The sequence below is a fragment of the Pseudorasbora parva genome, chromosome 1 (assembly GCF_024679245.1).
Source record: "Pseudorasbora parva isolate DD20220531a chromosome 1, ASM2467924v1, whole genome shotgun sequence".
In the NCBI taxonomy this organism is placed as follows: domain Eukaryota; kingdom Metazoa; phylum Chordata; class Actinopteri; order Cypriniformes; family Gobionidae; genus Pseudorasbora; species Pseudorasbora parva.
Window position 1 is genome coordinate 58,835,835 of NC_090172.1, and position 64,594 is coordinate 58,900,428.

The window sequence follows — 64,594 nt, forward strand, 5'->3', positions numbered from 1 at the left end:
CAGCAAAAAACGCTGAGTTCGCTGCAGGTCAAGTTGAGTGTATGGTGTTTTTGACGAACAACATGTAGATGTTTAGTGAGTGGAAATGGATTGTTTCTGAATGTCAGTTTGCTATTTTGTATTCACATTACGTGGTATGTTAAAGCTTGTTTTCTCAGGTTACTGATGCACTAGCAGCTTTATGCACTTCTGCTAACACATCACTTGAATATATTAAACATTTATTTTTGTATTGCCCTTTTTCTATTTCAAATTGGGACTGACTTTAAAATAGATATTCCTAAAATAGAAATTTTAAAATAGGATTTTTTTTAATATAATTAAATTATTTTGCTGAAGTTTTATAAGCATGACACAAATGAAAGAACCCTTCCTATATTACCTTTTAGAAGACTGATCTCACACTTTGAAACGCTTTCAAACATGAGATCACAAGACAATAATTTTTCTACCTTGATTCATAAACTTATATTTGTGTATTTATTTGTATTGTTCATTTTATACTTGTTATTGTAATTCTCTGATTTACACATTTTGAGCTGTATTTACAATGCTTTGTATTCATCGTTTTTATTGCATTAAACTTGAAATGTCTGCACTTGAACTAAATAATAAATTAAAAAAGTATTAAAAAACTAATTATTATTTTAAAGATAAAAATGTCTCCTGACACTATTAAAGTCATACTAATTTTGTACTTTCATTTAACGTAGGCTACATACAAACTAAAAGTAATATTTTTATAATAATGGTAAAGCAAATGTTTTTGCTGTATAAAGGTATATATATATATATATATATATATATATATATATATACATGTTTGATCAAACACTCATCATATAATATAAAATGAAGTAAAACCGGTTTAATAAACTACTTTTAAGTGACATTAATCAAGTAAGCAAAACAAACAACATTTTATCCAAAAAACATTTATTAAGTAGTCATTTTTACAATTAAGTTTTTTAAAATGTCAGTTGAATTCGTCATCAAAGGCTTCTGTTCAAGTCAAAACCTATTTTTTTACGGTCTATGGTCAAAACTCATTCCTCCACCTCCACTGATTCTTAAGGGGGTCGCACACCGGACGCGGAGCTCGGCGGCGCTCGGCGGCGCGCCACGTCTTTAAAATTCGAACACATTGTTTTCAATGAGTGTACGCACACCGGTGGCGGCATTCGGCGCCTGTCCGCGGCGACTCAGGAAGTTGTTCTAAATCCTGCCGCGCCACAGAGCGCCATTTCAAGGCTTTATATTAAAAGTATATTATCGTTAAGGTATACTGATTTCAACCTTTGCTACAAGACACATTTGTTTTACATTCTGAGTTCAACAGCTTGAATAAAGTCTAAACATATTTTGGGGAAATGTATAATAAACGTAGCCTTTTAAAATGTGCGCGTCTGGTGTGCGATACCTGAGACGCTGCGTGGCGCGCCGCCGAGCTCCGCGTCCGGTGTGCGACCCCCTATACGATAGTAAAACTAAGGTTACTGCTGATTGGCCAACGCAGTCGCCAGGAGAAAACTCTCACCACGCCCCTACCTCTTGCCACGCCCATTACTCCAAGCTGCAGCTACCCCTATACCGTATAACTCATTCGTTTACATTAGCTAATGTCTGAAGGTTTAAAATAATTTAGTCAATAATTTATCTATTTAACTTCCTAACATAACAATAGAGTATTACAGCAGAATACAAGTTACATTACACATCACATTCTTTATGAGTTCTACAAACCTCCTCATATACTACATTTCATTTCTTCCTTTGACCAATTCAGGGGGTGCACCGTTCCCGGAAGTACTGCAATACCGGGTCGATGCGTGGAGTGGACGGAGCAAGCCCCTATTCCATCTCCCTGTTCCAAAAATCAATTTAATATATGGTGCCCGGGTAGGGCACGTATCAGATATTAAACTGATAAGAACAGATACTACACTTGATCTTAGCCAAAAGGCCGAGAAGCGATACCTACAAACGGGCGCCTGTAGCAACCACATTCTTAGAGACAGCAAATAACATGATGGTAAGCTCACTTTTTTTCTTTTTCTTTTTTAACACAAAACGTTCTTTGTATAGACTGTAGTGTTAGCATTACCCATATAGGGCTCGTAGATTCAATCGAGATTCCCATATTTTGAGTCAATTCTACGTTCGTGAAATGTCTACACTACAGCGACCGTAGACAATAAGGCCATTTTATTGGCCGAGAGTCTACAGTCCCTGAACGTAGACTCCCAATCATAGAACAGAGACGCTGCACGTGCTATTGCTTAGCTTTCTGATTGGCTCTGGGAGTCTACAGTCACGTAGACTTGAGACGTTACAAACTGCCCGCCCCTTTTCGCTGTTTTTTCCGGTTTGTATCTCACACAGCATCTTACGGATTTATTTCTGAACCGCTCGTTTTAAAATCTTCCCGGTCTACGACATCCGCTCCAAACATTATAATGCTCACGATAACTTAACTGTAACAACTGAATCCACTTCACCGGCGGCTTCTATAACCTTACTTCGACAGCGATGTGCCGCACAACGGTCACTGTCGCTCGTGTCGCCGGATGTCGCCAGCGCTCCATTGAAATGAATGGGATCGTGTCGCTTTGTCGCTGCGTGTCGCTGGCGGTGTGAACGAGGCTTAACAAGGTCTACTTGTCTGACAACGTTGATCAAACACTGGTGTTAATTCAAGAATAATCAATCTTTGGCCCTCTCACCCATTTCCTCAGCGAGAGACACTAAACGCAGCCTTGCTTACAGTATCCTCTCCTTTTTATTAGGTGTAGCCTGATAGATAGATAGATAGATAGATAGATAGATAGATAGATAGATAGATAGATAGATAGATAGATTAAAATATTAAAACATGACATAAAAACACTTTACAAAAATAGAAACTATTTAACAAACATATTGTAACATATAACTGCATTTCATATTTTAATTTTCACAAGTTTATAGGCTACCAAGTTATATAAATTACTTTTTTCTCACTTAAAATCTGTTGTTAGGTTTGCGCTCGAAAATAACTTACTATCCTTAATTGGTCTTGTTATTTTGCATTTTAGGCTTATTTTGAGCAGAAAGTATGTGTATCCTGCTCATGTATTTGTTGCAAGTGTAATTGTTTATGTTTTTTATATTCATAGTTCAGATGTGTGGTAGGCTAATCACTTCTGACTGCGGAACTTTTGGGGGCAAAACAATCCCGTACCCTTGTCGAGGCTCTGTTATAAAGCACACACAAACAGTTTTATTTTAATTAGTTACTTTAGTTAGTATGTTACTACCTTGAAAGCAATAGCGGTGTTTCTTTTTATGTTTGGCGATAATGGGTCTCTGCTCTCGGCCATGATCTTCATGTAATGGCGACGCGTGTCCATTTTTTGGGATTTCCACCTGGATTTGGCCGACCCAAATTGAAAAGCTTCCCATACACACATACAGTGGTCTAAATTCAAAAATTTGGTGACATTTTACAGGAAACTCTTTAAAGTTACAGAAAACACTACTAAAAGTGATAAACATGTAAGTATATGTTTTCTAAGGTGTAACAACCCCCCCCCCCCAAAAAAAGTAGGCGCTTTTTGATTTTTTTAAATTATAAATTTATTTTTGAAAGTGTGTAACTCAGGCCCTGTGTGCTCTTGACCCTGCAGACATCATCAAACATGACTTTAAAACATGTCACATTGCACTCTTACAAAACGGAACCATTTTTGCATGACACATTATTCTAATGTGGTTATTTTAACTTATATTTTATTTCACTTGATGGTATTGCATTTAAAATATGTATAGATATGTAAAATTTTGATGTAATGGTGCCGGGCTGACAGTGTTCACCTGTACTGCTTGCGTTTTTAGGGCATGGATCCAGGACCTTCTGTTTGCAGATCCACATTCTTGGTAAACCGGTCACCTAAAGGGAGAGAGAGAAAGACATAAAACAGTCTCTAATCTACCAATAGAGGGCAGCAGATTCATATACATTCAGGTGACAGACGCTTTTGTCCACAGAGCAATTTACAGTACATTTAAACTAAACATTTTATCAGTATGTGTGTTCAAAGGGAATAAAACCCATGACAATGGCATTGCTAGTGTCTAACCCATTTGGGGTACATTACCTCGGTTCTATTTGTGTGTTTGCTTAGTCAATTTAAGCCAGTAAATTTTGCCCTTCTTTTTCCAATCTTTCAATCTTGAGAGCTTTATGAGAGGTTACAGTAATGTGCAATGTCCGACCGTCACTATGAGTTTGGGGTTTTGCATTGTGATGGCTTTCATCGCTGTTATGATCTTTCTTGTGCACAGTAAAAAGTTATTTTGTAATAAAGTTACCTGGTTGCCTTAAAATTTTGAGTTCATTGAAATTAAAATTGAGTTAATACAATGAACATTTTGAGATCAACAAACTTTATTAAAATATTATTAAAAGATTTTGTAAGCATATTGGGTAATTGTGTGTGTTTTATTTCTGATGACGCAGTGAAACATGCCAAATTGTGCTATTTTCATGATTTATCAATTTTTTTTATGTAGTTCAGATATAATAATATTTCAAGTTTCTATTTATTAAACAAATTTCCTTCACTGTATCAACTCAAATTTTTAGGCAACCAGGTTACTTACTTTTTTAAGTTAAACCAACAAAAAACAACAAAGTGGATGTTTCCCTGCTCCACCAGTTTGTGCATGTAGTCCTTACCATGCACCAACATCATCTCCTCCTTACCTATATACCGCCAGCAGGGGGAGCATTTAATGCATGATGACTTTAAATAGAAGAATATAGACACAACATCATATTATCTCATGTGTACTCACTGTGTGCAGCAGGGAGTCACAATTGAGCAGAACATCCACGGAGGAGGAAAGGAACTTCACTGGCTGGTGGAATAATGTTCAAATGGTTCCACGTCATCAGCAGCCATTCTTATAAGACACAAATAACAGAAGAAAAAAAAATCTGAATCCTCCAAATTCTGGAGAATATTGATAAGATGGGGGCGAGAAATTGATGTAAGGTCTTCTCGGCACAATTGCAGGAGATTCAATAGTTGGGAAGACAAAAAAATTAAACCTTCAACTGAAGGAGTTTAGCAAGAAGCTTCAACGGCAGGAGGAAAAACTGAAGAAGATGAAGGAACGAGAGGTCATAGAATTCGCTGGTTCTTCGAAAGATGCAAAAAGGACAATCTCCTGGGAAAGCCGAAAGGGTAGAGGGGTGAAAATGACGGGAGAAGTGTTATACACTGTAAAAAAAAATGGGGGAAAAAATGTCTCCAATTAAAACATTTCTAGTGACTGATCACATCTAAAAATTGTTGGCCGAATTGAAATTCTGTGAATTAATTTAATTCACAGAAATTCAATTTGGCCAACTGAAAAATTTAGATGTGATCAGTCACTAGAAATTTTTCAACTGGAGACCTGATTTTTTTTTTTTTTTACAGTGTAAGGGGAGCTGGAGGAGAGGATGGTGTTGTTAATGGAAGACAAGGAGCGGTAGTACCGAAATAAGCAAAGTCATGGTGACTCACCATCAGGGACAGAACGAGAGTGTGAGGGGGAAGAACTTAAAGAGAAAGTGGACGAGCTTCAAATGAAACTGCTGAAACTGGAGGGCCTTGGTGCTGTGAAAGAGAAAGAGCGAAAGGAGAGAGATCGAAATTCACACATGAACGAGATGAATGAACTTACATGTTGGAACGGATGAAGAAGCAAAGGCAAGAGATGGAGAGCAAACTGAAAGAGAAGGACAATGAAATTGAAAACATCTTAAGAGAAATCGAGGAGATGAATCTGAAGGCTGAAGAAAAAGCAAGAGATTCAGGGTAAAGGTTAAGAAGAGAGCAAAGGAGATGGACAAGATGAGAGATATGATTACAAAAGAGATCAGCTATGAATGTCCTGTCAAGAACAAGTGAAAACATCAGAAGACGTGAGGGAAATGCATGGAGACGTTGTGGAGAAATGCAACACGCTCATAAACTCGTAAGGAAAGATAAGGAAACAGCGCAAACGAGGAGAAAGAAGGAAAAAGAGCTGAATCGAAATGCTGAAAAGCAGGCTTTAGACGAAATAATCAATTTGAGACAAAGAGATCAGGAAAAGGACAGAGGATTGGAGATATTGAAGCAAAACAGAAAAGAGGGATACAGAAAAGATAAAAGATACAGACAAATACTAAAAAAAATACACAGCTGAACTTAAAGTTTTTAATAGATAAATTAAAACTGACAAACTAAAGGGAAGCATTAGTGAAAAGCAGAGGGATATTGAAAAGTTGTTCATGCACAAAACTAAAACATTTGGAGGAATTCAAAAAAGAAAACTAAAGATTAAGACAGAGAGGCAGAGAAAGAACGAGAAATTGACACACATTAGTGAAAAACAGAAAGACATTGAAAAGTTAAGAGACTCTATCGAGGCACAAATTGAAGAAAGTGCAGCTCAACTGAAGTGTTTGGAAGAGCTGAAAACAAAAGAAGAGGAAATAACCAAATTAAAGAGACCTGGAGAAAGACAGCGAAATTCACTTGAGAAGAAAATGACTGGCCAACAGAAGGATGCTGAACATTTGAAAGACATCATTCAATCAAATATTGAAGAAAGTGCTGCTCAATTGAAGCGTTTAGAGGACAAAGTCAAAATAAAAGACGAGGAAATAATCCAATTAAGAACAAGAGACCAGAAGAAAGACAGAGAAATGAACCGGGAAAACATTGGCGAAAAACTAAAATATGTTGAAAAGTTAGAGATAGTTTTCAAGCACTTGTTTTGAGGAAAGTGCATCTCAACTAAAACATTTAGAGGAGGACCTAACAAAAGAATAGAAAGAATTAACATATTTAAATGAGAGAGATATAGAAAAAGACAACTGCTAACAATCAATGAAATGCACCCGAGACATAGAAATGTTTAAAATGGTGCATGGAAAAGTTGAAAATCAGCTTTCAAGCAAATGCATGAAGATGCTGCTCAACTAAAACTTAGAAGTTTGACATAAAGATGGAGGTCAGAAAGAATACGGCAATGGAAAAGGAGATACTATTTTACAATAAATGGGTAAAATGGCCATGTGTATCAATACTTGGGGCAATTCTTGGGGCAAGGTAATGAAAAAAAGAATTGAGGGAGTAATGAGTAGCCTAATGCATAATAATATCTAATATTTTGTTATAATATTGATATAGCCTACATCTTTCCATATTCACTTGTGCCTCCCAAATAAAACTGATATATATATATATATATATATATATATATGAATTATTTATCATGAATCAACAACTTGAGCTATTTCAAAATGAGTTATTTAGAGTTATTTCAACAATGCTAAATTTGATCTCTAATTTATTGCCAGTCATTTTTAAAGACGAAGGAGTTGTTGTTGTTGTCATACAGTGAAACCTATATTGGTAGCCTATCTCTGAAACTGTGACATGTTTGTGTCAGAAAAATCGCTAAAATATGTCCACTATAGAGGACCAAAGTCTGTTCCTGCGTGTCGGAGTAGTATGAAGCTGCAGACTCGGAGCCTGCATCCACAGTCCCGCACTCAGAGTCCCGCATTCTCAGACCCCTCGTTTTTAAGAAACAGCGCCTCCTGCTGTTCTGAAGACCGTACAACTCCCTTATCCAAATAAGTGTGTCGTTTCATTTAAAGTTTTCCAAATAAATCTAAACAAATTAACGATTTTGCAAACATCTTTGCATTCCCTAAAAATGTCAGTTTTCTCTGACTAACAAAGTACCCAGTAGTTTTTTGTTTTTGTTTTTTGTTTATTTAAATAAAAGAAAATTACTGATGGAAGAGATACAATTACAGATTGAACTATCCTTTGAAAAATGTTATGTGATATTATATTGCTACAATGTTTTTTTAATTCCAATTCCAGTGTTTCTTTTAGCTCAACCTATGCTAATGGTCTGATTAACATATTATACATTGCTAGCATTAAAAACCTGTTGATATCTGGAATCCAAAGCAAAACTCAAACAAGAATAGACAAAACACCAATAATAAACAAATCTGTACAATTCAAAAATTGTATTACAGTAGTATTTACAGTATTTATAATTTTTCCTTATGCAATTGAAGATACAAAGTACAGTCACTGACACAATTCTTTCTTCCTTTTTTCTTTGCTTTGTCCTGTTTACCGCAATATGATGTTTAGGTGATAGTTAAAGTAGCCTACAGACTCGTTTATTATTGGTGTTTTGTCTATTCTTGTGTGAGTTTTGCTTTGCATTCCAGATATAAAAAAAATATGGTTTTGTAATGTTAGCATTGCGTATGATATGTTAATTAGACCATTAGCATGTGAACCTGAAAGAAACATTGAACAAAAAAAAAGAATTGTAGCGATATATCACATAATATTTTTCAGAGGATAGTTCAATCTGTAATTGTATTTTGTCCATCAGTAATTTTCTTTCAATTGCCCACACTCTTTATTAAATAAATAAATAAATCTACTGCGTAGCCTACTTAGTCAGTGAAAACAATGACATTTTTTGGGAATGCAAAGATGTTTGCAAAAGCGTTGTTTTGTGTAAATGTATTTTTAAATGAAAACTTTAAATGAAACGACACCGTAATAATATATCTTATTTGGATAAGTGTGATGTACGGTCTTCAGAACAGCAGGAGGCGTTGTTTCTTAAAAACGAGGGGTCTGAGAATGCGGGACTCTGAGTGCGGGACTGTGGATGCAGGCTCCGAGTCTGCAGCTTCATAATGTTGGCGTGTCGGAGTACAGCAAATTATGCAAGTTTAATGTAATTCACACTCTTACCAGTCGGTGGCGCACTTGCATTAAAAGTTTTCCTGGATCGTTTCACAAACAATACTGTTTTTCCCTAACAGTATTTTATAATCTTTAGTCAATTTATTAACAAATGTGAGGAAGAAGATATGTGCTCACTTTTTAATGCCATACAATGAGGGCTAGCTAGCTAGCTACATGAATCATTCCAAACCGCCTCACTAGGCCTATACACAGCCATTTGTAACGATCATTCTATGAATAAAGAAATTTAGCCGAGCTCCTTATAATGTGATGCGAGATTGGAACCATATAAAGACGATAAATTAGTTACATTTAACACCGATTGATTCAGGGATTCTCCGGAACATAAACAAAATGTATTTTCCATTAGTGCCTCAGTGGAGTGGCGTCTTGCTGTGCATCCGCTGCGATCCTGACAGGTAAATTATTACCTTTAAAATAGGGGGTCTGTTTCGTCTGAAAGAGAAACCCTTTCCATCGAGTGAAAAACACGCATTTAAAATGAAATTCTCCGTTCTGGCCCACACACAGAAAACCCAAACGCTTACAATCTGAGGTAATTGCGCTATATGGCGTCGAATAGGTTATTGCTCCGCCTCGCTATTACGCTAGTCAAACATGAAATGTTGAAGAGTAGCCTAATTCCTCACAACGTTTCGTTTCTGTGTCTAAATGGGTCTATTTCCAAGTCTTTTGAAAGAATCTATTATTTATCACTTATGACATCAAGTAGAATTTTATTTTATAAGCCCACACATTGTTAGATGTTAGGAAAACACTTTAATTAGACTAAAATAATATGCAATCTAACTGAAAGTGTGTCTGAGTGCATTAGTCGACTCCTTTCATTTGCCCATTAATTGTTATTTTGGGGGTTTTCTAGTCATTATCTGCACTATAGCTTTTTAAGATAATGAACACGGCCATGCATCATTTCATCAGCATAAACTTTATATGTCAGTCTCCTCTTAAACTAGACAGATATGCATTCATTGGCATGCTTATTGTATGTGTAGTAGCCTAAATCCCTCTATCTCTAATGGATGATAAAACCTCTTGACAATTCTAATTAGCCTAAATTTGCAGCAATTACCATATGTGCCCATTTCTCTTTTGGTCAGATCAGATCAAGCAATGTTGAGGTTTTATATGGGAATGTAAAAAACACTCACCCCATTCAATTATAAGTTTCCCCTTATAATTACTTATTAGTTTTAGTTTGACTGCATGAAACTTTTCACAGTTAATGTTAATTCTTCCAGTTTCCCAACATGCAAAGTCAGTCAAAGTGGGTTCATTGTCATTTGTCTGTCTAAGCCTATGCAGTGGCTCCAGGAGACTCAAGCTCATGCAACCACGCAAATGCAGATCAAATGCTGCACTTTTCAACTTTCTGGGTCTAAGCAAGGTACATTTCGATATATATAATTTTTGCTTTACTCTAACAAAGAGTCCACAATTGCCTTTTCAAAAAACAAACAAAAATAAAAGCATTGCTTCTATTAGAAGCTGCATTTAATAAAATTCTTTCAGTTGTCCAAAGTGCTCAGCAAACAGCATAGATGTATTTAAAGCACGTAGTCGAGCAACAATCATATAGTTATGTTACAAGTTCTGAGGATCTAAAATGAAACTTACTTTTGATAAAATAAAACCATAAAATGTTTCTCATTTATGCTTTTATTGATTGTCAGATTTAACATTTGAAATATATGATGAAAATATTTCATGATGAATAATAATCTGTTACTAGAGATTAGGATGATTATAGAGTAAAGTTATATTAATATATTGAAACAGAATCAGAAAATTTTGCTGGGAAAAGACAACACTGAGCACAAATTTCACCTGTTTCGAATCACTGAGCAAAGATCCAAAGAAAAAGAAGTCCAAACAAAACTTATGATGCTGTTCACTTTATTTAAGCAATTCATCTTCTGGTTCAAATGTAATTGATTTATGTTAAACTGACTTAAAACCGTTACTCTTTGACATAACTTGATGTTTTTATTTTGAAATAACATGTTTCAATCAAGTAACCCAATCAAACAGGGCTTTCACTTCCCATGCTTTGCAAATGGGCTGAATTTGGAGAGTGATGTTTAAATAAAGTGCTATTTTATGCATTTCTAACTAGATGAGAAAATGGTGAGACTTTTTAATGTTTAATGTTTTGTTATGTTGGTATTTAAAAGTTTGTGTTATGTTAGTGTTTTTGGAGGTGGTGTAGTAAATGCACTGTACAGTGATTTGGATTAAAGCATTCATCAAATTCATCAAAAAGCTTTGTGGCTGGGGAATACTATAAATAGTTGTGTGTAAAGGCTTTACTTTAGTCTGATTACTTCTCCGTTTGATGAACTTTGAGTCTGGCTTAATTCAAATAACGTCAGACTCAAAGATTGCCTTGGAGGTTGTGTTGTGTAACATTGGGGAGTGAAAAGGTGCAGACTGCACTTTCTGGTCATGCATCAACACTCTTGCATTTACTAAAGTATTTCTGGGATGAGTAGTATAACAGTTATGATCTGAAAAGACAAGTTGCATGGAGATCTAAAATGCCAATGTTCGCACGAGTGTGTCAGGTCAAACTAGGGAAAACTCGACTAAGGACTCATTTAAGAGATGATTTACAGAATAAAACATAATACAAACAAAAAACACAAGGCGGGGAAATCAAACATGAAATAACAAAACTACTGGAAACAAAACCACTGGGAAAACAGGAGACGGAGGACATTAGACAACAAACCAACAAGGACTGCAAAACACAAGGAGACTATAAAGGGGAACAAATCAAGCAGGTGATGAGGGAGAGACGGTGGGGCAAATGATACAATAATCAGATAACAAGACAAGAGGAAAGGAACGCACATGACAGAATTAAACCAAAACACCACATGTGCTAAACAAGATAAGACAGACATGTGACAGTGTCCACAAAAGCTGGTCAATGTATATTCATATAGAGATATGGACATGGAGCTGTTGACAAATGCTGTTACAAATCTACCAGAAGAAGAAATTTATGAAATGAGATAAAGATTTCAAGATTAATTTGACAGGAAAGCAGGTTTTGAGGCACACCCAGATTCATAATGCTGCCCTGAGAAAATTGGGATTTCTCTGATCTATATATGTGCATTTCAAGATTTGAAAGCCAAAATAAGTTCAGATAACAATAGCTTTAAAACCATGGGCAGTAGATTATTTATCTACTTGTTCTCTCCTCATCCCATCAGTCTTTCTTTATCTCTCAGTCTCCTTGTCTCCTTGTCTAAAGAGGAAGCGCTATGATCTGTATGCATGTAGGTCCGACACAGAAGTAATAAATCATGCTTTTATATTCCTGTGTGGATGGGTTGCTTAAAATGCCCTTTTTATTGATTAACAGAGGGTATGGGCTTGGCAGAGAGGAGGATGCGTCGTATTGCATTACAAATCATCTTCTTGTATGCTGCTCTGTAGAGCAGTTTAAGCTAGACGTGCTGACATGTGCTTCACACACCCCTTCTGTGAAGCCCCTTCCTAAGGAAGCGTTTTTTAAAGTGAAAGTAAGGTATAGAGCTGGACAAATGGGAGTATGTCCTTACGGAATGAAAATATATTTCCATATACAAACCCGATTCCAAAAAAAGTTGGGACACAAATTATGAATAAAAAAAGAAATGCAATAATTTACAGATGTCATAAACTTATATTTTCTTCACAATAGAATACAGATAACAAATGTTAAAAGTGAGACATTTTGAAATGTCATGCCAAATATTAGCTCATTTTGGATTTTATGAGAACTACACACTGCAAAAAAGTTGGGACAGGTAGCAATAAGAGGCCGGAAAAGTTAAATGTACATAAGGAATAGCTGGAGGACCAATTTGCAACTTATTAGGTCAATCGGCAACATGACTGAGTATAAAAAGAGCCTATCAGAGTGGCAGTGTCTCTCTGAAGTCAAGATGGGCAGAGGATCACTAATTCCCCCAGTGCTGTGGCGAAAAATAGTGGAGCAAAATCAGAAAAGAGTTTCTCAGAGAAAAAATGCAAAGAGTTTGAAGTTATCATCATCTACAGTCGGTGCATAATATCATCCAAAGATTCAGAGAATCTGGAACAAGCTCTGTGCGTAAGGGTCAAGGCCGGAAAACCCTACCGGATGCTGGTAATCTTCGGGCCCTTACGGCACTGCATCACATACAGGAATGCCACTGTAATGGGTAATCACAAGATGGGCCCAGGAATACTTCCAGAAAACATTGTCAGTTAACACAATCCACCATTGCCATTGAATTAGAATTAGAAATTCAAATTTATGTTTTATTTAGAATATCAACAAAAAGTTGATTTGGTTAAGGTCAGGCGAGTTTGCTGGCCAGTAAGAACAGGGATACCATGGTCCTTAAACCAGGTACTGGATGCTTTGGCACTGTGTGCAGCTGCCAAGTCCTGAAATCTGCATCTCCATTAAGTTGGTCAACAGCAGGAAGCATGAAGTGCTCTAAAACTTCCTGGTATACGGCTGTGTTGACCTTGGACCTCAGAAAACACAGTGGACCAACACCAGGAGATGACACAGCACCCCAAACCATCACTGACTGAGGAAACTTTACACTGGACCTCAACCAATGTGTATTGTGTGCCTCTCCTCTCGTCCTCCAGACTCTGGGACCCTGATTTTCAAAGGAAATGCATCAGCAGCAGTCCATTCCTTTTTGTCTTTAGCCCAGGCGAGATGCTTTTGACACTTTCTGTTGTTCAAGAGTGCCTTGACACAAGAAATGCAACAGCTGAAACCCATGTCTTGCATACGTCTGTGCGTAGTGGTTCTTGAAGCACTGACTCCAGCTGCAGTCCACTGTTTGTGAATCTCCCAGACATTTTTGAATGGGTTTTGTTTCTCAATTCTCTCCAGTGTGCGGTTATCCCTACTGCTTGTACACTTTTTTTCTACCACATCTTTTCATTCCCTTTGCCTTTCTATTAATCTGCTTGGACACAGAGCTCTGTGAACAGCCAGCCTCTTTTGCAATGACCTTTTGTGTCTTGCCCTCCTTGTTCAAGGGGTCAATGGTCGTCTTTTGGACAACTGTCAAGTCAGCAGTTTTCCCCATGATTGTGTAGCATTCAGAACTAGATTGAGAGACCATTTAAAGGCTTTTGCAGGTGGTTTGAGTTAATTTGCTGATTAGTGTGTGGCACCAGGTGTCTTCAGTATTCAACCTTTTCACAATATTCTACTTTTCTGAGATACTGAATTTGGGATTTTCCTTAGTGGTCAGTTATAATCATCAAAATTAAAAGAAATAAACATTTGAAATATATCAGTCTGTGTGTAATGAATTAATTAATATACAAGTTTCACCTTTTGAATGGAATTAGAGAAATGCACTTATAAGAACTATATTCAAGGTTATAATTAATGAGAATAATGCATAATGTTTAATTAATTCTAAAGTGAAGGTTACGGTAACCTACTAGTAATAATGACCCAACTATTACCAAATCTTTCAGAATGAAATACTCATTATTTGGTTCAGTTTTCTAAAGTGAAAAGCATGATAACGCTCTTGTTATTAATAAGGTCATTCTAAGCTTTTGTATGGTTTTGGATAGTAATGACTCAAGTGTTACTACATCCTTCTCAAGAAACTATTTGGATCAGTAGATTATAAAGTGAAGATCATAATGACTCAAGTCTTACCAAATCCTCACAAAAATTTACAAAAACCTCAAAAGTTTACAATGACTTCAGTAATTACTAGAGTTATCATGCTTTACACATTAGAATACTGTTTCAAATAATCTTCTGAATGATTTGGTACTTGAGTTATGTTACACTTTTGAATTAAAACATACATTATGCCAGTACCAGCTCCTGGTCGTACATTTCTGTATTTTTACTTAAAATTCTTAAAAGTAATAGAACTATTGATAAAACTAATATTAAGAAAAAGAATGTGGCCAAAAGTAAGTTTTAAACTATTTTTAATATTAAGTTGGTCATGAAGCTATAGAGACAACCTAACATTCCTATCATTAAGATTTGGCACTATAGCCAAACAAAATACATTGGTCTTTGTTTTAAGAAACACAGAACTGATTAGATGTATACCTTAATGCACTGTATACAGTGATTTGGATTAAATGTCTGCCCATGTAAAATGTAGTCAATCAATTTAATAGTAAAAGAAACACAAATTCACAGAAAATTAAAGTATTGTTTCTAAAATAATTACTAAGAGTTGACATGAAGAATTTTTTTTTTATTGAAACATTTATCAAATGAATATGATTACAGTCTTGTTCAAAATAATAGCAGTACAATGTGACTAACCAGAATAATCAAGGTTTTTCGTATATTTTTTATTGCTACGTGGCAAACAAGTTACCAGTAGGTTCAATAGATTCTCAGAAAACAAACAAGACCCAGCATTCATGATATGCACGCTCTTAAGGCTGTGCAATTGGGCAATTAGTTGAATTAGTTGAAAGGGGTGTGTTCAAAAAAATAGCAGTGTGGCATTCAATCACTGAGGTCATCAATTTTGTGAAGAAACAGGTGTGAATCAGGTGGCCCCTATTTAAGGATGAAGCCAACACTTGTTGAACATGCATTTGAAAGCTGAGGAAAATGGGTCGTTCAAGACATTGTTCAGAAGAACAGCGTACTTTGATTAAAAAGTTCATTAGAGAGGGGAAAACCTATAAAGAGGTGCAAAAAATGATAGGCTGTTCAGCTAAAATGATCTCCAATGCCTTAAAATGGAGAGCAAAACCAGAGAGACGTGGAAGAAAACGGAAGACAACCATCAAAATGGATAGAAGAATAACCAGAATGGCAAAGGCTCAGCCAATGATCACCTCCAGGATGATCAAAGACAGTCTGGAGTTACCTGTAAGTACTGTGACAGTTAGAAGACGTCTGTGTGAAGCTAATCTATTTTCAAGAATCCCCCGCAAAGTCCCTCTGTTAAAAAAAAGGCATGTGCAGAAGAGGTTACAATTTGCCAAAGAACACATCAACTGGCCTAAAGAGAAATGGAGGAACATTTTGTGGACTGATGAGAGTAAAATTGTTCTTTTTGGGTCCAAGGGCCACAGGCAGTTTGTGAGACGACCCCCAAACTCTGAATTCAAGCCACAGTACACAGTGAAGACAGTGAAGCATGGAGGTGCAAGCATCATGATATGGGCATGTTTCTCCTACTATGGTGTTGGGCCTATTTATCGCATACCAGGGATCATGGATCAGTTTGCATATGTTAAAATACTTGAAGAGGTCATGTTGCCCTATGCTGAAGAGGACATGCCCTTGAAACGGTTGTTTCAACAAGACAATGACCCAAAACACACTAGTAAACGGGCAAAGTCTTGGTTCCAAACCAACAAAATTAATGTTATGGAGTGGCCAGCCCAATCTCCAGACCTTAATCCAATTGAGAACTTGTGGGGTGATATCAAAAATGCTGTTTCTGAAGCAAAACCAAGAAATGTGAATGAATTGTGGAATGTTGTTAAAGAATCATGGAGTGGAATAACAGCTGAGAGGTGCCACAAGTTGGTTGACTCCATGCCACACAGATGTCAAGCAGTTTTAAAAAACTGTGGTCATACAACTAAATATTAGTTTAGTGATTCACAGGATTGCTAAATCCCAGAAAAAAAAAATGTTTGTACAAAATAGTTTTGAGTTTGTACAGTCAAAGGTAGACACTATTATTTTTTTGAACACACCCCTTTCAACTAGGCCTAATTGCCCAATTGAGCGTGCATATCATGAATGCTGGGTCTTGTTTGTTTTCTGACAATCTACTGAACCTACTGGTAACTTTTTTGCCACGTAGCAATAAAAAATATACTAAAAACCTTGATTATTCTGGTTAGTCACATTGTACTGCTATTATTTTGAACAAGACTGTATGTTTTTCAGGAGTGTTTGAGGCACACCCAGATTCAAAGCTTATCAGATATTTGAGGAAAAATACTGGGGTTTAAAGTAATTCAGATGAATTTTCATTTGACAGTTACACATCCTAATGGCCATTTGCTTTAACATTTACAGATTTTAATAATGTACTGATTTCATGAAAACTTTCTTCAAAAGCAACTTTCCTCTTTTTTGAAAGTTTCCTCAAAAGCCTGTGTAATACTTACATTTAACATGAATTCTCTCTAAAAAAAATGTTTTATGGATAATCAAGTTTCTTGAAAATAGAACTAACAATAAACAATTATTTAAAAAAAGCAGTAAAGATTTCACAGAAAAAAGATTGTCAATACTAAACTTCCTTTTACTTTCTGAAAACATCCGATGACAGAAAGCATAACTGTGTACACATTTTTCAGCACTTTTAATCATGTTGATCATTTGGAGGCCTTAGAAATGTCCAAGGGCAAAAATTCTAATCATGAAAAACAAAAATTAAATCATCAAAACATCTGTGTCTTTTTGCTTTAAAATCCTTCAACGATTTCCTGTCATCACAAAGCTCAATGAAGATACTTTAAAAATATACATTTGAGTTCCACAAGGGGGAGAAAACAGCTTTGGAATGAAAGAATTCTGACAGAAATTTCATAAATTGGGGCACTAAACTTTTAAATTGGTTCTTTTATTCAACTATGGTCCCGTGAGCACTAGGTGGCACTGTTCTCTTCATTTAGTTTAGTCTCTCTCTCTCTCTCTCTCTCTCTCTCTCTCTCTCTCTCTCTCTCTCTCTCTCTCTCTCTCTCTCTCTCTCTCTCTCTCTCTCCTCCCTCCTCCCAAATATCCTCTTTTCTGTCAGTCGCCGAGGCATCATCTGCTGTGGTTTAAACACAGTAAGGTCAACTTTGAATGCGTGGCTGTGTAAAACTCACAGGTCTCAGGTGAGGTGGCCAAAACAACCAGAATCACGTGACCTTTATGTGACTTCGATGGCTGTGTGTCTGTGGGATCGCCCCAGGGCCTGTAAACAACGCGGGAAAGTAGCAAAGGGCATGAGTTTAGGTCAAAAGCGACGTTCTGTCATCACTTGAAAATAACAGATGTGCCTGATGTTTATCCAAGTTTTTTTATTTATATTCGGTTTATCTACGATATTATTCGTGTATGGCTTTGCTTTGCCCAACCCATAGTCGAATTCAAGAGTGCTGACTTTAACATTAGCACGGAAGTCAAAAGTTCAGCTGCACCTGTAGTAGCCCCCTAGTGGAAGAATTAAGCAAATTAATATGAAAATATGACACATTTAATCACGGTTTTTGAGTGCACACAAATAGGCTACAAACGTCCTCCATCTGTTTGTTTAATATATCATTACTCTTGATCATTCTGACTGGAAATTGTCCAGAGAGGCAGCTTATTTTGCTCAAACGAGCTGTATGGCTATACTAAATCAATTAGGCTTTATTTGCAAAACCACAGAACATCTGCATCCTAAAGCGATTAGTTGTGAGTGACTACACAATTTTATTAATAGCCAATCTAAGAAGGCCGGTCATTGCATCACATTCAGCATTCAAAGCACATTTATTTGTTGTTTTTGATGGCAGGTGTGACTGGTCTCTTTCTAAAAATCACAGTCTAGCACTGTCTAACACCATCTGTGTTTCTTCCGCGCCGCACTGAATGTATTTTTGACGAGCGGAGGGTAACGGAGACGAAACGCCCTCCATTTTGGTTTTATCTCAATTACCTGCATGAAATTTTAAAGCTGGCGTTGAGAGTGCATGGCGCAAATTCGGTTTCTATTCAGCAGATTAAACATTGATCATGTATATATAATGAGGTCTCTCCTGAAAGGGTAGCCTAGTGGAGGTGGCAGCGCGAGGTTATAGCGACTTTATTTCTTTATGCTTAGTCTCACTGTAGAGACCACCATCCTTTAGAGGCGATATCATTTTGAAATTAAACTATTAATTTGCTTTCATTTTTATAGATTGTGTGCATTTGACCTCATCAAAAACGGACTTTTCTGAAAATATGTTCCAAGAACCTTTGGCTATAAACGTTTCCAGTAAGAACGTTATTTGTAAATGTTTTCTGAACATTAAAAAACAGTATTTAAAAAATATATATTTTTAATTAAGTGTTTTAAGAAGTGTTTTGTTTATTTATTGGTTATGCAAACGTTATTTTTATAGCCTAATTTAACAGAATTTATGTGAATGTTACTTTTCAACGTTCTGAAACATATCCATGAATGATGTAGATAATGCTTTGTGCAAAAGTTTTGAGAACATTGGGCTATTAAAAACAGATAACTTTGAATGAACATTTGAATGTTTGAGCTAACACTTTGAATGTTACCGTAGGAACGTTTATAACTTTGAGAGAACCTTGCCAGAACGTTAGAGAAGAATTTGTGCTCTGATTCCACTTTGACATGCAGAGGAAGAAGTTAATGAGTAAGAAAAACGATGCATCAAAAAGGCAGAGCATACGAGAATATCATATGAGACGGCGAGATGTGGAGACAGGACAGCGAAGAGCCAAAGCAAATGTGACTGCGGTGGAAAGGAAGAATAATAGAGTTGCACTGGGAACTCATTGGCTCTGTGGAGGCCTGTGACGGTCTTCTCCTGAACGTCTGTTCAGATTGCTTTTCTTTTGATGTATCAGTGGCAGCGGTTCCACGAGTGCCCGCCTGGGCAGAGGAGCTCGACCGGGGAACAAAATGTCTCCTGGCAGTGCCCGCTGCGCGGTAGATTTTATGAGTGATTTCACAACGCAAGCTCTCAGTAAAAATTGAAGTAGGCTATTACACAGCAGAACAGGCAAGGACCAAATCGAGTTGAGGAGAGTCCATTTTTTTAATTGCACATGCAGTCTATTTTTATAGATAAGATTTAAATGTGCAGGGTCTTTAACAATCATGTCATATTGAACGCAAAATGGCAATTGCACGACCATTTCAGTAAGGATTTAGGCAATAACAACAAAATAATAATAATATTTGTTTGCCGACAACCAAACTGATGGTCAGCGACTATCGCATCAGTACGTATGGACAAAACTGATCCGATTGAAAATACACATTTGACTCGCAGCAATAAAAAACAAACCTGCGCAGAGGATGCGCGCACACAGATGCCCTATCCATTACTGCAATTTTCTCGCAGGGTGAATAGTTCACATCGCATCACATCTGCTGCTGTTGCCATAGAAACCAAGGTACTAGAAGCAGGTTGACTTTGTGCTGTAGGTAATGCGTCCTGACTGACACCGGGCTGCAGTGAACTATCGCACCTGCCCTCCGTTTGCCAAACTTTGCGCAGTTTCACTCACATTAGTTATATGTTCTCATTCTAAAACAATAATAGCAATCATTATTTATGTTACTGCCAATTATAGTATAATGCGCGATGGTGATTGTTTTGATAAATCTTGCAGCCTATAATAATAAAATAATAATAATAATAATAAACTAAGAGTTTACTTGTCATTAATTTAGTGAGATAATTAAAAAAAAAATTGACTACATATTTAAAACGCAATGTGCAAATGGAGTCCCCTCAAGTTCAATTGTTTTGTGAAAATATGCCAAAAAATAGTTAAACATTGATAATAAAACATTCACTGTTGTGGACGCTGACCTATTATATTGTGCATCAGTTCATCGCATAGTGGCTGATTTACTAAAGCCTAAAGTTCTGAAAACTTATTTGATATACTTATTTGCCTATTTGATATAAATAAATGCTCTTCCTTGTGTTGCACACCCTAACAATCAAATGGCTTGATTTCAAATGTAAAGTGTGAGGCGTCTTTCTTATAAAAATAGGCTAAATAAACATAATAACTAAAATGTAAAGTGTGCAAATTAAAAACAGGAAACTTTCATGAGTGCACTGCACTTGACAACTCTATTTTAAAGGTGATATTCTGGATAGTTTGTGTTAGTCTATTTAAAATAGCCATATCTTCTAATTCCTTTGTCCGCGTATAGCTGTTAATTATTCATTGGATCTCAGATGTAGAAAAAGAGGAGATTTAGACTGACTGAGAGGCTTTGAGTTTCCAGAAAGCGCGTCCAGTCGCGCCTCTCATATCACAGGACACACGTGAAGCTGGTCGAAAACAAGGTAAAGATGAGCAGTAATATGTGTTTTAATTTTAATTTTATTTTTTATAAACGGTCGTCAAAAAAATCTACAAGTCAGTACGCATAGAATACGTGATTTAAATGTTTGTTTTCTTTTTTTTATTGCAGTCTTGAACGAGGAATATTTGTTATAGTTATAGCACTTGATTTGGTGTCGTTTTTACAACATGTCCCACAATAAACAAGTGTAGTTTGTTTTCTGTAGCCTATACCTATGCATTTTTCCTTATATTTTATGTTGATTATAAATGTGTCACTTTGAGCTTGTCCTCTGTCAGTGAGCGAGCGGAATGTAGGACCACGAGCGGCAGCGCTTCATCTCCCCGCGCGCGGTGCATTCACAGTTCACGGACGCCGCGACGCTAACGCGATGAGACAGGGGAACCTTTACAGCAACAAACGGGAGTATAGTATCAGGGAAGGCTGACCGAGCCGTGAACCGCGGCCCTAACACGGAGCAAATTAACATCAACAGAAATAGCACTGCGATTTGAGATCGCTTATGTGCGAAGCAGCAAATGCAGCCCGCGGTGTCAGGTCCTCTTTGCGCGGGGATGCATAGCAAATCCCTCCGCTTACCTGATCAGGTGGACCCGGGGTCGCGACCTTAGCCCTGGATGATCCGGACTGATAGAACCAGAACTGATCGATTGGATGCATGTCTGTGTGTGTGTCTGTGAGTGTGCGTGTGCATGTGTGTGTGTGGTCGAGGTAATGTAACGCTATAAGTTATATGGGAACAAAACACCCACACAAAGATGGCAATATCCAAAATCCTTGTAGCTATTGTGGGGATTTTTTTTTTGTCCCCTTAAAACAAAACAGCTTATAAATCATGCTTACTGATGTTTTTGAAAATGTAAAAGCCATCATCCTTTGTGTGATGGCTTTAGGGGTTGAGTTAGTGTAAGGGGAGATAATAAAGGCTACAGTTAGGCCTATGAAAATAATGCCTATGGAAAGTCCCTACACTGTAAAAAAAAAAAGTTGGTTTAACTTAAAAAAAGTAAGTAACCTGGTTGCCCTAACATTTTGAGTTTATTGAAATTAAAAATTTGAGTTGATACAATGAAGGAAATTTGTTTATTAAGTAGAAACTCAAAATATTTTTGTACCTGAACCACATAAAAAAAAAGATAAATCATGAAAATAGCACAATTTGGCATGTTTCACTGCGTCATCAGAAATAAAACACACAATTACCCAATATGCTTACAAAATCTTTTAATAATATTTTAATAAAGGTTGTCGAATCTCAAAAAACTCAAATTTTTAATTTCAATGAACTCAAAATTTTAAGGCAACCAGGTAACTTTTTTTCTAAATAATTTTTTTACAGTGTATATATGAAAACACACAGTCAGTGTAGATAACCCAGATAAAAAACAACATTGCAGTTTAATGTCCACCATGTCTGAGACCTAAAAAAAAAAAAGTGTTAGCAGACTTATAGCCAACGCTATCTTACGACCAATTCATACTAATTCATACGACTGAATAAAAGGTGTCTAATTACAATTTGTCTAAACCCACATGATGGGTAGGTTTAGGGGCGGGGTCAGGGGTAGGTCATTTGTATGAATTCATATGAATTTGGTAACTTGTAAAATATGTACGAATTAGCAATTCGTACAAGTGAGGTCGTATCAATTCGAACGAATTAGCCACCTCGGAAAATTAGTAGGCTACGAATTGCCGAGATCGGGTTGGACGTTCCAATATAATATGAAAACATTATTTCTTTAAAAACATTAATAAATAACAACGTGTTAACATTCTATTTCATCATTTGCCAAACATTATGGCAACGTTTCTTTTGAATGTTCTCTGAACAAGTGACATTTAAAAAATGTTAGATGAAATTCCATGCAACCGAATGTGTTTCAGGAGAGGAAACCGTTCCATGAACAATAAATAACATTTTTATGCTAACATTTTGAGAACATTACAACAGATAACCGAACAAAGGTGGAATAAGTTTTGTTCATAACTTTAAGAGAACTTGCCAACTCTGTTAGCTAGGTATACACATTTAAATTGTACAGTTGGACCAAACATACTGATGGCAACTTGTTTGCAGAAGCATATTGCTGTAATAAAGAAGTTGAATGCCCCTTTCACATGATGCCCAATGAGTATTAAGAAAATAAAGTCTTTATTTCCACATAAATGAGCCACATATTTGAGGACATCAGTACAAATTTTGAGCATGTACAATAATTGAATTCGTCATGCATTTTATTGCAAACTGCCCATGAAATGAAGAGAAAAACTACAGACACATCTACAGATGCACACATGACAGGTAGTTCAAGCGGAATGAAAAAAAAAACTACATGTTCGGCCTCTTGATTTTAAGAGACAGGGACACTAGATCACAAGCCAGTGCGATGAAATACAGTGTGTGACGTTTCAGCTAAGAGAGAGCGACCAGAGGGCCGGTAATGAAATAGAGATAGCGACAGGGAGAGAGGCAGATGCTTTGAAGAAAAGCACTCCATTAAGTGAAGGCAGAGAACTGTGACGGGTTGGGGAGGATCTTAAAAGCCTCTGCTGACTCTTGCGAGGTGAGATGTCAGTGTGCGTTTGAGTGGAGCACATCTTACCCTCCTGAACTCACAGGCCTCTGACTCGGGACAGATAAATATCTATACTGGCAGAAAACTTTGCTTACAGATGAAAACTCCTTTATAGGTCTATACACTGGAATGTAGCCCAAATAGGGAGAACTCAATTTAAAAAAAACCCTAATGCCAAAATGATTTGATAAATGAGAAATGTCTTAAAGGGGGGTGAAACACTCAGTTTCAGTCAATCTTGAGTAGGCCTACCTATAGAGTAGTATTGCATCCTTCATATCTCCGAAAAGTCTTTAGTTTTATTATATGTATAAAAGAAATATGGGCTGTACCGAGTCTTTCCGGAAAAGAACGAGCGCCTGGAGGCGTATTGAGTGGGTGGAGCTAAAGAATGACGATCGCGAACAAAGCGGTGACGTCCTCAAGCGTGGAGAAACCCATCGCTATCTCAGCTAATACAGATATGATCCAAAATCAAATCTGAGGCAGAAATAAATTTCTGCCAGAAAGACTCGGGAGAATAAATACTGTGACAATAATCCATTTATTAACAATCCAGCAAGCAATAAAGTACTTTGGCATAGGCCCCGTCCGTAGCTCGCAATCAGAGGGTATGGACTCTGCATATCCTGCCTGAAGACGAAGGCAGAGGCGCAGCCGACCCCCCCGTGAGGTATGGAAGGGACCATCCTGGTGGTGGTGGTGGGGTGGAGTAGGGAAGGATTTGACTTGGAGGTGGTGGGGAGGATGGCGGTGAATTGGGGCGTCAGCATCTGCGAACTCAAACATGAGTAAGTACCGATCTTTTATACCCAAGTATTAGAATGTGATTGGATAGATAGAAGTTGAAGTGACGTAACAATTAAGTCTTCCTGGCAGAACTTATGCTAAAGCTTTCATTGAACATGAAACAGCAACAGCAGGACGTCCGTCTCTGTGGTATGGACTGTATTTAGTGGCCTGTCAACATTTGTGTGTCTTTACTCGCAGTTTATGAGGACATGATTCGGTTTATGGACTATTGTATGCGACAACCTTAGCAGTAGCAAGCAAAACGGTTTAGCACGTCAGACTAGTGTAACGTTATACATAGAACAACAATGGAGTAACCGTTAGCGCATTTGAATGACGAAGCACGCGATCGTGTCGTTTACTGATGTTTACTCACGCGACGAGCCAACAGCAGAGACATTTGAAGCAGTTTTACTCACCGGCTGCTTCCAAAGCAGGACCGAACCTTTATCGCTGGGACCGCTCCGTCAAAAACACACTTCTTTGGTATGATTTGGTGAAGTCCTGTGACAGCAGTGACCGTGGAAATCCACTTTGCGACGCGACTGAAGCGATGTTGTGAAGCTTCCCGTCATTTCTGCGTTCAAATCGGTTCAAATGCAGCGCTGCCTTCCCGGAATGCTGTGCTGAAGCGTTGAAGTCGCTCGACGTCACCCATAGGAATAAAGTGGAGCGCGGTGCGTCATAAGTGTTCACGGACGACTGGATCTGCACCTGAGAGAGTGTTTATGGGCGTGCATTTCCTCACTCTAGTCGCGCGCGCGCACCCTAACGGGAGAAGAGCCCGTACGGCCCATACAAGGACCTTCCGTTCTGTTCACGTCAAGTCGAGCCATACTCGAAAAAAACTCTCAGAAACTTGTGAGAAACCGGAAGGAGTATTTTTGACACAGAAATACTCCATCAAACGTCCAACATTAGTTTTTGAAACTTTGTCAATGTTTAGGATGGGAATCCAAGTCTTTAACAGTGTAAAAAGCTCAGTATGCATGAAACAGCATTTCACCCCCCCTTTAAATGATTGCATAATAATTCCATGGTTAACATGTTATTTAATTTATTTCTATTGATAAAGCATGCTTTTTAATTCATAAAACTGAATAAGAATTAAATTATGAATTAAAACAAAAGTTAAAAATCAATCCATAAAATGATTCCATGATGGAACACCTAAGGTTCTTTATGTGAAGCATCTGACAGAACGCTTTAAAGAATATGCAACGAAGGAGTATTTTTTTTCCCATTCATTTCTCCAAAGGGATTAAAAATAAAACAAAAAGTCTTTGTTACAGGGTTAGTTCACCCAAAATGAAAATATTTCATTAATTCCTCACCCTCATGTCGTTGGACACCCGTAAGACCTTATGAAGATATTTTTGTTGAAAGCTGAGAAAGGCTTCAGAAAGGCCTCCATTGGCATTCAGTACATTTCCACTCTCAAGACCCATAAAGGCACTAAAGACGGCGTTACAAAGTCCATCTCACTACAGTGGCTGTACAATAATTTTACCAAGAGACGAGAATAGTTTTTGTGCGCAAAAATAAAATAAAAATAATGACTTTATCCATCAAGTTATTGTCTTCCGTGTAGGTCTCGGCGTGAACTCACACGATAGCGGCGCTCCTCCTCTTCCGGGTCATGAACGACGGAGCTGTGTCATATTCTCGCGCATGCGTCAAGTTCACATCAATAACTTGGTGGATGAAGTCGTTATTTTGATTTTTGTGCGCACAATAACTATTTTCGTCGCATTGTAAAATGATTGTACAGCCACTGTAGTGAGATGGACTTTGTAACACCGTCTTTAGTGGCTTTATGGGTCTTGTGAGTGAGTCAGTGGGAGTGTGCTGAATGCCAATGGAGGCCTTTCTCAGCCATCAGCTTTCAACACAAATATCTTCATTTGTGTTCTGAAGATGAACGAAGGTCTTACGGGTGTCCAACGACATGAGGGTGAGTAATTAATGAAATAATTTTCATTTTTGGGTGAACTAACCCTTTAAGGCGACGTAAGCTTTAAACCAAGCCATCTAGCCATGAGCTGAATCATAACATTACAAACTTTGATTTGAATTTTGAAGCAAAAAAAAGTGTTTTAAAATCGGACTAAAATACAAAGGTGCAGGGCTGTACTTAAAGGTGGGGTAAAGCAATATTTATAAGTCATTGGTAAACATTGTTGATATTTAATTATCCAAATAACCCCTCTCTTCATTGCTCCACTTCCAAAGCTCACTCTCCAATCCTATCCGCCCCTGCCCCGAGTCATCTCAAATCCCAATCGCTTGCATGCAAGGCACCAACACGATCACATGGTAATGCAGTACGAGTGTGAAATCTTGTGGAATGTGCATATGTTACGCAGTTTTCCGCGTGCATGTGATACGCACTTTATGGCGTGTATATTACACGCTCTTGGGTAGGATGAGGGTGGTGGGGTGCTTGGTTCGTACGTATAATACGCCATAAAGTGCGTATCATATGCACGTGAATGCAGTAGACATTCCACAAGATTGCACACTCGTACTATTTATACGCATTTTCACTAACAAGGACGCTAAACAGTAAACATTGCATTCTCTCGCAGTCATCAGCATGAACAACTCTCACTAGCTGGCCTCCGTTACACAGGCAATGCAAGAGTGGATTATCATAACAGAAGCGCGAAACAAAATAAAGCTTCAGAAAAATAAAGTGAGGATGATGAACTATGACAAGGAAGCACAGAAAATGTACATACAGTACACAAGAGTAAATGCAAGCAAGAGTTGGTTGTTAGTTGCCAAAATCACAGCAGCTCCAGACAATGACACTCAAAATCAATGCAGAAACAACGCAACCTCCACGGCTGTTTTCAGGCCTTCCCGCTTCAGTTTCTCCAGCGTTGATGCTTTTCTCATATTAACGCGGGTCCTAAAGCTCAAGCCTGATCATAACCCTTCATTTAGTGATATTCTCATGAGCTTTTCTCTTTTGTAATGTCTTAGCCTAGAAATCTAGACCGCACCCTAGCGGCAGCAAATCGAATCTGCCCGCGAGTGTCGTCTAGCAACTCTCAATACCCTTCTGAGCTGTAAACGCCAAACTCTGGTCGGGTCAATCACATCGTGTATAGAGTCGGTGGGCGGGGGTTAACATAATGACGGCCAACACTTGCGTGCGTGTTTCTTCTACTAAATACAGAAACTGGCGAACGGCGGTCTTTCGAATCAGCTTTGACCGCGACTCTGGAAGACTTGGAGTTCAGCTTTTCTCTGAGAAAGGAACAAAGAACGGCACTGAAGTCATTCTTAAGAAGGGAAGATGTGTTCGAGTTTTGCTGACCGGATACGTCGAAAGTTTAATCCGTCAACAAGCTCTGCTTCACCTTCGTTGCTCTGGTTGGTGTAGCGCTATCCTATCGCGTGCAGAGGGAGTTTGAAAGACAACCGTTTATCCGCCCCTCGGATTGAGCTGTCAATGGTGAGTTTCCAGACCAAACATCTTGATGTGGGTCTGGCTTGTCAGGCTAGTAATGTCCCTCATGCATCTCTCTTTCAACAGTCTTTCTTAAACTCTCCCTCTTGCACTTTCTCTCTCCTCCATCGTCATACACCCCCTAATGCTACATGTGCTGTTTGTTGTGTCTGGTTGTGGTCACACCAACTTTCAAACAGCTTTTTTCAAATATTGCTTACCCACTTTGAATGGCTTTAGAGAGGGAAAGAACTACAATCCCATGAAGCATTGCAAACAGCACAATCAAGTTTAAAACAATATAAAAACTACACATTTACATATATTTTAAGTTTATTGCAAATATTGAGAGGGTATGAGAACACTTGATTACAACATTTGGAGTTCTTCATGGGAGTGGGTGGCACTTACAAGATCTTTTGCCCATTCTGATACTCTGATTGCTGGAATGTTCTGTACAGCATTATAGGTAATGTAGTTTTTTACCACAAATTTTGATGTTAAACACGATTATTTTAAAACTAAGCTGAAATAATGCAGATGATCAAATGCCTGATCGCGCCGCTATTTGACCTCACCAAACGGAAGTTACAGCTGATGGGAAAACTTAAAGGGGTACTTCAGCGCTGGAAAGATGGATCTGTATTTAAACTGGGTCATTAATGTAGTAGAAATGTGAAATTATTTTTGAATTTGGTGCCTTCTAGACTGAGAAAAGACAGAAATGTATTTTTGTCTCATGGGGATGAAAGACTAAAATTCCCAGAATGCTTCGCTGCCCTGTGAGGCCATTCCCAAAGCCACCACTTCTGGATTACTGTGACTGAGTTAGAGAACAGACACTACAAATTATATACTGAACATGTCTGTTCAATATAATGATTGAGTCGGCGCGTGAGTCTCACAGCACTGAGCACTAACTGCAGGAGTCAGATTACATTTAACATCATAAATGAGCTGATGAGCTCTCGTGATGAGAACTGAGGAAATCGCGACCACACTCGCCGCATACATTCACAACGCGAGTTCAGTCTGGTGCGTTTTCAGTTCATTGGAAGCTTAACTTTCATAGAAATGAATTTGAGAAGTTAAAACACTTATATTGCTTAGCATCCATTTAAATGAGTGCCTGCAGCTGCAAGCTGTACTGTGAGTATGATCTCCATCCTCCATGAGCGGGTTGAAAACATGCGGAAATGGCTCCCTCTGCTGGCTGTAGTCTTTAGCCTCTGGGCAAACATTCCAAAGATGATGCAAATATCGTCAATTTGCGTCATGGGAGGAATTTTTCCAGAAATAAAATCAGAAATAAATCTCTCGTCCCAGGGGGATACGAGGGGGGAAAGCACAATCATTTGATTATACTCCAGGGTTTCTACTGATACAAAGCCATATGCTAATCGCTGAAGTAACCCTTTAATAAAACACCTCGGGATATGAGGTAAAAAAAATTACATATATACTGTTCGGTTTCTCACAGACTTCTCCAACGGTTGGAGTTTAAAATCTTCTTTTGTGTTCTACTGAAGAAACAGACACACCTACATGCTGGATGCACTGGGGGTAAGCAGATAAACATTTAATTTTCATTTTTGGGTGAACTAACCCTTTAAGTTGTGTCCCGAATTACGCACTTTATACTATGTACTTATATATTAAATAGTCTACTTATGCATGTTCTCAGTCCTGTAGTGTATTTATTTTGTAAGGTTATTTTGTCATTCATATTTTCAGTGTGATCACACAGACTCACACTATTTATATAGGCTACTACAAAACAACATGCATAAGTGCAAACTGGGACTTACCTTTACTTTCTTCAGATATCATATGGCTTTTTGAGATTCTAAATATTTCTAAATTGCACTGTAAAAACCAACGAGAGACTGAGAATCATGTAGGGACCAGAAAAACCAATATCATCACTTTTGACATGAGTCAGTAAGAAAGTCTCTCCATTTTCTCATCTTGTTAGAAATGCATAAAAGAGCACTTTATTTAAACATTTCCTCTCCAAATTCAGCCCATTTGCAAAGCATGATAGGAAGTGAATGTCCTGTTTGATTGGGTTACTTGATTGAGACATGTTATTTCAAAGAGTTATGTCAAAGAGTAAAGTGTTTAAGTCAGTTTAACATGAATCAATTACATTTGAAACAGAAACTTGATATAATGGTGCTAAATCAAGATGAATTGGTTAAATGAAGTGAACAGCATCCTTTTTTTGAGTGAACGCTTGGGTTTCCAGCCTATAATATTTAGGCCTATTTCTTAAATGTTTTCTATGAATTTTACTATTAGTTTTTTGCGATTTGCTTTAAATCATTTAGATTATGTGTTCATTATTCATTTGTTTGTTTATTTGTTAATGTTTTAATTGCATTTGTCCTTTAGGACAAACTGAGGTGTCACTTTTGCAGTCGTTGACTTGTGATATCACAGCCTGTGGGCTTATTATTAGACACTGAAAATACTGTCTGGAGCCAAAAACCTGAAGCCTTTCCTCCATAGAAGTGTCTCTTTGGTTTTATTCACAATCATTATGGGATGGCGGCTGAGATTTTTTCTTTCAAAGGATCTTCACATGTTGTTGTGCACTTTGGTTCTTGTGCTTTTATTTATTTTATTTGATGCAATGTGTGTACGTCTAACTTTAGGTGAAATGTGTAATTTCTGCACAATAAATTATGAGAGTTTTCAAAATAATGGACAAAAATGTGCTATTTGTAATATTCAGTGCACTCAAATACATCAGTGTTTTGATAGGGCCGCAGAGACCTATAGGGAATAAATCTATAAATTGCTTATAGTTACCACATTAACAGATCGTAAGAACATATTTTAACTTACACACTTCCCTTCTAAAGAAAATTGATCTGTTCATAAACTCCCTTTTTATCACAGGCTTTTTTTGTCCATCTCTTTTAAAGTGCAAGGTCATCTATAAAGAAGCAGAAAGAGAAGGAGGGAAATTGAAGCAATGGCTGAGTGAAATGCTCTCTGGATGTTTTTCACACATCCCTGCTGTCCGTCAGATTAGCACCTCCCCAAAGATCCATTACTGGACCGTTTGACAATCTCCAGGGAAGCCCAAGAAAGAGAGATGGACAAAGGAAAAGCTACAGTATATTTGACTGAAAGGGCACTGCCTGAACACGACACACATAGGGTATGATGTCTGTAGATGTCTGTGTGTGTATCTGCTCAATAATAATAAAAAATAATAAAAAAATTTTTTTTTAGTTAATGGTGCAGTAAGCGATTTCTGAGAAACTCTGTTGATTTGATCTGTTTATTTGAAATCATCCCAAACAAACAAACCCCTTCATTGCTCCACCCACAAAATGCACAAAAACACAATGAGTGAATGTCTCTTTATGATAGCTGAAGTGAAGCAATTAATGCTTAGTGAAGACTGTAACAAAGATGATGAATGAACAACAAGGAAGAACAAACAATTAACATACAGCACACAAGAGTAAATACAAGTAAGAGTTGGTTGTTATTCACCAGCAGCTTCAGACAAACAATGACACTCAAAACTGTCCTGTTACTAGATCGAACTTTACAACATCACATCAGTTCTGTAAAATATAGCACAACCAGTGTTACTCACGTATGGAGCAGAAACAACACAACCTCTGCATATGTTTTCAGGCCTTCCCGCTTCTGTCTTTTCTGTGCTGGAACGCTTTTCTGTAACACGGGTCATAAATCTCTTGCCTGATCATAAGCCTTCATTTCCAAGTGATATTTGAGCGTCATTATAGTAGTCTATTGGTTACCGTTGTACAGAATCTATATGATACTTCAGTTCAATGTTTGAGTGGTAGCTCACCGTAACAAGCAGGACCGCATCGGTCGGGCACGCCTCCTTCAGCTCACGCCGACGAGCAAACGCTGGTCACATGTTGATCCTCGTCCTGCCTTTAATCCCATCACTTTTTCGTTTCCTCTTATTGCTTTCCTCCAACAAAACCTTTTCTTTCTTATTTGTCTGTGCTGCTTCGGACATGACTATATTATCCGACGAACAAAGTTGGGCTCGCACGTCCGAATGTAAGGAAGTGTGGGTGTTGGTGGAAGTGACGTATATGCCGTAAAGCAGTCGAATTTTGTAGTTCTTTTTGTTCTCGGGTTACTACCCGAAACCCGAAGTTTAAAAGTACGATTAAAAACGATACAGACCCCATCAGGCTATGGCAGACGTGTCATTCAACCTATTGTAAGTCGATTTATCATCACAAGAGTCTTGAAAAATATATTATGAAGGTTGAAAAGTTACCTAGTGCTGTTTTAAAGTTCTGTTGATTTTGAGAAAAAAGATTTTAATATTGATTGATTGACAGTAATTATTTAACTGCATAATGTTGTGATAATATATGTTTATACACTTGTTTATTGTTGTTGATAAACAAATAAAATGAAACAGACATTAGAGTTTTGTTAATATAATAAACAGTATTGGGGAAAGTAATGCATATTGTAATGCATTTTGCGTTACTCCCCAGTAACTAATTGCATTACTTTGTTACTTTTTAAGAAAAGTAATGTTTTTTTTGGCAAATGTAAAGACTGTTTCACAACAAGTTTTGAAAGCCTTTCAGCCGTGCTGTCATTCTGGACAATGGAAGAATAGGACACAGGAGAATAAAGTTTAACACTTACTTCACCAATAAAAACAAAACATCTAAAGTCAGCAAGTTCATTGGTCAATAAAGTGAGATTAAATAAACACATTTATTTTATTTATCATTCATTTAATGAATGATAAATTCATTTAAACTATAAACTAACTAACTATAATGGAGGTTAGCATATTCTGATTTTGCATTTGACTGATTTTATTAATTTGGAGAAATACTGAATCTGTTTTTGTGAAAGCTATCTTAGTAAATGCATGCTCACATTTAGTCTAGAAGTACAATAACCATCCTGTTTACACAGAACGCCTCTGCACTTACAAATAAATGAGAAAACAAAGTAACTTGCATTACTTATTTGAAAAACTCAGATATTTTGTTAAAAGTAATGCGTTACTTTACTAGCTACTTTGAAAAGTAATCAGATTACGTAACTCAAGTTATTTGTAATGCGCTGCCCCCCCCCCCCCCCCAACACTGATAATAAATAAACAAACATACTACTGACTAAACATGACAACCAGTTATTGTGTTCTCTTCATTATGAGCATACAATTATTGTGTGACAAATGAACAGTGGAAAAATAAACAGCATGTTTGGTGTAATGTTTATGACGAAATTCTTTGTGGCAGAAGTTGTGTCCCAAATGATGCATTATACACAATGCACTTATAAACTATGCACTTATACACTATGTTCTGTGCACTATGTACTTGTGTACTCAACCGTGTAGCGTCTGAACTTTATCAGGTTATTTTGTCATTTAACAGCGGAGCTGAGTGCATGAAGTGTCCAACATTACACTGTGTTTTTTGATCAAGTGCATTATCTATAGGTATTCAGTTCAGTTTACAAATGACCACGTCACATAAAAAATATGGTGGATAGGGATCGAGTAACCAATTTCAGATACAGCTTATGTCTGAAATCTTGGCCCCATCTGTGAGCATCAGTCTTGCAGCTAAAGCAGATGTACCGGAGTAAATAATTCAGTACATAATTAGATGAGTGTTTGGCCTGTCTTCCACAGGGACGAATGTGACTGTGGATCAGTTCTCTCTGGATTAGACTGAGACGGTTAGCTTTTGAACTGACTTTCCCCCTGTGGTGTGGCAGGCAGTGGGGCGAGGGACCGCGAGAGCGGCCGGTGACGAGTGGTAATGAGTACCAGCTGCGTGACGCACCGGTCTCGTCTCGCGGCCAAGTGACGAGAGCATAAAAGGAGGAGCAAGGGCAGCGGAAGACGAGAGAGGACCAGGCCTGGATTTTATGTTGAGTTTTGTTAAGTTTTATTATGTTTGTGTGGGCAGTCGTCCGTGAGGGGCTCCCCACGTTTTATTTTGTGGGTATTTGCGGGTAGTCGTCCCTGAGGGGCTGCCCACGTTTTATTTAGTGGGTATTTGCGGGCAGTCGTCCCTGAGGGGCTGCCCGCGGTTTTACTTTCGTTTTGTTTATTTATTTTGAATTAAAGTTTTGAACGTTCGCCGGTTCCCGCCTCCTTCCTTCCAATCTAAGAACATTGTTACACCCCCCCTGTTTTTTGTTTATTTTAGCCAACAGGCTTCAGAGTGTCAGTCTTGGTAAGTATCCAATATGCCTGTTTACATATGCACAAAATGCACACTTTTTGTAAGTTAAAAATAGAGGCAATATACTCTAAAAGTGTGGAGATAAGGAAAGCTTTATTATGGTAATTATATAATCAATGGAAGAAGGCGCCCTGGTATGATGATTCATGTTTTCTTTTGCATCACGTGGCGTTGCTTACCTGGGGAACCCATGGCACCAGGATGCACTATGGGAAGAAGGCGAGCCGGCGGAGGCAGTGTGATGCTTTGGGCAATGTTCTGCTGGGAAACCTTGGGTCCTGCCATCCATGTGGATGTTACTGTGACACGTAACACCTACTTAAGCATTGTAGACCATGTTCACCCTTTCATGGAAACTTTCATGCTGGCTGTGGCTCTCAGCATAATGCTCCTGCCAAAAAGCAGAAATGCTTCAGGAATGGTTTGAGGAACACGACGAGTTTGAGGTGTTGACTTGGCCTCCAAATTCCCCAAATCTCAATGTAATCGAGCATCTGTGGGACTTGCTGAACAAAGAAGTCTGATCCATGGAGGCCCCACCTCACAATTTACAGGACTTAAAGGATTTTGATTACAGTATATGCAATCAAAGTATATATAAGTGCAATCTTAGCACTTTGAGATTTTCTTTAAAATGTAAAGTGCTTTATAAGTAAAATGTATTTACCTTATAAATGTACCTATTTTATCTAAAAGCACATTTTCAGTTATCATTAATGTACATAAACATTTTCACATTGAATGAATTTATTTGATGTTATATTTAGCTGCTATGAGATTCCTGAGATTTAATTGTAATGAATTGCAATTCAATAAATTGATTTGTGAATCACTTTATTTAAATGGTAGGTTCTACCATCTTGATAGCAGCTATCTATCAATCAACTGAACAGCCCACTGTAAATGTGTCATGTGGAGTCAATAGATCAGCATGTTTCCGTCACTGTTGATTACACATCCCCATTGATTGGCTCACGGCACGATGTCCATGCGGCGTTTCCTGTTGGTTGACCTCGGGGTGACCCTGCGATTCGTGCTCTCTGACCTGAGCGGTGGCCTCAGTGCTAATGCTCTGTGACTGCGGTGACAGTGTTCACACGTCTAAAGCCGATCATTCCTGGTGAGGCCTGGACAGTAATCTGGACTGGCTGCTGAGTGTTGGGTTGGGCAGGAGTGTGATTTGTTCATCACAGGTGTTATTTTATTCTCTGTTTTCTGCCGCCGACATTGACTGCCTTGGTTTTTCTCTTATTGGCTGTGCAGTTTATGCATTACAGTATCTCTCGCACACTCATTGGCAATTATAATTTATAAAGTATTTTATATATTTATTGCTCTTAGAAAAAAAGGTACAGTGCTGTCACTGGGGCGGTACCCTAAGGTACAAAAGTGAAAAGGTACATCTTTGTACCCCTAATGGTACATATTAGTACCTTAAAAGGTACATATATCAGTACTTTAAGACAGAGGTGGACAGTAACTTATTTACATTTACTTAAGTACCGTACTTAAGTACACCTTTTTAATATCTGTACTTTACTTGAGTATTATTTTTTTCTGGAAACTTATGACTTTAACTTCACAACATTTGAAAGACAAATATCGTACTTTTTACTCCACTACATTTCTATCAAGGTCCTCAAATTTGAATGTCGTTTCTGTAGCAACTTTGAAATTCATTTTTTTCTTCTTTAAAAGGTGTTTGATTCCTGAAAGGCTTTCTGCAAAAACCCACTCTTGTAGGGTCACAGCATTTTTTTGAACACTGATCAGTGAGTATTCACATAAAGAGTGTATAGGATCCGTGCATTCGGCCTTAAAGTGACAGCATCTTTGTAAAGAACTTTGTAACTTTTATACAAGTATTTAAATGAGTTTAAGTTAGTCGTATGCTAGCACGTCAGATTGGAGCATCACTGACTGGCTTAAAACATGATGGCATAGTTTGCATTTATACGATAATAATAAAATAATGCGTCGGCATAAAGAAAAATTACTTTTGATACTTAAGTACTTTTGAAAACAAATACCTCTGTACTTTTACTTAAGTAAAAATCAGTTTTTTACTACTTTCACTTGTAACGGAGAAATATTTGACCAGTTGTACTTTTACTCAAGTAATGAAGTTGTTTACTTTGTCCACCTCTGCGTATTAGTACCTTTTCAGTTTTGTACCTATGGGTACCCCCCCAGTGACAGCACTGTACCTTTGTTTCTGACAGTGTATAGTAAAACATGTTCTTTATTGGCATTGATGGTTTCATGAAAAACCTTTAACATCCATAGAATCTTTCCAATCCACAAAAGATACTTTATAGTGGAAAAAGGCTCTTTGGATTTTGAGAATATTCTTTACACTAAGACCCTGATTACAATAGTGTGCAACTTTTTCTATGGTTATTTTTGACCCTCAAGAATTGAGACTTTTGTTAATGCTGCAGACCCAGTTTTAGTTTGAAAACTCTGAGGTTGTTCCAGTAGCCTGGATGCCAGCCGAACTAAGCCCCACCCACAACATTTTTAGGTTGGGCAGTTCGGTCTGGCCTCGATCCACAGAGGAGTAATTATCCCCGAACAGAAAGGGTTCGGACCAATGAAATCATCAGGGCGGGCTTTAGACGATGACGGACAGATGATCAACAGTAACGTAATCATGCACGTCATCAAAGGGGCTTGGGTTATATTTGATCAAATCCTAAACTGAGAGCTTGTTTGTAGCTGCATCACCTTCACTATTTCTCTCAGAAATGATGATCATGTTGGGTAAGTACTCTGTGTATCATTCAATTATTTTTTTTTTTTTACAACACCAGCAAAGATCGTTTATTCCAGCTCGCGTGCAGACAGGGTTGCCAAGTTTTTACAACAAAATCTGCCAACTACTAGCCCAAAACAATAGCTTCTCGGGGGGTTCTCTGGGCAAAATTCGCACCTGATAAAATTCGCACTCATGGGTCCATATATCACATAATAGTCGCTTCAACCCGCGGACAAAAAAAAAACAGTGCAGTTGAGCTCTGTCTGTTGACATTTGACAACTAGCGTAATGCGTCGCTTCGTTGCTCTGATTGGTTGTCGGTCTATCCAATTGATGTCTTTCCTGGTTCGGTTGAAACACGCCCCATAATCACAGCCCAATGGAGCAGTTTCAGACTCACGTCAGGCTAGTGTTCCAGTGTAAACGGGCCAAAACGGTCGTATCCTTCCCTGATTTGTCAAGCTCCTATGACCATTGCACTACCAGAACACGGCAATAACAGACCAGGGGCCTGTACCATGAGGCTAGTTTAGCAAACCCATGGTTACAGGATTAGTTTTGAGTTGACAAAACCAAACCAATCTATTCATGATGCCGATCATCAACTTTCTCTGTCAACTCTTGATCCTGAGTTTAGGAGTGTAGCCGGGACATCAGTAAGGGTATAATAATTACATAAATTATATCTAAATCCCTCAAAATTATTATTATAATAAATAAGCATTGATAAAAGCCAGACACTTTAGTCTTTAAAAAACGATTTGCTATGTAGTGATCTTTAATTTGGAGTAAAAACAGGGGGAGTGACTTTATTGCATCAGCGATATGATCCTTTGCTCACAGCTGATTGGTCAAATTTTGGTTCAAGATCTCTTACCTAGAACATAACCTGCCCCGGAGCAGGTTAGCAGTGGAGCATAAGTTATGGATATGAACACTGCTAAAAGCCAAACCACTTTAATGGTACCTAAAACCCAGGATTGGCACAAACTAAGTTTAAACACATCTGGTTAGCCAGCTAAAGTGGCTTTATGGTATAGGCCTCAGAGCTGTCTCTCTCCACAGCTCTGTAATAGACCATCCTCGACGACCATAACATGGAGACCATAAATCAGAAAATAGTCAACAGCCAGAAAAATAAAGAAAACATTTTTTTTTTTTTTTACAGGAATAATATATCAGACAAATTATATATGAACAAACCCCACAGTAAAAACCTTCAGAATATAGAAATCGCTTCTACAAACATTAGTGAAAGAATGGGTCGAGCGTGATACCGTGATAGGTTTCCACCTGTGCAATAAGTCCATTCGTGAAATTTCCTCACTATATTCCACGGTCAACTGATAGTGGTGTTATAAAAAAGTGGAAGCAATTGGGAAAAAAAGCAACTCAGCCATGAAGGGGTAGACCATGTAAAATCACAGAGCATGCTGAGGTGCACAGTGTGCAGAAGACGTCGCCAACTTTCTGCAGTCAACAGCTACAGACCTCCAAACTTTGTGTGACCTTCAGATTAGCTCAAGAACAGTGAGAGCTTCATGGAAGGGGTTTCCATGGATGAGTAGCTCATCCAAGCCTTAATTCACCAAGTGCAATGCAAAGTGTTGGATGCAGTGGAGTAAAGCACGCCGCCACTGGACTCTAGAGCAGTGGAGACGTGTTCTCTGGAGTGACCAATCACGCTTCTCTGTCTGGCAATCTAATGGACGAGTCTGGGTTTGGTGTTGCCAGGAGAACGGTGCTTGACTGACTGCATTGTGCTCATTGTAAAGTTTGGTGGAGGGGGGATTATGGTGTGGGGTTGTTTTTCAGGGGTTGGGCCCCTTAGTTCCAGTGAAAGGAACTCTTAATGCTTCATAAAGACATGGATGAGTGAGTTTGGTGGGGAGGAACTTGATTGGACTGCACAGAGTCCCGAATTCAACCCGATAGATCACCTTTGGGATGAATTAGTGTGGAGACTGAGAGCCAGGCCTTCTCGTCCAACATCAGTGCCTGACCTTACAAACGCACTTCTAGAAGAATGGTCAAAGATTCCCATAAACACACTCCTAAACCTTGAGGAAAGCCTTACCAGAAGAGCTGAAGCTGTTACAGCTGCAAAGGGTGGGCCGACTCCATATTAAACCCGATGGATTAAGAATGGGATGTCATTAAAGTTAATGTGCATGCAAAGGCAGGATGTCCTAAAACTTTTGCCAATATAATGTAAGAATAAAACTGTAAAGTATGGTGTATAAAGTGCTACTGAAGTGGAGATTTCAGACTCAGTTAAAGATATGTACTGTAATTGAAATCTAGATGCAAATAGATTAAGTGCTATAAAAGATACACTTGAAAGTCTATTTTAGATGTTTTCTTTCTACTAGTATAAAAAAAAAAAAAAAAACTTTATAAAATGCCAAAAATATCAATTGACAGATCCCCCACCACCATCACCACCTAAGGAGCACTTGCCTACTGTTTATTTAGAGAGCCATAAAAAAGAAGGCATTAATCACTGAACACTAACTAAAATTGAAAAAGTATGCCAGGCAGTGTCTACACTCTTAAGAATAAAGGTTATCTATTGGCATCTGGTTCAATGAAGACACTTTAACATCCATGGAATCTTTCCATTCCGCAAAAGGTTCTTTATAGTGAACAGAATGTTCTTTTGATTTTTATAATGTCCTTCAAACTAAGAAAAACATTTTGCTTTAAGAACTCTTTAAAGGAAAGGTTTTTTTGAGGAACCAATAATTAGCTTTTTATGGCATCGCTGTGGGAAAAAACCCCTTTTGGAACCTTCATTTTGTGTATTGTGTTTTTTTGGGGGGGATATATGAAGATCAGGAACACACACACACACACACACACACCCTTCTAACATCCTTGACACGCCCAAAAATAAATCTCAAGAGACAACCTGCCGTGGGCGACTTCACACTCACCTTCTTTCTTCTTCTCAGATGCATCTGCTCCAAAATGTTGTGACACACACCATGTACCAACACATGCTCAGATCAGTCTGGATAAAGCTAGAAACACACACATTTGCCCCCTTATATTTGCATAACCTCAAATCATAAAACATCCAAATATTTCAATGCCACATATTTTAGCATAATTTGTATTTGACGAAAACATGTTAATTTGTTCCTACAAAAGCATGTGAGAGCAAGCGTGCACTTTCACCTGTATACATCCGCCAATGTCACAGTGATTTGTCACATCAGATGAAGCGTGTCGTCTTTAGTGCTCGTACCTAAAGCTTTAGTAATGAGTTGGGATAAAGAGATAAATAAAATAAAAAACATTCCTGCTCTGCAGTTTTGAAAATGTAGGATTCATTAAAATTCAATGGATGTTTCCATCAGGGTCAAATTCCACGGGCCAATGTCAGCGAAGTGCATGTTAAGGGAGAAATGCAAAACATTGTGATGCAAGGATGGAAACTAATCTTTTCAAAGGTGTTGCCATGCTATGAGTTTTTGATGGCATGCTGAATGCTTAAGGTTAGGGTCTTTTGTGTTAATAAGATGTATCAAACAACCACAACTTCAGATTAATCAAGTATGCATGTTTATGTAAAAAACTCTAATCTTCATGTGTGATACCAAAATGTATATATTAAAGCACTTTGAAAGCAAACTATATTTAGGTGAATATATTAAGCAAATGTCACCGGTTTTACATGGGTTTGCATGAGATGAATTGGTCTAAATTATTTTCATGTATTTCAGCTATGTTCTTAAATCACAGATCCGTTCACAATACTCTCTCTCTCTCTCTCTCTCTCTCTCTCTCTCTCTCTCTCTCTCTCTCTCATTATACACAGTAGAGTGAGAGAGCATAATCCTTTGGGATGTCATGAAATATGGGACACAGATGTTTGTCCTGACACCTGAAAGAAACACATCAAAGATGTATCCCAGAAAACTGCAGGAGAGTGAGTTGAACACTATCTCCTTTACTTTTCTTCATGACATTCATAATTCACCTACAGTCAATTCAGGCTTGCTGTGAAAGGAATAATACTAACTGACATCAATAACAATATTTGATCTGATATACCACAATTCCTGCACTGTCGATCAAAATCATCCAATGTCTGTAATGTAAATAAAATGTTTCCTGAAAGCAATGCAACAGCAAAACTCACCACCAGAATTTTGATGATGGTTGCCAGGGAGTTTTTAGGTAGTTGCTAGGGTGTTTATGTGGCTTTGCACATTTCTTGTGCAATAAGTCCAATCGTGAAATTTCCTCACTAATATTCCTCGGTCAACTTTTAGTGGGATTTTAACAAAGTGGAAGGAATTGGGAACAACAGCAACTCAGCCACAAAGTGGTAGGCCCCGTAAAAATCACAGAGTGGGGTCAGTGCATGCTGAGGTGCACAGTGTGCAGAAGTCGCTAACTTTCTGTCAAATAGCTCCAGACCTGTATGGAAGCAGAAGACTCTGCAATTAATAATTAATAATTCATGCAAAACACATCTGTTAATACAACCCCAAATCAGAAAAAGTTGGGACAGTATGCAATGTGCAAATAAAATAAAAAAGAAGTGATTTCTAAAATTACTTTGACTTGTATTTCATTGCAGACAATATGAACACAAAATATTTCATGTTTTGTCTGGTCAACTTCATGTCATTTGTAAATATGCATCCTTTCCTGTCATTCAGACCTGCAACACATTTCAAAAAAAGTTGGGACAGGAGTAATTTAGGGCTAGTAATGAGGTAAAAGGGTTAAATAATGATGTGATTTGCAGGTGATTGAAATTATGATTTGGTACAAAAGCAGCATCCAAGAAAGATCTAATCCTTTAGGAGCAAAGATGGGCCGAGGACATCTCACTGGAGTTGTCCTTTAAGTGATTACAGAATAAACTCAGTTTTGCCCATCATTTGGATGGGGTCTGCCACAACAGGCTTGTACTAATAGTGGATAAAAGCAAGATGAGCATAAGTTACAACCGTAATTAAGATAACACAACCTTTACCTGTTTTATCGCCATGCAGCATTTATTCTCTGGGTCTGTTTTGATCATCGTCCAACTCCGGATTTGAACTGAACAGCTACTCACAGTTTCTGACATCACATTCAGTGCTTGAGATTGTCCTAACACCAGAGCATGTGCTTTTGATGCTCCACCCTCTTTTTGAAAGGGGGCCGGGAACACCAGCTCATTTGCATTTAAAGGGACACCCACAAAAACGGCACATTTTTGCTTACCCCCCAAAAGTGACAATTTTAACATGCTGTAATAAATGATCTGTGGGGTATTTTGAGCTAAAACTTCACATACACACTCTGGGGACATCAGAGACTTATTTTACATCTTGTAAAAAAAGGGGGCATAATAGGAAAATTGACTCTTCTTTCATTTCTTTTTATGGCTTCATATGAAGCCAAGTGGGGCTGGTGAATGGGGTCGTGATACGGTCACTGCGCATCACCAGGCTACGCTGAGACTCAGAGCTGCAGAATATGCCAGTGTGCATTAGTGTAGGCCTGAACGGAGAGAGAGAGAGAGAGAGAGAGAGAGAGAGAGAGAGAGAGAGAGAGAGAGAGAGAGAGAGAGAGAGAGAGAGAGAGAGAGAGTATAAAAGAAACAGAAGGATGAGAAACTCAAGGAGACTATGAGAGCGGGACTGAGCGAACATCAGTGCACTTACACAAGCCCGGCTCAGAATGAGCCCTGAAAAATGGGATTCATCAAATATGAATGTGCTTTGTGTGGATCTCTTGATCTTGTTCCGTGCATCCCTACAAGGGTTCAAGGAACAGCCATCTATCACTTCAAATTATTTTCAGATTAAATTACATTTAAAAATGGAAATGGATACGGTTTACTTTCTAAATGCACATTCCTGGTCTTGCTGCATTTGATTCATCAGTACACGACTCCAAAAAAATATTGTGTCTCCTTTAATATTTCATCACAATAATTGACTTTTCGGATGCAGACGTCATGATTGCTTGTTACTTTTCAACTGCATTCTGGTTCTGAACAGCCACTTTAGTCAGGGTAAAAATCACTTCATGATGGATAAAAGTTGGATAAAACCCTCTTAATTTATATTCTCACTCAGAATTACAGATAAAAGAAGTGAAATGAGTTTCTAACGACGTTTCATGTTATCATAAGCTGGAAGAAAAACGTGCATAACCTGACAGCGCAATGATCAATAATTTCCAACATTAAGGCGAATATCCTGCGCGTTTGTTTTGGGCTTTTTCACCTGTGATGTTACTGCCTTTGCTTGTTTTTTAAACATTGTTCTGTGAGTTTTCTGAAGTAGAAAGTCCGTAATGCTATGGAAATAGAAAGTGTAAATACTGTACAATACAGTTAGTTAATGCACTATAGACAGGGTTATGTTATCATTGGGATACTATTATAGCTTTTTATTGATGGTTAGTTTAATTCTAGAAAGTCAATGTGAGAATTTTGTCTTTTTTTATAAGCATTTATAAACTGAAATATTTTTTATATTTTATTTATATTTCCGGTCAAGTTAAATTAATTTCAAGTAATGCGAATGTTTGCTTTTTTAATGTACACTCTTAGAAAAAAGGTTTCTTTGGGGTTCTATATATACCATAGGGTTCTTTACTCAATTCCAAAGAACCTTTATCCTAAAAAGGTTCTATAATGACAAGAAAGAACCCTTTTGGCACTTAAAAAGGGTTCTATATAAAATGGGGATTTTTTTTAATGAGTGTGGTGTCCATTTGTGTCAGAGGAGAGAGATGATCCTCAGGCACATTTGGCCTTCGCAGTGTTTGTTTTCATTGGTGTTCGACCTCGTGCGCTGGTGTTATAGCTCCGCCCATATGAGACTCATGCACCCTTATTGGTCTGCACAGCACCCAATAGAAATGCACAACAGCTAGCAAGAGAAACCCATGATCTCATTTTCATGAAAGCTTTGAGCAGCTTCATCAGCCAACATCCGTCTCATCTGTAATCTTTACCTCCTCCATCCCCCATCTCATCACACACTGCAGTTCTGTGAGCTTCGGTGTCCCTTTGCACCTATCAGTGTCCAACACAACTGATCCCAGATCAGAGATGAAGCACACAATGGTCTCAACCCTCAGCTTTGCCCTGAGCTTATGTGCTCCGCTACATGACCTTATGAAAGCAAAGTGAGCTGCCTCTCTTCCAAAGATGTGACATAGTTTGAGGGCAGTTAAAGATGGAGTTAGGATCAGTTTCTATTGGCATTTTGTCAGTGACCCCTTCCTTTGCCTTTAGGCTCACAGTGGCCCAGAAACTTTGCAGTTCAGAAGTTCACAGTAATCACAACGAGTGTTCGAGTAGGCTTATCTCTTTTTCATGTTACACACACACTCACACGTTTCCATGCTTTATGGGGACTCTAGACATAATGATTTCATACTGTACAAGCTGTACGGTCTCCTACCCCTAACCATCACACAAAACACACACACACACACACACACACACACACACACAGACACACACACACTCTCACTCATACTTGCTCTCACACATACACTTATTGCTTGCTTAATTTTAAGCAAGTAATATAGTTATTTTTAAACAATGGTTGAGTTAAATAAAACTACACAGCAGGTTGGGCAAACATTTAACCTAACCGCTGGATTAAAACAACCCAACTGCTGGGTTTGTCTATTTTCAACCCAATTTAGGCTGTTTTTAATCCTGCATTTTTTAGAGTCCCCCCCCCCCCCAACATCATCTAAAAGTTGACACACTAAAAGTACATTTTATCAAGCCAATTATTTATTTAAAACAATTGTTTTTTTAACCCAGCATTTTTTAAGAGTGCATCGTTTTTGGTGCAACTGATTGTGTAAATCTTTTAGTCAAATCTGGCCCTAAATGTGTTGTATCCTCAATGTCTTGACAAACAAAACCGCTCAATTCTTAACAGAGTTCAGATTTCTTTACCTGCTTGTGTAAGTTTTTAAAACGAGAATATTTCTGGCTTAAAATATTATATATATATATATATATATATATATATATATATATATATATATATATATAATAAAGCTGTTAATGTCTCTATTAAATTAATTAAAAATTGCTACCCAGTTAATTATAAACTTGCTAAATATACTATTAGTATCCCCCCCATGTGCTCCTTTTTTCATCAGTTTAAAAAGACAATTAATCTTTTGTTTTGGGACTGTGTGTATTGCAAAGTGTTTTGGGTTGAATTTCCAAACTTTGTTAAAAAGCCAAGAACTTGTTTGTTTTTTTGGTGACTCTCTGATCTTCTCATTGCAAAAGTTTACTTAATTTACTGCCTTTTCTTGCTAAATGTTATATTCAGTTTTATTTTTAAACTCTAAACACTGCATGTAAGACGTAAGGGTGTGAACGATTTAAGCTAGTTTAATATACTTTGTGGTTTTGTTCTTTGTTTTGTAACCCTTAATATTGTCTATTATTGATCATTACTGTCGTAGCTTATTTTGTTTTGTGTATTTGTTATTGTTGCATAAAATATAGCATTCAGCTCGCAGGCTTGAGTTTGATTGACAGGAGAAACGCCATGGAAACAGACGTCAACAAACTCAACGGCCATGAGGTGAGTTTCTGCTCGATGCTAAATCCATAGATTAAACTCTATATAGGCCTATCTATGATTAAATCGGTCAAACTTTCTCAGAACTATAGCGAATATTTCTCAGTATTAAAAGTGATTCAATAGATGGGGGGAAAATATATATTTTGTAGACCTACGTTGTAGAGGTTATGTTAATAACCTATTTTTGTAAAGTCTATGTTCATAACCTATAGTATTTAATTCTAATAATTACGTCATTGTATTTTTTTATGTTTAGTGTTAGTCGACCGGATGATCCCGGGTCGCTGGCTCGGTCGGAGAGTGACATATTTCACGCCGCCGCGTGCGGAGCGCGTGATTGGTTGAGTTTGACTCTGAGGAGAGCGCGCAAACCCCTGCACACTGACAAACAAGTGCGTGCTTTATATACTTTATATCCACAATGTTATGTTGTTAATTTATCTCCAACCGCTGAACATCAGACATGAAATCATGATCACGTTTCCCACTTACATTGATGGCGGCCAGTGGCGATGACATCACCTCAACTGGGTCTTGTTCCTACTTTTCTGGATCATTTTACCTTTCGTGACAGTATATTTTACTGCCAAATGACCAAAAAGTATTTAGATATTCTACACTTAACGCTCTATTAAGAATAATAAATTATATAGTACATACAATTTATTATTCTATATTCTATTCCATATAATCGTAATATAAGTTGAAAGTATATGACCTTGTGTTTCAGGGTCTCACCGCGCTTCATATAGCAGCGCTTCATGGACACCTGGACTGTGTTGGGCTGCTGTTGGAGGCTGGAGATTATGTGGATGTTAATGTCAGTTGTCCTCACGGACGCAGACCCTTACATATGGTGCTGACAGCTCAGAGCCAGCCAAACTCTCACGCCTGCCTCATTTACCTGCTGGAGCACGGAGCCGAGATCAATGCGTAGGAAGCACTTCTGTTTTAAAAGTAATCATGGATAACTCTCTAAAATTTATATTTAATATAAATTTAATAATGAACATAAGCCAAACAAAAAAAATAATGTTGGTAAACTATATAAGTATAAACTGATTTTTTTTAATCAGTCAGTTATACTTATTTACACACCGATCAGGCATAACATTGACCACCTTTCTAATATAGTGTTGATTCCAATTTTGCTGTCAAAAAGCCTTGGACTCCACATATGCTGTGATTGTTTGTTCAGCACATCCCACAGATGTTTGATTGGATTGAGATCTGGGGAACTTGGACCTCAAACTCGTTGTTGTGCTCTTTAAACCATTCCTGAACCATTTTTTGCTTTGTGGCAGGTGCATTACCCGGCTGAAAGAGCCACAGCCAGGGAATAACGTTTCCATGAAAGTGTGTACATCGTCTGCAACAATGCTTAGGTAGCTGTTACGTGTCAAAGTAACATCCACATTGATGGCAATAGGCAAGGTTTCCCAGCAGAACATTGCCCATAGTGCCCATGTGTTCCCCAGGTAAGTGGGAACGTGATACACATGATGTAAAAGACATGATTCGTTAGACCAGGCCACCTTCTTCCATTTCTCTGTGGTCCAGTTCTGATGCTCACGTGCCACTGTTGGTGCTTTCGGTGGTCAGAGGTCAGCATGGGCAACCTGACTGGTCTAAAGCGATGCAGCCCCATACACAATAAACTGCGATGCACTGTGTATTCTGACAGCTTTCTATCAGAGCCAGCATTAACTTCTTGAGCAGTTTGAGCTCCAGTAGCTCGTCTGTTTGATCGGACCACACGAGCCAGCCTTCGCTCCCCACGTGCATCAATGAGCCTTGGCCGCCCATGACCCTGTGGCCGGTTCTCCACTGTTCCTCTTGGAGCACTTTTGATAGATACTGACCACTGCAGACCGGGAACAGCCCACAAGAGCTACAGTTTTGGAGATGCTCTGACCCAGTCGTCTAGCCATCAAAATTTGGCCCTTGTCAAACTCACTCAAATCCGTACCCTTGCCAATTTTTCCTGATTTTAACATCAACTTGGTTCATCAACTTGAGGACAAAAAGTGCACTTGCTGCCTAATATATCCCACCCAATAACAGGTGCTGTGATGAAGATAATCAGTGTTATTCATTTCACCTGTCAGTGGTCAAAATGTTATGCCTGATTTATTGTAGTCACTGTTTGGATTTAAAGGCAAATGCTTAAGAGTTTGTGGTTAGCTCGCTATTGCAGTTATTATTATGTTTGTAGCATGTTATATATTTGGCAACAGTTCTTCGAACCCTAATTGATAGAATGTGTTTTTTCATTTCTTAAACAACCATGTAGGAAAGCACATCATGGCTATTTTCCAGAATGACAATGTCAAGATTCATCAGGCTCCAATTTTAAACTTGAAAAAGGGACTTTACAATGTGCTGGACTCTTGCATTGTCAAGAGAAGATCTTGATCAAATCTGGATTAATGGAAACAAATGTGATGTTATTTCCATCAAGAGGTGCATACATTTTTGGTCAAGACCTTGCATTGACAATGCAAGAGTCCCACACTGTAAAGTCTCCTCCAGCACATCCCAAAGACTTACAATGAATTTAAGTTCTGGACTCAGATGTGCCTATTCATGTGTGAAAATGATTCTTCATGCTCCCTCCCAACCATTCTTTCACAGTTTGAACCTGATGAATCTTGCCATCGTCATCCTGGAATATTGCCATAGAAAAGCTATTTTGGCTAGCGGGCGGCATATCATTTTCTTAACGAGTGAGTTATTGAATCATTCAGTCAAATGATTCATTCAGTACAGCTGTTTCATTCATGTATATGTTGGGTCATTCATTACTTGTTCAAAAATGCAAATTCATTCAGTAATGAAACATCACTGTGTTATTCTGAGTCTAAAATGTAAGTCACCTAATATTACCTTGCATTTCATGTTGTGTAAAATCAAAGACATTTGCAAACATGCTGATATTGAGGAAAACAGCGCACTTGCTCATTTGATATTGCTATATATATTTGAACCAGCTATATCCTTTATAAATATTAAAAACAAGACCCTTTTTCTGCGAAGCCCATAAGGGTAAACACAGCAAAGGCAGCTACTGGGGATAAAACAGGGTCTTCACGGAACCAGATGCCAATAAAGAAGAGTGTTTGACGGAAAAAGGTTCTTTAGAAAATAAGAATGTTCTAAAGAACCTTTTTCTGGTTCTTCTAAAAATGGTTCTTTTAAGAACACCTTATTTTTTAGCGTGTACGGACACATACAGACTACCTTGTCGCTTGTTAGTATGATTAAGATTTTAGCACAGCTGCCATGCTGTCAGAAGCATGTCATTGTGTCAGTTACCTCACTATTGTTGTATTCACAGCGCAACAGATGAAGGATTGACCCCACTGCATTTGGCCGCTGCAGAAGGTCTGATGGATTGCACAGAGATGCTGGTGAGAAACGGAGCAGACACACATGCTCAGGACAAGAGGGGTCACACACCGCTCGACCTCGCTCGTATCTGGGGCCACAGGGTTGTTACCAGGTATAAGGTGCTAGTGATGATTACCAGTGTTGTGCAAGTTACTTCCAAACTGTAATATATTATAGATTACTTACTACTGCTATTTAAAAGTAATTCATTACACTACAATATTACTGTCTCAGAATTGTAATGCGTTACATTACTCCTGTATTACTTTTGAGTTACTTTCACCAAAATAACTACAGAAGTAGCTCTTAACATTCTAAGATACGCATTTTACATCCAGTAGAAGGCGATATGATGAAGAATAATGACATGGGCTATCCAGGCTAACAATAGAGAATTGGCAAAAAAGTGAATGCTCAAGACATCATGACGATCCAACTCTGTTATAAGTATTATTTTAGAGGTAAAGTGATTATCTGGCAATATCTGGGAATAGCTTCTGTTCATAGACACAACAGAACTGTGTAAACTCCTAAGTTATGACAATATGCGTATTTGTTATTTTCTTATTGTTGCGACATAGTTGCGAGATAGCCTAGTTATTTCGGTTTTAGAAAAAGGTTGTATTTGACTGCATTTGCATTTGACTAGCCTACTTTCTTGTCCTCATCTCTGATAAACTAAGCAATACGCATCCATCTCGCGAATGTACAGTAGGAATGAGACGGTGGGGACATTTTCCCACCGGTTAATCAAAGTGTGATGACATCACCGGAATCTGGGCTTTTAAATCACTATTCTATTTAATCGAAAGGAACATGCGCAGTGCCGCTTGGTCATTAATAACGGGAGCGGAGGCAAAGCGAGTGCTTTCAATGAATTCCTATAAAAGTTAAGCTTCCATATGAACTGAAAACGCGCCAGTGCGCGCACACCGTGAATGACAGCTCGTTAGTAAATGCGCGCTCTGTGTGCGGCCAAGCAGATTTTTAGTTTCGGTTTAAAATTTGCCTATTATTCTTAATGAAATACACAACACAATGACAAACCCCCTTTAATAGGCGCTTTTACATTTCACTTTGAAACCAAATCTTCCGCGATCATCTGTCAGCTCAAGATCACATTTTCGGTTCATGCTTCCGTTTTTATTTGAACGGCCTGTTCTCTAACTGAACTAAATGACTGTATTACTATAAAAAATCTAAACGACGGTGTCACGGTGTGCAGTAGTCTTATTCTGTCATCTTCACCCAAGTGTTGTTTAAAGGCATTAGGCCTATAGTTTGGCTCAGCAGCGCGCGCCTCGTCTCCGTTCTTCGACGCGCTCGCCGTTGTGCTATTCTTTGAAACGACAGAGCCTTTAAACCTTCTTTAGCCACTTTTCCACTGGCCAGCGCGAGCACAGAGACTGAGATCATGCCTGCGGCACTTCTGTAAAATCCGCAATAAACACGTACGCCTTCACTGGACTAGGCTATGTCACACCATATCCAAAAGTACACCAGCAAGAAGGAGATGAATTGAAGTATTGAATTGAAGGAAAATGAAGTAAATCGCTATACAAAAATATATCAGAAGCTGTCATTTAGTATTTAATTACTAACCTGGACACCACACGCGGCTATTGAATGACCACGAACAGGTAATAACTTGCATTTTTCATGCGTTAATGTATCACGCCTTTTTTTCCTTTTCCTTTTTCGTTTTATTGTATTTCTTTCTTTTTTTTGGGGGGGGGGGGGGGGGGGGGGGGTAACGCACGCGTTACTGGAAATGTACCGAGTAAAATATTACTGAAAATTGATTAGTAATGCCTTACACTACTGCGTTACAGCAAAAAGTAATAAGTTACTGTAATGTATTACTTTTGTAATGCGTTACTCCCAACACTGATGATTACTGCATGTGATGGTGCATGTTATTGACACCTCAGTGTGTGATTTAGGTTCTTTTACATGATATTGCATATTTGCAAAAACGTTAAAGGGGTACTTCAGCGCTGGGAAGATGAATCTGTATTTAAACTGGGTCATCAATGCAGTAGAAATGTGAAATTATTTTTGAATTTGGTGTCTTCTAGACTGAGAAAAGACAGAAAATGTATTTTTGTCCCATGGGGATGAAAGACTACAATTCCCAGAATGCTTCGCTGCCCTGTGCCATTCCCAACGCCACCAACTTGATTACAGTGACTGAGTTAGAGGAGACACTACAATTAAAAACTGAACGTGTCTGTTCAATATAATGAGTGAGTCACCGCGCGAGTATCACAGCGCTGAGCACTAACTGCAGGAGTGATGAGAGCTGAGGTAATCGCGACTACACTCGCGGCATACATTCACAACGCGAGTTCAGTCTGGCGCGTTTCAGTTCATGCCTTTGCAAGCTTAACTTTCATAGAAATTAATTTGAGAAGTTAAAAGACTTACATTGCGTACCATAGCTCCGTTTAAATGAGTGCCTGTAGCTGAGCTGAGCTCTCCCTGCAAGCTGAGTGTTATCTCCCATCCCCCATGCGTGGATTCAAAACATGCGGAAATGGCTCCCTCTGCTGGCTGTAGTCTTTAGCCTTTGGGCAAACGTTCCTCCTATGATGCAAAAATCGTCAATTTGCATCATAGGAGGAATTTTTCCAGAAATAAAATGCATAAATCTCTTGTCTCAGGGAGATATGAGGGGGAAAAGCACAATAATTTGAATATACTCCAGGGTTTCTACTGATACAAAGCCATATGCTAATCGCTGAAGTAACCCTTTAAGCAGCGTAATATCAGCAGTGACAATAACAGCAGCGACAATAACAGCAGCGACAATATCAGCTGCAACAATAACAGCAGCGACAATATCAATAACAGCAGCGACAATATCAGCAGCGACAATAACAGCAGCGACAATAACAGCAGCGACAATATCAGCAGCGACAATATCAGCAGCGACAATATCAGCAGCGACAATATCAGCAGCGACAAAAACAGCAGCGACAATAACAACAGCGACAATAACAACAGCGACAATATCAGCAGCGACAATATCAGCAGCGACAATAACAGCAGCGACAATAACAGCAGCGACAATATCAGCAGCGACACTATCAGCAGCAACAAAAGAATATCAGCAGCAACAATAACAGCAGCGACAATAACAGCAGCAACAAAAGAATATCAGCAGTGACAATAAAAGCAGCGACAATAAAAGCAGCGACAATAACAGCAGGGACAATAACAGCAGCGACAATAATAGCAGCGACAATATCAGCAACGACAATATCAGCAACGACAATATCAGCAGCGATAATAACAGCAGCGACAATATCAGCAGCGACAATATCAGCAACGACAATATCAGCAGCGACAATATCAGCAGCAACAAAAGAATATCAGCAGCAACAATAACAGCAGCGACAATATCAGCAGCGACAATATCAGCAGCGACAATAACAGCAGCGACAATATCAGCAGCGACAATATCAGCAGCGACAATAACAGCAGCGACAATAACAACAGCGACAATAACAACAGCGACAATATCAGCAGCGACAATAACAGCAGCGACAATATCAGCAGCAACAAAAGAATATCAGCAGCAACAATAACAGCAGCGACAATAACAGCAGCAACAAAAGAATATCAGCAGTGACAATAAAAGCAGCGACAATAAAAGCAGCGACAATAACAGCAGGGACAATAACAGCAGCGACAATAATAGCAGCGACAATATCAGCAACGACAATATCAGCAACGACAATATCAGTAGCGACAATATCAGCAGCGACAATATCAGCAGCAACAAAAGAATATCAGCAGCAACAATATCAGCAGCGACAATATCAGCAGCGACAATAACAGCAGCGACAATAACAGCAGCGACAATATCAGCAGCGACAATATCAGCTGCGACAATAACAGCAGCGACAATAACAACAGCGACAATATCAGAAGCGACAATAACAGCAGCGACAATAACAACAGCGACAATATCAGCTGCGACAATAACAACAGCGACAATATCAGCAGCGACAATAACAGCAGCGACAATATCAGCAGCGACAATATCAGCAGCGACAATATCAGCAGCGACAATATCAGCTGCGACAATATCAGCTGCGACAATAACAGCAGCGACAATAACAACTGCGACAATATCAGAAGCGACAATAACAGCAGCGACAATAACAACAGCGACAATATCAGCAGCGACAATATCAGCTGCGACAATAACAACAGCGACAATATCAGCAGCGACAATAACAGCAGCGACAATAACAACAGCGACAATATCAGCAGCGACAATATCAGCTGCGACAAAAACAGCAGCGACAATATCAGCAGCAACAAAAGAATATCAACAGCGACAATAACAGCAGCGACAATATCAGCAGCAACAAAAGAATATCAGCAGCAACAATAAGAGCAGCGACAATATCAGCAGCGACAAAAGAATATCAGCAGCAACAATAGCAGCGACAAAAGAATATCAGCAGCAACAATAACAGCAGCGACAAAAGAATATCAGCAGCAACAATAACAGCAGCGACAAAAGAATATCAGCAGCAACAAAAGAATATCAGCAGCGACAATAACAGCAGTGACAATAACAGCAGCGACAATAACAGTGTGGTGTGGCAAGCAGCGGGGCGAGGGACCGCGAGAGCGGGCCGGTGATTAATGTTCACGAGTGCCAGCTGCGTGGCACACCGGTCTCGTCTCGCGGCCATGTGACGAGAGCATATAAGGAGGAGCAAGGACAGCGGAAGACGAGAGAGGACCAGGCCTGGATTTTATGTTTAGTTTTGTTTATGTGTTTGTGGGCAGTCGTCCGTGAGGGGCTGCCCACGTTTTATTTTGTGTGTGTTTGCGGGCAGTCGTCCGTGAGGGGCTGCCCGCGGTTTTACTTTCATTTTGTTTCTTTACTTTAAATAAATGTTTGTTGAGCGTTCGCCGGTTCCCGCCTCCTTCCTTCCCATCTACAAACCGTATTACATTGATGCCGAAGCCCGGGAGGAAGGAGGGACGCGCTGTCGGAGAGCCCTCGCTGCTGAGGGGGATCGCGGTGCTGAGGAGTTCGGGCAGCGCGGATGATGAAAGACCGCGAGGGCTGCCCGAGGCGATGGTGCTGGAGCGAGGAAGGTGGGCCAGAGACCTCGCTGCCGTGCCCCTGGGTCGAGGTGGGGTGGCTGCCGTCCGAGAGGGAGCGGAGGAGTCGCCGCGCTTGCCGTGAGCCGGAGCCTGCTGCCATCCGCCTGAGAGGGGAGGAGCAGGGAGCGCGGGGCTCGCTGCCGGGTCCCTCAGAAGGAGGAGTCACCGCCGGCCGCCAGGGGGCGGAGGAGGATCGAGCTGCCCACCAGGCGTCCAGTGCCATCGCACAGCACCGCGAGGAAGAGCCTCTCGGCGGGCGGAGGGCCGAATGGCAGTGTGTCTGGGAACCAGACCAGAATTTTTTTTCTCTTTCTTTCTTTTTTCCCTCTCTCCCCTCTCTCGTCCGCGGGCTCCGCGGGCTCCTCGTGCTCCCGTCTACATTTCTCTCGCCTCTCTGTCCTTACCCCCAGGTGCCGCGGCCGCCGTGATCGGCCCCCCCGGGAGAGGGGGGGGGGGGGGGGGGAGTAGAGCGCAGTCTCGGGAGTGCCCCCCGGCCTGCGAGGGGTGATGGGGGTATGTGGTGTGGCAAGCAGCAGGGCGAGGGACCGCGAGAGCGGGCCGGTGATTAATGTTCACGAGTGCCAGCTGCGTGGCACACCGGTCTCGTCTCGCGGCCATGTGACGGGAGCATATAAGGAGGAGCAAGGACAGCGGAAGACGAGAGAGGACCAGGCCTGGATTTTATGTTTAGTTTTGTTTATGTGTTTGTGGGCAGTCGTCCGTGAGGGGCTGCCCACGTTTTATTTTGTGTGTGTTTGCGGGCAGTCGTCCGTGAGGGGCTGCCCGCGGTTTTACTTTCATTTTGTTTCTTTACTTTAAATAAATGTTTGTTGAGCGTTCGCCGGTTCCCGCCTCCTTCCTTCCCATCTACAAACCGTATTACAAACAGCAGCGACAATAACAGCAGTGACAATAACAGCAGCGACAATAACAACAGCGACAATATCAGCAGCGACAATAACAGCAGTGACAATAACAGCAGTGACAATAACAGCAGCGACAATAACAGCAGCGACAATATCAGCAGCGACAATATCAGCAGCGACAATATCAGCAGCGACAATATCAGCAGCGACAATATCAGCAGTGACAATAACAGCAGCGACAATAACAGCAGCAAGCGACAATAACAGCAGCGACAATATCAGCAGTGACAATATCAGCAGCGACAATATCAGCAGTGACAATAACAGCAGCGACAATATCAGCATGAACAATAACAGCAGCGACAATAACAGCAGCGACAATAACAGCAGCGACAATAACAGCAGCGACAATATCAGCAGCGACAATAACAGCAGCGACAATAACAGCAGCGACAATATCAGCAGCGACAATATCAGCAGCGACAATAACAGCTGCGACAATAACAGCAGCGACAATATCAGCAGCGACAATATCAGCAGCGACAATAACAACAGCGACAATAACAGCAGCGACAATATCAGCTGCGACAATAACAGCTGCGACAATATCAGCAGCGACAATATCAGCAGCGACAATATCAGCAGCGACAATATCAGCAGCGACAATAACAACAGCGACAATATCAGCAGCGACAATATCAGCAGTGACAATAACAGCAGCGACAATATCAGCATGAACAATAACAGCAGCGACAATAACAGCAGCGACAATAACAGCAATAACAGCAGCGACAATAACAGCAGCGACAATAACAGCAGTGACAATAACAGCAGTGACAATATCAGCAGTGACAATAACAGCAGCGACAATATCAGCATGAACAATAACAGCAGCGACAATAACAGCAGCGACAATAACAGCAGCGACAATATCAGCAGCGACAATAACAGCTGCGACAATAACAGCAGCGACAATATCAGCAGCAACAATAACAGCAGCGACAATAACAACAGCGATAATATCAGCAGTGACAATATCAGCAGTGACAATAACAGCAGCGACAATATCAGCATGAACAATAACAGCAGCGACAATAACAGCAGCGACAATATCAGCAGCGACAATATCAGCAGCGACAATAACAACAGCGACAATATCAGCAGCGACAATATCAGCAGTGACAATAACAGCAGCGACAATATCAGCATGAACAATAACAGCAGCGACAATAACAGCAGCGACAATAACAGCAGCGACAATAACAGCAGTGACAATAACAGCAGTGACAATATCAGCAGTGACAATAACAGCATGAACAATAACAGCAGCGACAATAACAGCAGCGACAATATCAGCAGCGACAATAACAGCTGCGACAATAACAGCAGCGACAATAACAGCAGCGACAATATCAGCAGCGACAATAACAGCAGCGACAATAACAACAGCGACAATATCAGCAGCGACAATATCAGCAGTGACAATAACAGCATGAACAATAACAACAGCGACAATAACAACAGCGACAATAACAACAGCGACAAAAGAATATCAGCAGCGACAATATCAGCAGCGACAATATCAGCAGTGACAATATCAGCAGCGACAATAACAACAGCGACAATATCAGCAGCGACAATATCAGCAGTGACAATAACAGCAGCGACAATATCAGCATGAACAATAACAGCAGCGACAATAACAGCAGCGACAATATCAGCTGCGACAATAACAGCAGCGACAATATCAGCAGCGACAATATCAGCAGCGACAATATCAGCAGCAACAATAACTGCAGCGACAATAACAACAGCGACAATATCAGCAGCGACAATAACAACAGCGACAATAACAACAGCGACAATATCAGCAGCGACAATATCAGCTGCGACAATATCAGCTGCGACAATATCAGCAGCGACAATATCAGCAGCGACAATAACAACAGCGACAATATCAGCAGCGACAATATCAGCAGCGACAATAACAGCAGCGACAATAACAGCAGCGACAATAACAGCAGTGACAATAACAGCAGCGACAATAACAGCAGCGACAATATCAGCAGCGACAATAACAGCAGCGACAACATCAGCAGCAACAAAAGAATAACAGCAGCGACAATAACAGCAATAACAGCAGCGACAACATCAGCAGCAACAAAAGAATAACAGCAGCGACAATAACTGCAGCAGTAACGTAGCAGATATATTCTACCAAAATCAAATATATCAGGACTTACGTTTTTTTTTCATTTGAAATTAGTGGAATTTTTTCACATATGCAACTGAACATAAATGTGTTTGTGCAACAGGTTTCTGAAAGATGCCATGTGGCAAAAAGACAAGCAGCAGATGGTGAACACCAAACAGCTATATGACCTCAAGCAACGGCAGTGTTTCAGTGTGCTGGATCTTCCTCGATTGGGTCGGGGCCTAAAAACCAAAGACTCGCCCTGGACTGAGGTGGCCATGCACCTTGCCGAGGAGTTGAAGCCCGGCCACTATTAGACATCCTGTTATCTACAGAGACCAATGTTAGATTTCCAATTGTGCCAGAGGAATAAAAAGTGTTATGCATGTTTACTTTTCAATACTATAGAGATACAGTACTTCTGTTCTGTATGGAGTATACTTCATACTGTTTGTTCGAGCACCCCTATTATGCTTCTTCATATATTAAATTTCGTTCAGTGTGTAATATCGTAAATCCAGTCTCATTTTACTGTCACGTAACAATGTAACAGATTTGCATAATGCCAATCTATGGCTGTAGGGAAGCAAATATTTGGCAATTTAAAAATAGCAAGTGAAAGACTATGCATTATGCAACAATAATATTTTCCAACAGTAGTGTGAGATCATTACATGCGTTTTTAATTTAGCATGACACATGCAGTTCTCAGAAATGCAAATGGGTGTCCGATCAAATACAGGTCCTTCTCAAAAAATTAGCATATTGTGATAAAGTTCATTCTTTTCCATAATGTAATGATAAAAATTAAACTTTCATATATTTTAGATTTATTGCACACCAACTGAAATATTTCAGGTCTTTTGTTTTAATACTGATGATTTTGGCATACAGCTCATTAAAACCCAAAAATCAAAAAACCCATCTCAAAAAATTTGCATATTTCATCCGACCAATAAAAGAAAAGTGTTTTTAATACAAAAAAAGTCAATCTTCAAATAATTATGTTCAGTTATGCACTCAATACTTAGTCGGGAATCCTTTTGCAGAAATGACTGCTTCACTGCGGCGTGGCATGGAGGCGATCAGCCGGTGGCACTGCTGAGGTGTTATGGAGGCCCAGGATGCTTCGATAGCGGCCTTAAGCTCATCCAGAGTGTTGGGTCTTGCGTCTCTCAACTTTCTCTTCACAATATCCCACAGATTCTCTATGGGGTTCAGGTCAGGAGAGTTGGCAGGCCAATTGAGCACAGTAATACCATGGTCAGTAAACCATTGACCAGTGGTTTTGGCACTGTGAGCAGGTGCCAGGTCGTGCTGAAAAACCAAATCTTCATCTCCATAAAGCTTTTCAGCAGATGGAAGCATGAAGTGCTCCAAAATCTCCTGATAGCGAGCTGCATTGACCCTGCCCTTGACAAAACACAGTGGACCAACACCAGCAGCTGACATGGCACCCCAGACCATTACTGACTGTGGGTACTTGACACTGGACTTCAGGCATTTTGGCATTTCCTTCTCCCCAGTCTTCCTCCAGACTCTGGCACCTTGATTTCCGAATGACAAGCAAAATTTGCTTTCATCCGAAAAAAGTACTTTGGACCACTGAGCAACAGTCCAGCGCTGCTTCTCTGTAGCCCAAAAGTGTCTTGCCCTGGGGAATGCGGCACCTGTAGCCCATTTCCTGCACACGCCTGTGCATGGTGGCTCTGGATGTTTCTCCTCCAGACTCAGTCCACTGCTTCCGCAGGTCCCCCAAGGTCTGGAATCGGTCCTTCTCCACAATCTTCCTCAGGGTCCGCTCACCTCTTCTCGTTGTGCAGCGTTTTTTGCCACACTTTTTCCTTCCCACAGACTTCCCACTGAGGTGCCTTGATACAGCACTCTGGGAACAGCCTATTCGTTCAGAAATGTCTTTCTGTGTCTTACCCTCTCGCTTGAGGGTGTGAATGATGGCCTTCTGGACAGCAGTCAGGTCGGCAGTCTTACCCATGATTGCGGTTTTGAGTAATGAACCAGGCTGGGAGTTTTTAAAAGCCTCAGGAATCTTTTGCAGGTGTTTAGAGTTAATTAGTTGATTCAGATGATTAGGTTAATAGCTCGTTTAGAGAACCTTTTCATGATATGCTAATTTTTTGAGATTTTTTGATTTTCATGAGCTGTATGCCAAAATCATCAGTATTAAAACAATAAAAGACCTGAAATATTTCAGTTGGTGTGCAAGACATCTAAAATATATGAAAGTTTAATTTTCATCATTATTTTGGAAAATAATGAACGTTCTCACAATATGCTAATTTTTTGAGAAGGACATGCGTGTTGAAAGCAGAGGATTTTACTTTGAGCTGAACGCACTGCATTATGTGCATACTCCATAATGAGAAAGAATTAGTATAGACACATTTCCACCTAAATTATCCGGAACAATTTGTCCCAGGAACTTTTTCCCCCAGAGCTGTTGCGGTGTGTTTCCATCACGGGCTAAAGTACTGTAAAGGTTATGGTAAATTAGTCAGGTGACGAAGGAACACGTATGACTTTCCAGTTCCCGCTGGATTTCGTCCTCCGCTGCCTTGTTGAGTGCAGTGACAGTGAGAACATTATATTTCGCACACTTAAGTTCAGCTCTTCACCCCACATTTGGGTCCAAAATTCCCTACGTCATAATTATTACAAATATGCTGCAGAGCTGAAGTGGTTAAAGCTCTTTTATTTTCCAAATGTAACAGGATTAGTGCAACGAAGCGTTCGGCTTGTAATCAGAGGTGTCAAAAGTATTCACATTCATCACTCAGGCAGAAGTACAGATACAAGGGTTTGAAAAGACTTCTGTAGAAGTTGAAGTATGAACTCAAGCTTTTTAATCAAGTTAAATGGTAAAAGTTTTGGTTTCAAAAGTATAAAAGTAAATGTAAAGAAACAAATGCCATTAAGGACAAGCTTAGGCCGTGCCAGAAGGGGCTATAGTGCTCTACCCCACCTCCTCAACAATATTTTTCTAAAGGCCATTATGACTATAACGTTAATGTTGGGAATGCACTAGGCTAGGAGTTTTCAAACTTTATGATGCCAAGGAGTCCCAAATATGATGAACCTTTATGGGGGACCCACTTCCTAAAATCTATATGAAAAAAAATAATATTTAAACTGTTAGATAAATAGTAAGTGTTACATTATAAATACAACATATTGGTTCCAACCTAAATTGGCTATACTTAATGTTGTATGTATAAACCTGAAGAAGAAATTTTTCAATGAAAAATTACATCCACAAATATAGCTGCTAGCAGCAATTGCGGGGCCAAGCCCATTATGGCTCTTTTTGGCTTTTTTGGACTTTGGATAATATTAGGAAACTTTTGTACATTGCCCAATTCACATGCTTAAACAACATAACTTAACTTAACTTACTACACATTGAATTTGACCTATCAATCTTCAAAGCTTTAGCCTGTTGCTTTAAACAGCAGACCACTCATACTTTGGTTTGTTTAATTTTATAAAGGCTTGAGATTTCGAAGGCAGAACTGCAGCTTTTGCCACTAAATGACAACATTACACACAATTTTATAAAGCTGTCCCCCATGGGACTCGAACCCATAACCTCACAATCCGGTGTCTGACGCTCATCTCATTGCGCCACAGGGAAGACATGTGTTCATTGACATGCCATAGGTCCATAGTTAAAATTAGAAATTAACTCAAAATGAAGATTTTTGGATTTAATGAACAACATTATATATTTTTTTTATGAAAAATTGCTTGAAATCATTCTTAGAAGTAATTAATGTCTGGAACGGAAGAACATTTTTGCAAATAACCATTTAGAATGCTAAGCTAATTAGCATAAAGACACAAACACAGGCAAGTTCAACTTCAGAGGTGGATTTCTCTGGAACGGTAGTGAATATCAAAAATCTGTTCAGTCATTTCTGTGCGGCTCACTCCATATTTAATGTGAGCCAATTTTGAACAAAATTGGACAAAATTTGAAGGAGGAGTAGCAAAAAAACTGTTTTTCACTTGATTCAATATGGCGCACAGTCACATGTTTGGAAAATGACAAATGAGACATCGTCGAAATCTGCAAAACCCAGAGAACAAAATGATATAAATTATATAGAATATAGATAATGTTTTCAAAAGTTATAAACGTTTTAGCAAAAAATCGTATATCTCTGGAACACTAGGTGGCGCTATTCTGAAACTTCTCGTGTACATTCGGGACATGATGATGGTCATGCATACCAAATTGTGTGCAGATATGTCAAATATTATAAAAGATACCACATTTTATGACAAAATTCAAAATGGCGGTCACGTGGTTCATCCGATCCTAACATATCTGATATCACCAGATTCAGCATGACACGAGGAATCCACAGACACCAATATTATGATTTTCTGACAAACCGTTCGGAAGTTATGGGCAAAAATAGCCTTTTTTCATATCTCATGACCCCTAGGTGGCGCTGTTCCCAACTTTGGCATGGATCCTCAGATCATGGGTCTGATGAAGCATACCAATTTTCGTTTCGATTGGTCAAAGTTTGGCCGAGATACAGCCTCAGAACCAATTTTGGGTCAACCTCGTTAACTTCGAGACATCATAACTTTTTTTTTTTCCAAGGGTCCAAAAAATTCTGTTCAGTCATTTCTGTGCGGCTCAGTCCAAATATTCTCTCTGCCAAGTTTGGACAAAATTAGACAAATTTTGAAGGAGGAGTAGCAAAAAAACTGAATACTGTACTTTTTAAAATGGCCATTACTGTAATGGGCGGAGTCTTAATGTAAGATATTAAATTTGATCAGCATGATGAGAGGAATCAGGTGTACTAAGTGGCATTTTTCTACCTCAAAGGGTTCAAAAGTTATAACAGTTTCAATGTTAAATTTTTGGACTGGTGGTGGCGCTATGGAGTTGGTCTTAGAGACTCCAAATTTGGTCCATTTACTATTGATGACTATCTCTACAAGTGTGCCAAATTTCATCATTTTCCTACTTACGGTTCATAGGGCTGCCATTGACTCCCATAGGGGAGGAAGAATAATAATAATAATATAGGAAACTAACAGATACAATAGGGGCTACAGCCCTTTCAGGGCTTGGCCCCTAATAAATGTATGTAAACAGATTACATACTGCGTTAAAATTAAGAAAACTGCCTTACAACCCCAGTGAGCGAGACAAAGGGGACTATAGTGAGAAAAACTTTCTACACAAAGCAAACATAAAATTCTGGAAAGGATGTATACGGCAAACAATGAGATTAATAATTAAACAGTTAGATTGTTTGGTAGATTTTATCCATTTTTTCTTTTAATACTCTGAAATTTTCAAGGGACCCCATAAAACCTTCTGAAGGACCCAGTTTGAAAACCCATTAAAAATAAACCCATTTTAGTACAATGCAAATACATTAAAGAACCATATATGTTTAGGGCTGCTACTGAGCATTAGCGTTTCATGGAACGGAAGATATGATACTAGTTGCCTAATGGTGCAAAGAGCCGAACTTCAGAGGTGGCATGTTATCAATAACCTTTATTGGAATGTAAATGTACACGTGTGATAAGTGTTGCCAGATTTGGTCAACGATTTCCAGCCCAACTGCTCACCAAAACCAAGTCAAAAACTTTAACTGGCAAAATGATGTGATATTTTATTGCCATACTATCAAGGTTGATAAGTACCGTTTTATGTCCGTAAAACATAATACTTTCCAATAATCAATTTCCTAGGAAAACGGATAAACTATGACTATATGTCCAGGGGGATACTGTCAAAATGCCCTCCCTCAGAAAAACACATGCATCATTTTCAATACAGAGGTCTTAAACCCTGCTCCTGGTTTATTTCCAACCTGCTTCAGCACAACTGCCTGCCTGTGTATTTTCAACAAGTGAGCTTGAAGAGCTTGATTAGCTTCACCTGTCTTTGATTAGGGTTGGGGCTAAACTCTACAGGACAGTGGGTCCCCAGGAGAAGGGTTAAAGACTTCTGTTCAATGTCAACATTAAGAAGAAGTCAATTTAAAGTGCCCAATATAAGAGATCAGAAAAAGCAATGTAATTAACAGGCAATTCACACACACTAATGAACACACTCCACTGCCAAACTGTGTCATTCATTGATACTGTACAATAATCCGCCAAAAACAAACAAACAATGCACTTACCTTTGTGTTGCATTTTGCTCTGACAAAACTACAGTAACGTCTCGTGAAGTACACAAAACCCTCGCTTAGCAGTCAAAACTGATGAATTGTTGATTCAAACCTCTTTCAGCAGCTGTTGGGGTTGCTGTTGCAGATGTCCTGAGTGTGTGTATGACCATGGACAGGGCTGAGTCATGATTATATTTATAAAGAGTCTTCGAGTCATAGGTGTAATCCACATTTGAGAGTTGGATCCCTCTCCCACTCTTTACTATAGATGCAGTTTACTGTATGTATATGTATGTCACTTTAGCATAGCGATCACTTGAATATAGGCCTACAGCTAACGTACGAGCTGGCTGTCAGTCATAAATGAGCGCATGACTGCCTGTTGATCGCTGATTGGCTGAAAGTGCATGCTCGTCGGTGGAAATCCGCTCAATCTGGCAACACTGTCTGAACAAACCAATAGGGTTTCGGAATGTTTCATGTTTATACTTTTCATCCAACCACAATCAAATTAGCTCTATTAGGATGCGTGATTTATCTGGATCGGTTTTTTTTAACGGACAAGCTATTATGAAATAGGAGTAACGAGTCTATTTTTAAAATGTAACGAGTAGAAAGTAACGTCACAGATAATTGCGTGAAAATGTAAAGAGCAGTTAAAAAAAAAATCGGCTTTAAATTAATTAACTTACTCCAGATACCCAACCAAAATCAAAAGCCTCGAATGGTTCAAGGCCAATACGTGTATTGTTACACCCCTAATATTTATCAATATTACTGTTAATATTACTGTTTTTATCAAATAAATGCAGCCTTGATGAGCAGAAGAGACTTTTAACTTTTTGAACAGTAGTGTATAAATATTTCACAATTGATACAAATTACAGTCGAACAGAAATCAGTGCCTTTATTTGATCTTGCAGAGGAAAGGGGAACTGATTTGGAAAAGAACCTCAAGCTGGGACTCGAATCAGACACAAGGCTGTAGATCCGACACCTGGACTTGTTCTCGAAAGGTTTTGTGAGATTCAACAGCACTTTTCCAAAATCTAAGCAGAGGCTAAAATCTGTTGAGTAGCTTTTAACTGCAACATCCTTCTATACATGAGCACTCAAGCCGATGCTGACCATCATCAAGGTGTGAAAAGGGGAGCAGAAAACTTCTATGAGGGCGAAAATAATCTTCAAAATGTAGGAGTGGATGCGGTTTGGGGCGTCAAGGTCGAAGTTGCAGTGACCCCGGTCACCGGGCCGAAAAAACTGCTGTCGTCAATGCATTAGATCCCAAAGGATGCTTGGCCTCACTTTTGACATATACAAGAAAACAGCTGCCCTTTTACACTGACCTAGAACCAGTTTTCCGTATGTTGACTTTAACCTCACCCATTACGAAACAAGCAATAAAATAGCCAGATAAAAAAGAAGGTCTAGCAAAGGGTAACTTCCACCCTCCTAAGTGATTTGAGAGCTTCCTGATGTGAATGTGTGCTGACCTTCCCTCAACCTCACACTCCAAGTGTAAGATCCCGACTCCCAAATGTGTCAGT

General features: G+C 39.1%; 1 protein-coding gene and 1 non-coding gene across 2 annotated transcripts; one reads left to right on the forward strand and one right to left on the reverse strand.

Annotated features, from left to right (window-relative positions):
• Positions 1-1,784: 1,784 nt before the first annotated feature.
• On the reverse strand, positions 1,785-1,975 carry LOC137088881 (U2 spliceosomal RNA). Its single transcript, XR_010907595.1, has one exon. It is a non-coding gene; the product is annotated as a U2 spliceosomal RNA (small nuclear RNA).
• Positions 1,976-45,219: 43,244 nt separating this feature from the next.
• ankrd53 (ankyrin repeat domain 53) lies at positions 45,220-57,367 on the forward strand. Its single transcript, XM_067452013.1, has 5 exons — positions 45,220-45,297; positions 45,554-45,689; positions 46,028-46,230; positions 48,635-48,799; positions 57,002-57,367. Exons 1-5 carry the CDS (start codon positions 45,293-45,295, stop codon positions 57,195-57,197), a joined length of 705 nt encoding a protein of 234 aa, XP_067308114.1. The 5' UTR covers positions 45,220-45,292; the 3' UTR covers positions 57,198-57,367.
• Positions 57,368-64,594: the final 7,227 nt, after the last annotated feature.

Bases quoted from the DNA above. Each gene is read 5' to 3' on its own strand.
- ankrd53 (XM_067452013.1), top strand. The intron at 45,690-46,027 runs GTGCGTGCTTTA...CTTGTGTTTCAG, and splicing joins CCCTGCACACTGACAAACAA to GGTCTCACCGCGCTTCATAT. The intron at 46,231-48,634 runs GTAGGAAGCACT...TTGTATTCACAG, and splicing joins CACGGAGCCGAGATCAATGC to CGCAACAGATGAAGGATTGA.